Raw genomic sequence first — 72,089 nt, forward strand, 5'->3', positions numbered from 1 at the left:
AAGAAATTGAGTATTTCTTGGTGGCGTTTAATTGGGAGAAAGCTTTGCTCTTCCTATTGCCGTGTGAGCACGCAGGACTGGGAAAGCACAGCCTTTTCCCTTTCTAGTTCTAGAACTCAGGTGAGGGTAATTAGTTTTGCTCTTTTGCCCTAAAGTTCCTGGGGGCAGGGTAAATTGAATCTTGAAGGGATTCTTCAGTGTCCCACTTGTTCAGAAAATCAATTAATGTACATTTTAATTGATCCTATAGGTTTGAAGTTTTAGACAGCACTATGAGGTGAGGAACCTGGCAGAGTGCCTGGTATGTGGTAGGTGTGCAAAAATAAATAACTGTGGGTTAATTGATCTAGAATATTTGTGCTATCTAGGATGGTGTAATCCATAGTAAACTGCTATATATAGGATTTATTTTCTAGTACCTATAAATTGAAACTCATGGACTTAATTCCCACATCAATTGGTGAGTTAAGCACATAGGAAAAACATCTGTCTCAAGATCATAAATTGAACCTCAAAGCCTACCTGGTCCAGAGAACAGCAGTGGGAGAGTGACAATGGTTCACTACAAATCTATCCTTACCATCAGGAAAAGTTGACAAAAACTGCATCTTATAGCAGATAAGCATCAAAGAGGGCGGGCATGCTTCCCACACATGTCAGGTTCGCAGCCAGGTGGCTGTCAGTCTGGAGGGTGATCCTTCTTTTGAAGGCATATAATGGACCAACAGCTGTGTGTGGAGGCTCAGTTAGAAAATTTATTACTTAATATTGAATTAACTTTATAATCCTTACAATAACAACTTACATCCATCTCCTATAGAAATCCCAAAGAAGTCTTGATTAAAATCTAGATGCATGTGGAAGTGTAGTACCATTTGAGTTTCAGAAACTTATTTCACTGAGGGAAAAAATGTCTTAATTTTTTTCTTTTGAAATAGAAATGTGACTTTTAGTTTGATAACGTTTGTGCCTGTTTTATGTTTTACTTACATAAAACACTAAAGAACCTTGATTAGCTGTCGCTTCTTAGAGGCCAGGTGCCATATTCTTTTGGTAAGGCACCCATCCTTATCCAAGTCATAACATGTTCCTGTTGTCATTAAAGCATGCCCAATATTTGGGTGAAAACAGAATCTAATAAATTATAATCCTTAAGATACATGCCTGTGGACAGATACAACACCTTCCTTTAAATCCCAGTGGTTTGATTGTGAGACCACAAGGAATAGAGGCAGAAGTGATAAAATTGTCAAGTGGACCAAGAAATAAAAGCCAAGAGAATTTCTGAGAAATAAGTCTGAGGATATTCTTAACACAGAATGCATAGTGATCTTTTAAAAACATAAGTCAGGTTACGTCACTCTTCTATTCAAACCCTTCAGAGCCTTTACACTGGTTATTCTCCTTGCCTGGAAAGCTCTGCCTGGGTAGGTAACGAACTCACTTCCTTTAAGTTTTTGCTAAAAAGTTATATTTTCAATGGGCTTGTTTTAAGTTATAGCCCACCACTTTGCTGCAAGCACACCTATCCTGGTCACCTGCTCTACCTTTTCTTTTTTCCATAGCATTCCTACCCTTCTAAACCATATTACAGCATTCATTTATTTAGTGTGCCTTTTGTTTCTTGTCTGCTTTCCCAGCTACATTGTTAGCTCCCCTAGGACATAAATCCTTGTCTCTTGTAGTCATTGATGTATTCCAAGCTCCAAGAATGGTACCTGGCACTTAGTTGATACTCAGTAAGTATGGATTAGTTAAACGAATGAACGAAAGGAACACCACTGAGAGGGAAAAATTAAGAATTAGAAAAACAAGGACATGAAAAGTCAACAGTTTACTTGGCAGTTTTTGCAGTCTTCACGGGTATACTGACAAACGAAAGTTGTGCTCAAAGTTATCTGTGTCCTTCATGATAGAGACTCACCCTAGAGAAACTGTGACTTGAAGTGACTTGATATTCATGACCATTACCAGGTTTAAGAAACCCCAGGAGTTATTCCTCCCGGCTTATGCTGATTTTCCTTTGTTTGTTGGCGCCTGAGCTGTGATAACCTGTGGCAGGGCAGCACCCCTCTCTGCCTGACCTTGGATACCAGCTTTAAAACGTGGCTCTGGATGGCTCTCATTATTCAGCAAACAAGGAACAACAGCTCTTGCCTTAAGTAAGCTCAAAGTTTAGTGGTGGAAGGACAGGAAATAGAAAGCAGGGTTATGAGTACCTCGTATGTTGGGGAAAGTCACAGTGTGTGATAGAACACAACGAGGGATGACACTAACTGACTGGGGTGGGGGTCAGGAGGGCCCCCCACCCCCAGAAGAGGTGATGTCCCAGCTGAGTCTTGGAGAACAAATGTGAATAAGTCAGACAAAGAAGGATGGGATAGGCATACCAGATAAAGGTAATAACACATGGAAAAGCATGAGGTGAAAGACAGCCTGGCAAGTTTGAAGGACCACAAGTACTACAATGGGGAAGTACGAAGGGGAGGGTGTCAGAGGTGAGGCGGAGAGGGAGGAAGAGACCGTGACCTGGAGGGTTGCACATCCCATTCTTAGGAGTCTGAACTTTGAACTGTGGAAAGCATTGAAGAATTTTAAGTGAGGAGAATGACATATTCAGATTTGGTTTTAGAAAGGTCATTTTGGACAGGTTAGTGACTGGTTGGGATGTGATCAATGTCTTTACGATTTAGAATTAAGATAATGGCAGAGGAAACCAAGAGGAGGTATTTTGGAGATATTATACAAGGAGAATTGATAGGAGAATATAATCTGTTGGATATTGTTAGTGAAGGAGAGAGAAGAGTCAAGTATGATCCCCAAGTTTCTGGCTAGGGTTATAGTATAGGCTTCAGAATCTAGGAGGAGAAGGAAAAACTTGAGGGAAATATGCTGAGGTCCATTTGGGATAGGTGGAATTGCTATGTGAAGATGCCCAGCAGGAAGTGGGATATCTGAGAATGGACTGACAGGGACGTGTGGGTTAGAGGAGTAGATGGGCTCCCTCGGGGAGGAGGCAGAGATGAAGAAAGCATTTCAAGGCTTTGGTACTACCAAGTCCCTCTCTCCCCATCATTCCTAGGGCCTGCCTAGAAGGGTAGACAGGGGCCTTCCACCCAAGGTTTGGCCTGCTCTGGCCTCCCTGATGCTGGTTCATTCTGGCCTCTGACCTAGCCTGACCGAGGGCTTGCTAGAAGGGGTTAAATTCCAGAATGTGGGAAAGGGGCCTCCAGCTGTGATCTCTTGGCCTGGCCATTCCCTTTGTCTGAGAAGCTCTTCCTTCAGATATTCCTGTAGCTAGCTTCCTCACTTCCTTCAAGGCTCATGTTTTTAAATAGGCCTAGGTTAGATAAGGTTAGAAAGCTACACACTTGTCAGGAGCCACAAGTGACTTTGTTTATACAGCAACTGTAAATCACTTGACTCTTCTAACCCCAATTAACACACCTTTTCAGCATATGTGGTGTTTTTACAAATAGAGTTCTCTGAGAAGACGTTGCTGGCAGAGGAATTTTGTGTGTTCTTTCCATCTGTTTCATCATAACTCAAGGGGTAAAATTTAGACAACCATATAACAGCTGTGCATTCAGCTGGCATTCAGCTGGCAGCTGACACAGCTGCCTATGTCATCATCACATCCCTCTTCTTGATGGTCCACCTTGATAAACAGTGTGAGTGGTTTGGTACAGCGAGGTTAATAGGTGAGTGAGGAGGTATGGCCTTGTAATCCTGCTCTTCAAGTGAGTTCTGATTCATTTTTACAGCTAATGTTTTACTCCAGAAGTTCTGTAGCTCACTGCCATCTCCTTTTTTGATTCTAGCGGGAAGGAGTCAGATTGTTGGAGACAGTTTGGAACCCTGACTTACAGCCAGATTGCCCTTATCCACTCCTGTCCCTCTGTCTGTTCTCTAATTAGGTGCTTTATAGGGATATCTTAGTTATTTGTTGTTACAGGTGATCCTATAATTGCATCTTTTTATGGGGATAAATTAATAAAAGAGGGGGAAGTCATTTCTTTCACAGTATTCACTGCAGGAATGCACTCCTTAAGTTACAGTCACGTGGAATGTTTCAGTGGCACCCTTTCAGCCATATTTCTTTACCTAACTATCTTTCCAGGGGCAAAATCTGCCCTTCTCCCTCACATGTGTCAAGGACATCTCAGTTTACAGTTATGAGGACCTCAGTGATTTCCTCACCCCCACTTTACCTTGGAAAGGCAAGGATGGGCTCGTCTATCATCTGTTTTCTCTTCCAGGTACCTGGGAAAAGTAACATGGGTTTTCACAGCACTTTCCCTTCGGTGGAGCTCACAAAGAGGGTGGTGGACCAATCCTAGACCCACCATGAGGGATTTTCATTAGAAGAAAAGATACATTTCAGTCAGAGTTGTTAAGCCTGAGGAGTATGTGGATCTTTTTTCTGTAAGCCTTGACAAATGAAACAGCTTATTATTAGTTAGTAATGTGTATTTCTGTCTGAAGGCTGGAAGAAGGCTTAAAGAGCTTCCTTGTGCAGGCTGCTCCCATGTGCCTTTTTATTTTGCTTTGTTTTTAACCAAGGGAGCTGAGGCTGAGCAAAGTCTGAGGTGGTTGAAGAAACTATTTATAGAGTTCATGTTGTGAAAAACAGAATGAGGGAAAGAACAGATTTTCTCTGCTGGGATTGCAGTTTCCAAGGCTATAAATTGTGAAATAGCCTAAAGAAGGAAGTGGCCTTGGTCTGATTCATAACTGACCCTTCTTTTCATGTTCACAGAAGATGGTGAGCCCGGGTCAGGGCTGAAGATGACTTTAATTTGATGGCACAATAATCAAATATCTTGTACAAGACTGAGAGGCTTGCTTGGTGCAGCTCTCAGAGTTTTCTGACTCTCCCAATTTCATTCATCACTTCTTAAAACAGCCCCAGAGAAAACAGTAGAGTATGAAAATGGTAACCCATAGGGAAGCATACACTGCTATGTAGTAAAACATTAATGATAAATAGACCCATGAGCTAGTTAGAGGGATTTTTTTTCTTTCTTTCTTTCTTTTCTTTAGTATTGTCAGAGTGAACTATTTAGCTGTATGAAACTTTGGAAATGATTCTAGCCCCTATCAATCTTTGTAGTGAATTTCTGTTAGCCCTTGTTCAAATATTTTACTTTGTTTTTATATTACACAACTAAGGGCTTGTTGTAAAAAACTTAAACCAACAGAATGACCAGCAAAAGCCCCCCCTTCCTCATTTGTGCTCTATCCTGGCCTAAAGGCTGTTAGATGTGCTGCTGCTCCACGTGATAATCCATTCGGTGGGTGCAGATGGAGGTCAGAACGGGTTAAAATAATATGAGCCTGGGGTAGGTCAGGGGCAGGTGGGGTTTAAGGTGGTCTTTAATTGCATAGGATTTGGTTCAGAAGAAGTGAATGGAGAGGGGTTTTGAGGAAAATGGAATGTCATGAGCAAAAGCACAGAGGTGGGAAAGTACAGGGTTGATTTCAACAATAACGAGTGGAAGAGAACAGTGGAGGATGAAGCTGGAAAAATAAATTGGGTCAAGCAGAGGCTGTGGCTTTGAATTCTAAGAGAGTAAGATGTGCCTTAGCAATTCTCTACATTGGGTTCAAGTCCATTCTAAGGATGCAAAGTGTCTAGGTCACTTTGGTGAGTGGATGGAAGGGAACAACAAAAAAAAAAGTAGACTCCAGAATGGATATGAGAATAGTCAGGGAAAGTAAATAGGAAAAGTTCAGGAAAAAGTGATTTTGTAATGGATGAGAAAAAAATCCATATACTATTAGTTAGGGGCTACATAGGAAAGAGGAATTTTTAAAAAATATTTTTATTGACAAAGCAACATACAAACACAAGCATTCTTAACAAACAAATACTCCATTCATGGTGTAAAATCAATGGCTCACAATATCATCACATAGTTGTATATTCATCACCATGATCATTTTTAAGAATATTTGTATCACTTAAGAAAAAGAAATAAAAAGAAAAAAGAAAAAACTCATTCATACCATACCCTCCTGACCCCTCCCTCTCATTGACTCCTAGTATTTCCATCTACCCAGTATATTTTAACCTTTTTTTACCCCTATTATTTTTTTATCCATATTTTTACTCATCTGTCCATACCCTAGATAAAGGGAACATCAGACACAAGTTTCTCACAATCACACAGTCACATTGTAAACATTATATCTTCATACAATCATCTTTAAGAAACAAGGCTACTGGAGCACAGCTCTACAATTTCAGGTACTTCCCTTTAGTCACTCAAATACACCATAAACTGAAAAGGTATGTCTATATAATGTGCAAGAATAACCTCTAGGATAACCTCTTGACTCTATTTGAAATCTCTCAGCCACTGACACTTTAATTTTTCTCATTTTTTTTTTCCTCTTTTGGTCAAGAAGGTTTTCTCAATCCCTTGATGCCAGGTCCTAGCTCATTCTGGGATTTCTGTCCCACATTGCCAGGGAAATTCACACTGCTAGGAGTTACATCCCACCTAGGAGGGGAGGGCAGTGGGTTCCCTTGCCCTGTCGGCTTAGAGAGAGAGAGGCCACATCTGAGCAACAAAAGAGGTTCTCTGGGGATGACTCTTAGGCCTAATTTTTAGTAGGCCTAGAAGAGGCATTGTTTTTGACTCTGTAACATCCATTCCTCCTTTTCTCGGTATTGACCTTTGCTCGGGTGGCCATACCTCACCATGCAACACATGTGCTTTGGATGAAATTTACTCCACCCCTGGATATAGAATGGGGTATAATATTCAGGCTTATGTTAATTACATAATCCCATTGCCTGGCCACATTGGTTCAGGGGTCAACAAGTCATCCAACTCAGGTGGATTGGTGAATTGTTGCCATGGTCTTCTGTGAAGATGCTTCCTTGCTCTTTGGAGAGAGCTCCCTTCCAATCTACCCATCCTGTCCTTTGCCCTTGCCTCTATTTCTAAGGACTTGGTCAAGGAAGCATATGACCCTGGGAGTGTTGGCAGCCATCTTGCAATCATGAGGGGTGCCAGTTTCAGTCTGACAATGTTTTCTACAGTATCAGAATAGAAAGGACATAGTTAAGCCCCATGACAACACAGTTAAATTACAGAATCAAACCAACCCTGACTTCTAATTATATAAGCCAATGAGTCCATTTTATTGTTTTTAGTCACTTTGAGTTTATTCTTCTGTTTCTTACAACTGAATGCATTCTATAATGGTACAAAAGAGTACTGAATAAGGGCTCAGATGGTCCAAATATTAGTCCCACATGTGCCCCTCTTAACTAGGTGTTTGCGGTTTAATCAACTATGTATTTTCAGGTTTACCTCTGAACTGGTTTCTTTATCTGTGTTATTTTTAAAGACTGCTTTATGTGGCTGGTCTTCAGGTTGCTCTAAAGTATCTTTTTTCTTTTTTTTTGCTTCAGATAAAAGTATTTCTTTCCCCTGGACCTTGTTCCATGTACACTGAAAAGTTTCTCTCCTTGAATCATCAACTGTCTATACAATTTAGAACCACTTCCTTTCTAATTGCTCTATGCTTTAAAACTATCCCAACCTTAATTTTACATGCAATACTATCATAACATTCTCAAATATCTACCTTTTCTCTAAAACCACTCTCACTATAAAACCTCCATATAAGGGAGGGAGGTCCTGGTTAGAAAATGCAAGTAAGTAGTGATGGGAAATGTTTTACCTAGTTTAATTCAATACATTGGTTAAAAAATCAATGTTTGAACAGAATTAATAGTTTCCCTTGGGCCCAATCACCAGTGCTCCAACTGCCTTTTGTGAACTTGTAGCTCTGGGTCCAGCCCCCAAATCTATGGGAAACTGCCATGATGCTACCTAATGAGACCTAAAATTCTCTTAACTTCCTGGATTCTCTATCTCTAGAAATTTTGAAGGAGATGTCAGGTAATTTCTGGAAACAATTTAAAATTATGTATGTGTATCTTCTGAAATAAAATAAATCTCATGTCCAAAAATGTTGGAATCACTATCCTAGAATAAATATCGGGTCAGGGCTCAGAGAAGTTCTGCAATTGCCATTCTTTGTAGTCATATCTGGAGGGCTAGGAACATTCATTTTCTCATTTTCACTGGCATTGTGGAGGCAGAAGCTTGCAAATGTTGGTTAAGAAGCTCTACTTTAGAGATTAAATCTCATAAACACTGAGTTCAGATTGGCAGCTAAATCACATCAACACAGACATGTCTGTCTATCCCATCCTTGATAAAGGAGTTCTTTTCATCCTTCCCTCATGTTCAGAGAATTAGAACTTTACTTCTCCTGGTATTTGACTCCTACAAATATAATCTGTCCAGTCTCAGAACATTTAGAAACAGAAGGTGCGAGTTCTAGGACATTGTTCACTTTATTAGCCCTTTAAACTTGCAAAAGTCTCTTGGCTTAGTTTTCACACATGTAAAATAGCTCCCTCCTCACAAAGATATGGGGATAAAACAAATAAGAGCTGTGAAACAGTGCTCTGAAAATTGTTTGGCACTAGTTTTGTGCATCTCAACCTCTTTGTGTTGTCTGCACTTTTTCAAAATGAGCGTTTTTGGTGGAATGCTTGAAGCCATTAAAGGTGAACAGTTAAGAAAAAAGCTAGATTTGGGGTGGGCCATTATGGCTCAGCAGGCAGAATTCTCACCTGCCATGCCGGAGACCCGAGTTCAATTCCTGGTGTCTACCCATGCATTTAAAAAAAAAAAAGGCTAGATTTGAGACTTTTTGAGGAAAAATTCTTTCTACAAATCATAGGCCTAGGCTGTCTATCTTATTCTATTAGCCTAGGTAACTTTTTAAGGGAAAAGAATGGGAGAATAAATAGTAACATATGGAGGAGGTGCAAGAAGGAGAAGCCCTAGTAGATAGCTCTGCTGCTTTTCTGCATATTATTTGGGGGCTTGGCAATTATTTGGCTAATTTGATGGTTACAGACAGACATAAGATAGTTAGAAAGAGAAAATATTAGCTTTGGGACATAATTTGCCAGATTGGCTGTCTGGAATGATCTAATTACTGAACTAACCAGCAAATCTTCATTTCACTTGTGGCTATAAGAGTTATTACGGGTTTTGTATCACTAGGAGCAATGCTTAGAAATATACAGTATATTTCTGGTTTAGAGTTAGAGAAGATTTTTTTACTGAGGTTTCTTTAGGGAGTTCTATTTAGAGAAAACCCTATATCAGAATTCTAGACCCTCAATGTATTTCCATCTGAAGATGTATATTTTTGATGTTGCCCATGCATGTAGTTATGGATTATTTAACACTACTACATGTTTTAAACTCCCTCCCTTCTTCCCCTTTTTCATCAGCGATAGGAGGAAGATTACAGCCTACAAGCATAGTCTTCATAAAAAAAGAAAAAGAAAATGTGTTGGTTTCTCTTATTTATTCATCTTCTCTGACTTCCTATGTTTCCCAAATTATCTTCTGGGTCATGTGCAGGCCAGGTGGTTGGCATTCTGTTGATGTGGGATTCCCTTTCCTGCTCACTGGGCCTTCTAACCAGAGTGCCACATGGCTTTCTTTAAATTAAACCTAGGGCAGCGCAGCTACATTGCAGTAATAGTACTGATGCATCTTCCGTTCAGTTCAGAGTGACACAACTACAGGTTCTCTGACATTAAAATTGCGACCTATAATTCTAAGGGTGGGAGAAAGCACAGTGGAAAGCAGCCGCATAAGTAACTCTGCAGTGTATTGTTCTTAGAGCAAAAAGTTTCAAATCTTAACAGCCCAACAGAAGAGTGAAGAGAAAGTGCTCTGTCACCCCAGAGAATTCTCTGCCAAAACTCCCCTCTACTTGGAAAGGATGAAGAGCTTTAACAAGGTTGAAAAAAGAGCAAGAAAATATGGCTCCATTACCATGTTGTGACCTGCAATTTCTTCGTGGACACAAAGGGCATATGCACGTGCTCAGTCAGTTGTAGGAAAAAGATTTTACCAGCAAAATGATGGTATTCTTGAAAAGGCCATATAACCTTCCTTTAGCCACAAACATAAAAGGACAGTTTGTTAGAGGGGAATTTGTGCATTTTGACAGTACAGTAGTGGCAGTGTTCTAATTTCCATTGTATTCTTGCTTTAAATGATCTTTCTTTAATAATAAAGTTCTTCCCAGTACAATAAGTACTGAATAAAATAGGCATTAAAAAAAACTGTAGATTTTGGATCATGGGGAGGCCTGAGATATGCATTTAAATTAAGGTCATTAGAAAATAATGTTTTCCATTTATATCAGTCTGTTTTTATAGCACAGTGGTTCTGAAACATTACATACATCGGAATCTTTGGAGGGCTGATTAAAACACAGATTGCAGGGTGCATGGGTGGTTCAATGGTAGAATGCTTGCCTTCATGTGGGAGACCCAGGTTTGAATCCCAGACCATGCACCACAAAACAGAAAACAAACAAACAAAAACACAGATTGCTGGGTTCCACTCCCAGAGTTTCTAAAATAGTAGGGCTTGGTGAGGTCTGAGAATTCACATTTCTAACAAGTTTCCAGGTGATATTGACACTGCTGGTTCAGGGACCATGCTTTGAGACCTGCTGTTAGAGCTGAGCTAGTTAATATGCCTGAAAACTTGCCTTAACTGTATCAAATCTGGCATAGAGTAAAAAGTTGACTTCTGGGTCAGCTGTTTGCTAGTTGGATTTCATAAGAGAACTGGAAAGTGTTTGTCAAGCTGATGAACTTATTTCATGTCTGGGTTGCAATTGTTAAAGACAATGTCAGAGGAATATTCTTTTATATATCCTGGGAAAGAGATAATGAAGGAAAAATGTATTTAGGACAGGAATTTTGATAATGGTAAAGATATTACATATCATCACAAAAGTTTCACATAGACCCTATGTTATAGAATAATTTTTCTTCCCTTGACTTTCCCTTCCTAATTCTGAATTATTTGAATCTACAAATAATTTATTTAGAAGAAGAGTTGGATTTGAGACTATTAATATTCTTGTTGCTGCTCCTTGGATAAGCCTTCGGGTCTTTTGTTCCTAACATGCCTCTTCAGTTAACAGAAAAGCCCTTTAGACTAGGTCTCAAGAATTTTGAGACTTTTATCTCTGGCTAAATGTTACACAAGCAGGTGGTGAATATGTCTGGAATCCAGCCCTACTCAAATGTTAACCGTACTAGTTTCATAGGATGGTAGAGGGGAAGAGGGCTTGGAGGTCATCTTTTTCAATTAATTCCTTTCATAAATAAGTAAATGCAGCCAAGAATGTTCGAAGGAGGTGAATTTGGCAAGCCTCACAGTCTAATATGGCCAATTGGTGATGGGGTCTGGGTTGGAGGAAGAACCATGGGATCAAGCCAAGCACTTCCTGTTGCATTGCTCGTGTTGGTGCCACACTTGACACAGCCATGCCTTTGCCACCTTGTGTGTGGAGGCAGGAGATTCAGGTTCAGAGAAGAGGAGGACATTGTGGGATCTGGCAGCTGAAATGTGAAACCACCATCCCTCGTATTTTATCGGGACGCCAGCCAACTTGCTGTCTGCTGTTGAGTGTGGGCGAGGAAGTAGGAGGAAAGAACTGGGTGACAAGAGAGTAGGAGGACAAAGAGAAACCGTAAGGAGTGGAAAATTTCTTGAAGGGGAAGAAGAAAAGACAGTGAGATGCAAGAGACCCAATTTAAAATACACAATTGAAAGAACCCTGCCATCTATAGGGGCCGGGTACTTTGCTTGCGTTGCCGTTTAATCTTGGCAATCCTGCACTGGTCCTTGGTCTGTTGACCCTCTGACTTGTACTGCAGAGGAGTCAACCTGCATGGTGTATTTCCTATGCTGCTTCCATATGTTTCTTTTTTCCAGTGGAAGGCACAGGTAGGATTGAAAGGTGAGGGGAATGTAGAAGCCAGAATATTTCCAGAAGCAACTACCAGACAAATTATTGTGTGCAGCTCCATCAGGTGTCCTTGGACTTCCATATTTCCACCTCCTCCCATGGTTTTCCACCCCAGGGACAGAAGTGGCTTCCTGGCTGCTAAACTCAGTGCCTCCTTTACCTGCCGGAGTAATTCCCTGCATTAAGTTCTTTTCATTGTCAATACTTAAAAAAGGAGTGTTCTAGTTTGCTAGCTGCCAGAATGCATATGCCAGATACGGCATGGCTTTTAAAAAGAAGAATTTAATAAGTTGCTAGTTTACAGTTCTAAGGCCAAGAAAATGTCCCAATTAAAGCAAGCCTATAAAAATGTCCAAATTAAGGCACCAACAAGAGGTTACTTTACTCAAGAAAGGCTGATGAAGTTCAGGGTTTCTCTCTCAATTGGAAGGGCACATGGCGAACATGGTGACATCTTCTAGCTTCCTCTCCAGGCCTCTTGCTCCATGAAGCTCCCCCAGGGGCATTTTTCTTCATCTCCAAAGGTCGCTGGCTAGTGGATTCTGTAGTTCTTTTGTCTCTGCTGCTTTCATCATTCTCTACTCTTTCAGAATCTCAAGTCTTTTCCAAAATGCTTCCTCTTTTAAAGGATTCCAGTGAAGTAATCAAGACCCACCTGAGATGGGCAGAGTCACGTCTCTCTCTAGAGTCACGTCTCTCTCTATTCAAAAGTTCATACCCACAATTGAATGAGTCACATCTCCTAATCAAATTTCCAATCTACATTATTGAATAGGGATTAAAAGAAACAGTTGCTCCCACAAGATTCCTTACCCATAATTCTTTCAAATGAGCACAAGGAGTTTCTGTTTTATTGGATAGATCCTGATTGATACAGGCTAGAATTATTATTTCTGCTGAACTGATGAATAAACTGAGGCTTATATAGGTTAAGTAATGTGTCCAAGGTCATTACAACTATCTAATAACGAAATTGGTTTTCAAAATCTAAGACTGCAAAGTTTATACTCAGCACAATATGTTATGGCCTCCCAGAATGAGTTTGTGGGAATTTAAAAGAAGAAAGAAAAGAAATATTTTCATGCATGAAACAGTGGTTATGGTGTGAAAATATTGTGTTGACCTTGATTCTGCAGTCAGAAGGTTCATCTCTATGTCAGAGTAAGGGTGCGTGCTGGTGTTCCATGGTCCTAAATCATGGTGAATTAATTCTACTCAGGCACTGGTGCTAGTCTTTTATTATTCCTTATTTTCTTGGGTGATCACAAGGGGTTACTTATTTCCACTCCTCTAGCTGCAGTTTGTGAAAATGTGGTCTGGGCCCTGCTTTGTAATTCAGGTTGCTATAGAAACCTTTGACTGGAAGTGGATGGATCATAGAAGTTTATTAGTGAGAATTTACCCTTTCTACCTCTGGGCTCAATCTGTGTAAGAATCCAAGAAAGGCTCATTAGTTTTCATTACTGAAGGCTAACTCTTCAGCCTAGTTGTTTGCTGATCTCTTTTCAATCAACCCTACAAAATAGCTGATCTTTAGGCAGTAGAAGAATCTATTACTAGATGCCTATTTTCATGGAATCTTATTGGGCCCTATCCCAGACCTACCATATCAGAAGGTGGGTAGGTCTGGGATAGGGCTAGGGATAGGGTGGGCTCAGCAGTCTGTGTTTTAACAAGCCTTCCAGGAGATCTGATGCACACTCAAATGCATCTGATGAACACTCAAATGTGTAGGGCAGTGTTTTTCAAACTGGCATCTGTGGATCCTTTATGCATTAGCACATATTCTTGGGGACATGAGATTTTGCTAAGAAAATAAAAGATGACTTGATGAATTGGTTTATTTGGGCAAAAGTCCAAAAAAATTAATAAAAATATGTTATAGACAGGTACTACCGTATTATTCCAGTGTTCATAATTTGTATGTATACTTTTTATTCTGTTGGTATGGAGTAGAGTTATTTGCCCCAGGTTAATGAGAGGCAGATTTCATAGATAAATGATGCGTTTGTGCTAAGGGAAGACTGGGTGAATTATGTTGAAGGTGACTGAACCTAGAAAGGTGATGGAGAATGGGGGCATCACATGATACGACCCTACATGCATGCCAGACACAAGGGATGCTAAATAGTAGCCAATGCCTTATTGAAGAATGATTCAATTTCAGTGAAACAGCATCATCTCCTACATTGACTTAATATTAACTTGAATTTTATTGATTTTGTAGTTAAGGTTTTAAAACTTGTTTTGGCTTTCTAGTTGCAGGTATATAGAACCCCAAGGACCTTAAACCAAGAATTATATTTCAATAACATTATAATGAAAATAATTTAATTCTGGAGTCCATAAAAATGTGTTTCTTTTTTAAGGAGTCTTTTTTTTTCTGTATCAGTAGGGGTTGGCCAATTTATGTGGCAAAATAAAAAAAAGGACGGGATTTTGCTAATCAAGATCATTCAGAAACCCAGGCTGACTGTGGCTTCATTTCAATTTGACCCTCCTTTTTAAAAAAAAAATTATTGAGCTATAATTCACATACCACAAAATTTACCATTTAAAAACGTACAATTCAATGTTTTTAGTATACCCACAAAGTTGTGCAACCATCACCTCAATCTAATTCTAGAACATTTTCATCACCTGGAAAGACCCCACACCCATTAGTAATCACTCCCCTGTTTCCCTAGTCTCTGGCAACCACTAATGTCCTTTCCATCTCTATGAATTTGCTTATTCTGGGTATGTTATATAAATGGAATCATACAAAATGTGACCCTTTTTGTCTTATTTCTTTCACTTAGCATACTGCATTCAAGGTTCATCCATTTTGTAGCATGCATCCGTACCTAATTTCTTTTTATTGCCAAATAATATTCTATTGAGTGGATATACCACATCTTGTTTAGTCATTCATCAGTTGTTGGTCATTTGGGTTGTTTCCACATTTTGGCTATTATGAATAATGCTGCTATAAACATTCGTGCATGACTTTTTGTGTAGATGTGACTTTTCAGTTCTCTTGGGTGTATACCTTAAAGTAAAATTGCTGGTCATATGATAAACTCTGTGTTTAACTTTTGAGGAACTGGCAAAATGTGTTCCACAGTAGGTATACTATTTTACATTCCCATCAGCGATGTATAAGTGTTTCAATTTATCTACAACCTCACCAATGCTTGTTATCTGGCTTTTTGATTATGGTGCCCTACTAGGTGTGCAGTGGTTTTGATTTGCATTCCCCTAATGGCTGATGATGCTGAACACCTTTTCATGTGCTTATTACCATCTGCATATGTTTTTTGTGGAAATGTCTATTCAAATGATCTGTTCTTTTAAAAATTGTGTTATTTGTCTTTTTATTATTACATTCTAGGAGCTCTTTTCATATTTTGGATCCTGGATCCTTATCACAAACATGATTTGCAAGTATTTTTTCCCATTCTGTTGTTTTTTCACTTTCTTGATAGTGTCCTTTGATGCGCAAAAGTTTTTAATTTTGAAGAAGTCCAGTTTATCTATTCTTTCTTTGGTTGCTTGTGATTTTGGTGTCACATCTAAGAAACTGTTGTAGAATATCCTTGATAACCACAGCAGTGTAAGAATTGTGGCAAACTGTGGCCTTGCTGTTAAACTTCCACCTGGAAGTTACACACATCGTTTATACTCAGGTTTTATTAGCTATGGAATGGCACATGGTTTTCTCTAGTTTAAGGAGCAGAGGAGTGTAATCTCATCATGTGTCTAGACATTTGGGAAAACCAGAAATACTTTTAAACAGTACTAATGACCACCACAATTTTATTTACATTTGAGAAACACTAAACTTGGGTTCACCATAAAACAACATATCTGGTGTTATGTTAGAATCAAAAGAAGTACAACCAGAGGTTATGTCCTTGTCTTATCTCAAATGTCTATATGAGAAATGGTCATATGAGAAAGTTTTACATCTTCAGCAGCTTTGGGCCAAAATATACTGTCATGCTACTTGGTAGTTTTTAACATAAGGAAATTCATGGTTTTCTTCTTAGAATTTAGTAACAGGAAAACTTTTATTTCTAGATAAACATGTGCTTCCCTTTTATTAAGAGTGGGAAATATGTTTCTATTTTTACTTTTGTTGCTAGGAAGCTCAGAGCTGAAATTAATAACCATCTTAAATCCTGTTACAGTATAGCTTATATACCCTTTTTCAAATACTAAAAATTTTTTTCTAAACCTTTATTTTAACTGTCCTGGGCCATGTTTTTATTCAAACTACCTCTTTTTATTTCAAAGCAGTTAGGATGTAAATAATTACAAATTTTATTCTATTTTTCAAGTATTTTACTGAGGGAACTATGCTTAATTTTCAAATTTTCCAGATTATTTTACCATGTTCATGCACCAAAACTATAATAATGAACTTAAGACATAAAATTGCTGCAATGTGGTAAGGGCTTGGGAAAATGGGTGAAGGCTCATTTTACTCTTAAAACAGACACTTTAACAATTGCATGATACTGTCAATTTATCCTTTGGATGGGGGAGGGTGTTTGGTGATTATATCACAAGCCTTAAAAAAAGCCTTTTAAGCTGTTAGATTTAAAATTCAACTTCTGGGAATTTATCCTAAGAAAATAATTTTGGATGTGGGCAAAGATTAATAGTAACATATCAGCTGTCACTTTTAAAGCCCCTGCTTAGTGCTTGTGGGCATTAATTCATTTAAAAAGTAGGTATCACTGTTGACTCATTTAACTGATGAGGAACCTGATGCCCAGAGAGGTTAGTGACTTGCCAGAGATCACTCACAGCTAAAGAGTGGTAGTGTCTGGGACTCAAACCAAAGCAATCCCTCTCCAGAGCCCAGAATATTAACTGTTATTCCAAGTGCAGATGTGAGAGCAAAATCTGGAAACAATAAAAATGTCCAAGGATGGTAAATGTTAAATGAATGAAGTCATACATTGGAATACTATGTCACCATTTAAAGTGTTGCAGAATTGATTTCTTGACCTGGGAGCCATTCACAATATATAATGTTGAGTGATAAAAGCAGAATGTAAAATAGTATTCCAGTTATAAGTATGTGTGCACGTGTATGTTTTTGTGTGTGCATTTGTGTTTGTGTAGGGAGTATTCAAACATTGAAATAAGCCTAAAGAAGTGAATGGTTTCCAACATTCCCTGAGGATTAGAACTAAGAAAACACTGTTGCTAGTCCCTTCCGCATTGCATAGCGATTTAATCACAATCTTTGTGGGTATGTCCCAGAGTTCGGTGTTTTTAAAAAGCTTCCCGAATTAGAGTAACAATGCCATCCTGACCAAAAGGGAAAAAGAAGTGTAACAAATAAGTTATCAGTGGCTGAGAGACTTCAAATAGAGTCAAAAGGCTACTCTGGAGGTCACTGTTATGCAAGATTCAGTTAGACATTGCTACCGATCATAACTTGCCAAACCCCAACCAAAACCATTCCTGTCAATCCTAAAGAATACCTGGGGTGTTATATAAGATTCTACAAAGGTACCATGCACTAGGGTAACTTTCCAGAAACTTACAACTTCCAGATGAGTCCCTGGTCCAGGTAAGTCCTGAAATGCAGAGAGGGCACCCTCTCCAGAACATCAAGGAGTCCCATCCCCCTATGGCATATTTTAGATAGCCCCTTCCAATATGAAAAATTTAGATTGGACATAGCCCCCAAACCCCTAAAGAGTGGGAGAAAGATTAAAGTTGATGGTGGAGTTTTACAGACAATGTAGGGTTTAACAAGTGAGTATGAGTGTTGAATCATTATATTGATATTTCTTTTAGTCTCTAATGTCTTAGAGCAGCTAGAAATAAAAACCTCAAATTGTGTAATCATAGCCCATACCAAACTCTGAAATCTGTTATGCAGCTAATTGTTGTGATGCGCTTTGAAATTTATTGCTTTTTTGTATATATGCTATTTTTCACAAAAAAGAAAAAAGTTGATTGGGTTGATAAATGCACAGTTAGTTGATGATATTGTGAACCATTGATTGTACACTTTGGATGACTGTATACTATGTGAATATATAATATATATCTATAAAAATAAATAATTAAAAACAAGCTTCCTGAATTACTGTAATGTGCTGCCACGATTGAGAAACATGGGCATGTACCCCTAGATATTAAGAGTGCTCATCTCTGGGTAGAATGTGAATATGCTTGTTTTTTTCTTTTTTGAATACTTTTTTTCTATCTTGAGAATACTTTTTCTTTTTTTTACATGGGCAGGCACCAGGAATCGAACCCGGGTCTCCAGCATGGCAGGCGAGAACTCTGCCTGCTGAGCCACCATGGCCCACCCGAGAATACTTTTTAGTAATTAGAAAAAAAATATTTTAAATCAAAGCAGATACAGTTGATTCAGAGTTTAGGAAAAGAAATGTTTTGCTTCTTTTATGTTCCCTTACTTATGTATATCCTATAACTCACTCTCTTATTTTCTATCATATAAATATATTTATAGCAAGGAGAAACAATGTGTATGTGTGTGTGTGTATGTGCATGCATGGGGTAACTGGTACTACAAGGGAAGTAAGGGTAGGCGTTGAATTGATAGACTCAGGGAGCCAAACTATGGCACAGGTGCCTTGTGGATGAAGCCACACACAAAACTACTGATTCTTCAGACAGGTTGGGGTGTTAAATCTTTGACCTCCTCAGTTCCCCCAGGAGCGGCTCATCCAGGCTGTTACATGCCTGCTAGGTTGGCCAACCATTTCAGCTTACTTAAGACTCTTAGAGTTTTAGCACCGAAAACCCCAAGTCCTGGGCTAACCAGGGCATTTGGCCAGCGTGTTCCTGCTTTGGTGGGACATTGTCACCCCATGTCCCCCCTCAGTCTCTCTGAGCTGTAGCACTGCCATCCCCTCCAGGTGAGCTCTGCTCTTCATAACCACCCAACCCAACATAGAGAGCCAAACCCTATCAATATTTGTGCCAGAGCTAAAGTATGAATGGGAAATATGTTTTTCTTTTTTCATTTGTCTTTGCTTGGAAGGAGGAGGATAGCTCTAAGCCCAACAGTACCAGGATTTATGCTCTTTTATTTTGCTCTTTTAATGGGCTTTAACATTCTCAGTTTTCCAATCTATGGCACAGCTATGGATATTCTTGCTGAGCGGTACATTTCTTTAATATTCCTGAATCATAATATATTTCTCCAGGGTATGTTAGAGGCCTGCCAGCCTGCCCTTGTTTGTGACATTAACTTAGGTAGGGCTTTGTAAAAGCTGGTCTGGACTTTGTGAATAACTCTGGGAATGGAAGCCGTCAATACAATCTATTTCTCTATCTCTCTCAATTATGTTTGATCTTTTCATGCTCTTCTAAATCTTGGCAACTGTTTCAAATTGAACAGCATTCTTTTTACATGTTTTGACTTATAAAACAAACCTTTATTTCAAAGACAGTGTACATCAAACCCTATTTGTTACTCATAATATCTGCAGTGTAACATAATTGCACATACATCACTCTTGTATAAAAATTTCTCCATTCATTTGGACAAATATCATCTTTACACTTCAGTTCCGACTGTACTGTGGCACACAGTTGATCCAATGCCATTAAAAAGAAGTTAAAAAATTGTAAGAATGAAAGCTCCATTCCCAAGCACAGTAAGATGTGGTTTGTCACAGAAAACTGAAGGTTCAAGGTCAAGGTTTGTGTTAGGGATGGCAGGCTTATATGTTTCCTTTCAAATGGGCATGGGACATCATTACTAGCCAGAATTCTAAGATGATCCCAATGACCTACATCCTTGTATAATCTCTTCTCTTTGAGTGTGGGCAGAGCCTGTGACTATGATGAGATATCACTACCATGATTATGGTATTTGGTATGGCAAAGGGAAATGACCTGCCATGGACCTGACCTAATCAGGCAGTTTTCTAAACGCAGATTGTTTTCTCTGGCTGGCTGCAGAGGAGGTACTCAGAAATTAGAAGCAAAAGGATTGAAGGTGAAAAGAGAGCACGTGGCAAAGACGATGGGAGGCCTCCAGGAACTGATAGCCAGGGAGGAAACAGGGATCTCAGGCACTTTACACGCACAAATAAATGAATTCTTGCAGCAACCAGTGAGCTTGGAAGAGAACACTGAGTCCTAGATGAGAATGCAGACCCAGATGACACTCTGATTTCAGCGCGGTGAGACCCAGAGCAGAGAATTGAGCCATTCCATGTCCTTTTGACCCACAGAAAAATGAGATGTGCTTTTTTAGTTTGGTTTAAGCCACTAAGTTTGTTGTGATTGTTTGTCTTAGAAAGTATATTAATTTCCCCAGTAAACTGTGATGGTCTTGATTATAAGATTTGTATCTGCTTCATTTTGTTGTCCAACACCATGCTGAGGACAAGGCCTTGCTGTGGCAGGCAGGGCTCAATTAATGCCTATCTAGTGAATAAATATTATTTTAGGGTTCATCTGAAGTGGAGGACAGGGAGAAAGAAATAAACAGACATTCTCTATGAAGTTATCCCAATTCAACTGAACATTTCTTTAGACCCGCTTCATTCTAATTACTAATTACTAATTAATTCTCAGTTACTAATCTAATGCTTTCACATATCGATTTCTGCAGATTTTTTGATTAAACAATTTTTCCTGGACTTCCTTGGAATGTTTCCTTCCTTGGCAAGTATTTAACAAGAAAGAATCATGTCAGCAAATCATTTTATTACTGTTTTGTTATCAAAATCTGTGCAACATGTACATAAGTTACCAGATTGTTGGAAATGGGCAGGTAACAGCTATGATTTTATAAGTTTTTCCTAATTCTTAGTATAGTCTTAGGTCCTTGCACCAAGACAAAAAGCCAGTGGTGTCTAAGGCAATGGCCAAACACAAGCAGAGCCATCCTGTGCTATTCACCTTGGACGTGGTGTGGAGTGGGGGTTAGGGTTTGACTTTGTAGTGAGAATGTTTGGATTCACCCTGCAGCTCTCCCATGAAAGTGGATGTGCCTCTGTCTCCCTGTCTCATGGGACAGCTGAGTATTAAGTGAAATAATATACGTGAAGTGCTTAGTACAGTGCCTGGTTAGGTAGCTCTCAAATACTAGCTATTGTTGTTACAACAAAGAGATTGATTCCCGTGAATTCCAAGAAATGTTCGAACTTTCCTTCTGTAGGTAGTATTGCAAAAACAACAGGCACCTCGTTTTCCAAAATAAAAAATTAATTATGCTTTTTAAATAGAATATCTGTCTGGATGTTTTGGTTCGTGTTTCTCTTGGGGGACAGTCTCCTCCTCTTGAGAATCACCAAGGTCCTCTACTGGGACAAGAGTAATGGGAGTAATTGTAACTGCCCCAGAGTCACCCAAGATCACACATCACCAGAATCTTTTCCCAGCTCTGGAGCTCAGACTAAGTAGATCAAGCTATCAGGAAACTGAAGATGTGGTTAGCCTGGAATTTTTTGGCTTGTCCAGAAGAAGCTGAGTTCAAACTTTTAGTTCTAGGTTCTTGCAAAACCTGGTGCTGCCTTTTGTGGGTGTGTAGTATGGGTGACTTAGAGATAAGAATCAGGTAGGGGAGGCAAAACAGAACTTCAGTTCTTTCACAGCTATATCAGGAACTTGGGGAGGCTGTTCTACTAATGAGTTGGGTCCTGGATTTCTCAGGGAGGGTGGAGGCTCCCTGCAGAGGGTGAGGTGGAAACATTGTGTGGTTTGTTCCTCTGTAAAGCAAAAAAGAAGCAGGAAAAGAATTGCCCAGTCTGTGCTAGTGAGACCCATTCGCTGCTCTTTCAGATTCTTGTTTAGAAACTGGATCTAGATTTCAACAACATGCTTGCACTTGAAAAATGAAAACATTGGACAGAACTGGTGTTTACGAGTGTGAACTTGCTCTGGCATCCCACGTAATTTTTTTGGCTATGAAACTTCCATTCTTCCCTCAGCTCTTCTAAGCAAATCTTTGAAAAAGAGGAGTTCCAGCTGGGGAGATTTTAGTTTGCTTTGTTCAAAATGTGCTGTGGATGGGAAAGAGAAGGTATTTCCCTGTCCCCAGCAATGGATGGTGAACAAGAACTGAGGAGAAAGGAATTGTGGATTTGCAGCCAAAGACAGCAATATAATGTGGATGCATTTGACTTTCTTTGGGTAGTCAGGGAATGGGAAGCTCAGGCCTCTTCTGGTAGGAAGATATTTTCACCAAGCCCCAAGGAATGGCTCTTGGTTGAGTGCAATGAGGATTCTCTGGGGCTTAATTCAGGACCTAGATGGCTTGGTAAATCTCAACCACCATCTGCGCAGTAGTTTCTGACCTTTATAAGCATGCTTGCTTTTGAAGACACCAGGGCCATAATTGATGGCTGAATAAAATATACAACTCCAAGGAGTACATATATTTTTACTAAAAATTTATTCATGACTTATCTGAAATTAAAATTTAAATGGGATCCTCTTTTTCTTTTCTCCTTCCTTCCTTCCTTCTTCCTCCCTCCCTTTCCTTCTTCCTCTCTTCCTTCCTTCCTTCTTTCTTTCTCTCATTCATTCTTTTTCTCTTTATCTCTTTCCTTCCTTTGTTCCTTTCTTTCACCTCCCTCCCTCCCTTCCTTCTTTCCTTCTCCTTCCCTCTCTTTCCTTTTCCCTCTTTTCCTTCCTTCTTTTTCTTTCTTTCTCTCTTTCCTTCCTTTATTCCTTTCTTTCTTTCTCCCCCCTTCCTGCCGGCTTCCTCTCTCCCTCTCTCTCTTTCTCTCCTAAATCTTAAATCTTAGCCCTGTGAAGTCTGGTGACCTGAGCTGCAACAAGGTAGCAAACCATAGGAAGGTAGTGGGGTTAATTTCCTGGCAGTTTGTCCCAAGGGCTTGAGGAGACAGAGTAACACTGAGGAGCTCCTTCCTTGAGAAATTTGCTAAGTGACAGAAAGCTTCTTGGAACCAGAGAGGGGGTGATAACCTGGTTAGGAATACCACTGCGTTTCTTCCTCATCTGGCAATGAAAATAAACAGGGTAGTTGCATTCTGTCCCCTTTTCAAAATCAGAGGACTGCCTCTACTGGCTTTGACCAGTTGTCAGATGCCCTGGCCTGAGGTCATCTCTTGGTGCAGTGAGCTATTCATCCTACATTCCTGACCTGGGAAATGACTCTCATGCTCCTCCTGAGGGGTGGCACCCAAATGCCTGGTTGTTGTTCTGACGGCGGAAATCCAGTATGAAGGGGTAATGTAATTGTGAGAGAAGGCAGAGTGTAGTGACAAGGGAAACTTTATGGTCAGCCTGGATTCAAAAACTGGACCCACTGCTTATTGTCTTTTTGATCTTGGGACTGAGCTCAGTTTCCCCACTTCTAAGATGGGATTGATAGTGATATTTATCTCACAATGTTGCTGTGAGGGTTAAATGAGATAGTATGTGCAAGGTTTTTAGAACAACATGCATTATATGATAAGTGCTAAATTAATGGCAATGCTTATTGCCCAATCAACACATGTTAGTTCAATACACCCTGTGCCCCTACACTCCCATCTTTGTCAGAACATTCTTCTCACTCAAATCCTGTGGCGTGTTCATGGATAAGGAATGTCTTAGGTGCCTCCTTTCTGGCAGCAGAGAGCTGGCTGGGGGTTTTCAATGTTCCTTGGCACCACAGTCAGTGGCTCATGGGCTCATCAGCGGCTGCTTTGAGAGAGTGGGCTGCTTAATTTCATGAGCTCCTATTCTAAACTTCTCCACGTAAACATCACAACTAAGTAAATTCAGTGTGCTCACACTACTTACCCCGCTTCATGCAGGTCCCTATTCCCCCAACCAGACTGCGGCCCTGACCCCTGACTTTGCCTTGGGAGCCACCACTGGGCTGGATGATGAAAAGTGTCCCAGAGACCACGTTTAACTAGCACCTCTCTCTGACTCCTTAGTAAGAACACAAATAAACCAAATACACAAGACATTCTCACATTTTCTGAGTTTGGAAGAAGTTTCTCTATAAATATTATATAGCTAGCTGTGTATCTATAGGAATGTGCTGATGTATGTGTTGCAAGGAAACAAGAGAAGATTAAAGAGTAGCTATTTATTTATTTATTAATCCATATTTTTTACTCATCTGTCAATATTGTAGATAAAAGGAGCATCAGACACAATGTTTTCACAATCACACAGTCACATTGCAAAAGCTATATAATTATACATTCATCTTCAAGAAACATGGCTACTGGAACACAGCTCTACAGTTTCAGGCACTCCCTCTAGCTTCTCTAATACACCTTAAACTAAAAAGGGGATATCGATAAAATACGTAAGGATAACCTCTTGACTCTGTAATCTCTCAGCCACTGACAATTTATTTTGTCTCATTTCTCTCTTCCCCCTTTCGGTTGAGAAGGTTTTCTCAATCTCTTGATGCTGAGTCCCAGCTCATTCTAGGATTTCTGTCCCATGTTGCCGGGGAGGTTTAAACCGCTGGGAGTCATGTCCCACAAAAGTAGTCTTAATGGAACTGATAGGTATTTAGAAAGGACATTTTCTTGTAATTGATTAAACACAAGGATGGGGAAATTTTGCTTCCAGGGTTAGAGCATGGACTGTGGGCCACAGAGGCTGGGGCTGCCTGCAAATTCAAACCCCGGGAGAGGACAGAGCACAAGCAGTAACTCTCCAGCTTCGCCACAGGTATTCTCCGCTCTCTGGTAGCTGGAGCCAGCCTCACTGCTCAGCCTGCTGCTGCCCCCAAAGAGTCAGCTGGCTGGTGGGTTGGCTCTGACAAGGGAACTATGTGTCGAATTCTTTTTCCAGGAGGAGGAGGAGATGCCAACTATTGCATACATCATCCTGTGCCACCTGCCAAGGAGGCAAGATTCTACTGTGGAGAAAACAGCTTTTACTCATTCCTTTGTATTTGGGCTTGAATAAGAGCCAGAAGCAATGGGGTTTAGTTAATAAGTTGGTTGCACATTGTGCTAATGGAAGTGTTGCAGTCTGGAACATTGAAGCTGGGGAACGTGTGATTGAGTGTTGAGAATCTTAGGCTGTTTTCCTCCTTAATGTTCCACTTTTGCAGCTGAACTAGTGTAAATACATCATCATGTCTGTGAGCAGCCAGCTGTGACAGGGAGTGACAGGCAAGGGTTAGGTTGAGAAATACTTTGATGTCTTTTTAAGAGGTGATTATTGTGGTATTAGCAGGGAACAAGCTGTTGTCCTTGTCTTTGAGTAGTGAAGATGGAGTTCAGAGACATTTTGTCATTTGCAAAAAGGCAAGGAAGAGTAGAAGAGTTAAAAATGCCACCCCTCAACTCAATCAGATGGTAGTAGGTTGGGTCTCCTTTGGATCTCTGCCATCTCTCTCAAGATGGCCAAATTAGATCATCATATTCAGAGAATAGATTCACCATATTTAGGGCAAATTCTTTTAGTGCTGGAGACACTGGGGTTGGGCATTGTTTTTCTTCTACTTGACCTTGGTGTATCCTGGCATTTAGCTCTGGTTGTTGGTTTAGACTTGAGTTTCGTGCTGCTGCTCCCAAGTTCTCTTTCTTTTAGAGATCCCTTTTCACTCCAAGATGCTGGTGAATCTTCCCCTGGTAGGAAGTGGTGCTAATGGGACTGTGTTTCATCAGTAACATGGTGGCTTTAGTGAATGCAGAAAAGTTTCCCACAGCAGAATGGCTGTGGAGAAGTGCCCAGAGGTTACTAGAGTTACCTGGTTTATACGAAGCCATCTTCATGGAAATAAGGACTATGATTTTCCCACTAACTACTGTCCGAATGCTTCTAGCCCTGGCCCTCTTCCCCTCTCCCCAGGTGACTTTAAGTTTATGAGTTAAAAATACTTGAAAAGCCTCAGTATTTTTTAAGCCACAGTGGTAAACGAGCTTCTCCTCCCTGCCTCCCTTACTGAGTCATTGCCCTGTCCAGCTTCCAGCATAAATTGGGAGGAGGAAAGGGTGACTAATTACCAGGAAGAATCTTCAGCCTGGGGAGCCATTTCCTTGCTTTCCTTGCACCATCATTGTGCGGAATGTGTTTGTGTGTGTGGGTATATATTCTGGAGCCTTTCCCAAAAGTCATTGCTTTCTCAGCATCACCTTGGATGCTTGCCTTTTAGAAAATTCTCTAAGGTTATGCTCTTTTCCTTCTTGTAGTCAGACATTATTTTACTTATTCCAGCCAGATGAAGGAAGAGACACTTTGGAAGTCATTTTTCATCATGTTCAGTTGTGACACTGAAGTGAGCTCTATCCTTCACAAAGACCTTTTTCCCTTCTTTCAAATTTGTTTTTCCAAAAATGAGTATATATCTCTATATCTATCTATCATCTATCTAATCTTTCCATTTCAAAATGGAAGCCCTTTCACAAATGACTCTATTTAAATAGAAAATAAAATCCTTCAGCAAACTTCATGCTTTCTGGATTCTCAAAAAAGGGATCAGTTTGGGAGACCGGGATCATGTATCCAAACACTACACCTCCATCCACCCTGAAAAGAGAATCTGTGCCTTTTTTAATACTGTATTTACACAGCTCGATGGCCATTGAAGAAGTCTGTTTAATTAAATGCTGTACTTGTATTTAGATGGGCCTGTTGGAAATCATTATGAGTAAACACGGGTAGAGATTTATTTTCCTTCCCCCAGAGGTCCCTTGGAGGTCCCTGAAGATAAATATTTACACTGTTTGCAGTTCGCATTTTGCCAGCCTAATGTGGCAAGTGGTTTTTCTCTTTCCACGGAGCTTGTTAACATGCACAGAGCTGCCCTCCTCCCTTCAGGGGCTTCCATGTTCTAACCCTGTAGCGGTGAGGCACTTACCCACCATTTAGTGCAGGCGTGGGCTTGTTGCCTTACAAACTACCATGCTGTGGAGTGGAGGGAAACTGAGTCAAATGAACTTTGCCTTGTGTTCAAGAAGAAGAAATCTCTTCTGTGTGAGTCTGCGTTGCAGCCCTGGGTGTTATGGAATGCGGGGGCGGGGGGCAGTCCACAAAATTCTCAAGAGTCCTGAGAAACTGATGAGAGATAATTTGAATTCTTACTGCTTTTTCTGGGAAGCTGATTTGAACTTTATTTTAAATCATTTATTTTTTCTTCAAGACCATACTAATATTCCAAAAACAAACCAGCAGATGTTAGACAAGACCAGGAGTAAAAAAAAAAAAAAAAGGAAAAGTGAAAGAAGAAGGAATTGTAGAGTATATTAAGATTTTAATATATACATTTTATTTATTTAACTACAAATTAGGAAAGGAGACTTAAGGTTACTCCATAAATGACTAGGCTGGCCATTTTTAAATGGCTTATCATTAGCATAAATGGATCAAGAAGAGATCTGGGACTATTCAACTCATTTTATGGCTCTGTACTTGAGGATGACAGAGATGTCTTAGAATTTGGTGTCTGAATAACATTTTCAACCTTTATGAAATATTTTCAGCTCAGACTCGAAAGGTTCTTTACTGTAACACATTTACAGTACTATAAATTGAGAAAAACTATCTGCTGAGGTCTATAATCTTGAAATGGGCACACAAAAGCATTGGCAGGCTTGAGGAAGACTGAAATCACCTGTCATGGAGGTGGGAAAGGCTGTGGCAGTTTGAATTCAGCCTGTATAAAAATGTCAATCTAAGGATACATTGTCTAGCAAGCATGACTGTTACATCCTGTAAGATTCAGCTATTTATGTTTTTAAGATGGTTGTTGGAAATTCAGGGTTGAAAGCTACCATGAAATTCTGCCCCTTGGGCAGCTCACCATGAATTTGTCCCCATATGAAAAAAAACAAAAACAAAAAAACAGCGTGTAGGAGGCCACTGAACATTTTGAAAAACTGGCAGCCCAGCAGACGTGCTGGCGCCAGCAGGACACCAGCGCCAACTGAAGGTCCTTGTACCAGGAAGAAAACAGTGCTTCTTCCTGGAAGGAGAGTGAGTGCTGGCATTTCGAAGGCCCTTGGTAGGAACTGGGTAGGGAAGCTTGGGGATAGTGTGTAACTGGGGGAGAGGAATCTGGAGTCCTCCAAGGCGAAACATCGGCGATGCAGAGGTGGGAAGGGGGTGGGGAGAACAGATGAAAGCAGTGTGGGTAGAGATGTATCGCCTAGCGGTGGAACCCCCCTCCTTGTTTTCAGTTAAATCTCTCAAGAACTGCTTCAGGCCAGCAGCTTTATTTTGGGAACAGTGAAAGGGCTGGATTTTGCATTAGGGTTGGTTGGGGGATGCTAAACGGGGAATTCCATGCAGATGCAGGGGGACCGGAGGACAGAAAATCCCCTGGGAATTAGCAGGCTTCTTGTAGGTCTTTGGAGCTTTATAGACTAGAATTGGTGGGTTCAGACAATTTCACCCACATATCACGGGGAAAGGAGATCTCCAACTGGCATCTGAGTCACATCTATAAAATAGCGTGCATACTAATAGTTGTTTTTTAAGCTCCTATCCCATTAGGCTTTCTGACAATTCCGTCTATTCTGTTTTCATGCCCCACTGAATATGGAATGAGCAGGGAGGAACCTCAGGAGCGAGCTTTTGAAATTCTGCCAGCAGACCCGAGGAACGCCTAGATCAAGGGCACTCTGCCCTGTGAGCTGGTGTGGTGGGTGGAGGGGGCAGTGGAGATCTCAGGGCTCACCCAGGGTATTTTCCGCGGGCGCGCAGGGCAGTGGTGGGCAGCTGAGCCCAGGGCCCCTCCTCAATGTCAGCGGTGGGCGGTGCCTGGCGAACAGTGCTCCGGGACAGCTGGCTGCCGCGTTCGGAACTGTGACAGGTTCTGCAAATAACAGCTGCGGAGCAATCTTTATGTTTGGACAACGTGGAGAGGGCCATTGTTCACAAATTGGGCTCTTCAACAACACCTGCGTGCACAGATAATAATCCATTGTCGGTCTCCGATTTACAAAGACAAAAGATAGCCGGGGAGGGAGGAATTAGCAGTTACTGGAGATAGCAGAACAACTTTTGAGCGGAGGAGAGTCAAATGAGGACTCCAGGTTCTGTTCCTGGATCGAACAGGGATCGTATTTCACTGTGGGTTTCTCTTGCATTTGTAGATAGTGAGCATTACCTATTTTATCCTTGAGGGCCACCAGCACCACCGCTGTTAACATCATTTCCTATGCAGTTGCAAACCGAGCTCCTTGCAGTGCAGCGATCAATACTAGTAATGTGGCCCCCAGGATAAGAAAGGTCACACGTGTGCATGTAGATAGAAAGGCTTATGAGGTTCAGATGGTTTTTACTTCATGGAGGTGGCAACATTAGCACGTCAAAACCAAAATGGAAGCAACATCTAAACGCACTGGGGAAGAGCCAAATCATAATCCTCTTTATCCTTCTGTTTAAAATCATGCGGTAGCACCAGAGGCAACCTTGTCTCTACTGCCAGTATCTTCCATTCTATAATACCGGTGTCTTCCATTCCTACAACACTCTGTAGTATAAGGTTAGTCTTCTTACTTGCATTCTCTCACTTGAGCTTCAAAGGGACAGTGTGAAGTTGGTAGAGAGTAGTAATTCCATTTTAACAGAAGAGGGACTTGAATCTTGGGTCTGCTCACTGCTTGTTAGGTGCTCTGTCCCCTGTGCTGCTGGATGCAACTTCGATGTTGAGTTATTTGGAGTTTTGGGTTATTTGGAGTTTCTTTTTTCTCTGTTCAGCCTGTATAGAAAGAACAACTACTACCAGGCACAAGGTAGGTAATAGGCACACAGAATAGGAGATACATTCCCTGCTCTTCCTTGCTGCACTGTCTAATGCAGTATCACTAGCCACATGTAGCTATGTACATTTAAATTCAAATTAATTAAAACTAAATAAAATAAAAAATTCAGTTCCTCAGTCACACTAGCCACATTTCAAGTTCTTATTAACCACATGTGCCTAAGGGCTTCTGTATTGGGCAGGACAGGTAAAGAACATTTTTATTTTCATGTAAAACTCTATTGGACAGAATTGCCTTTAGAGGCTAACAATCTAGTGAAGTTTAAGAAAATCTCACTTCTTTTTTGCCCCAAATATTTGCTTTGTTCTTCAGTTCAGTTGTTCTTGGTCTTTTCAAAAGATAGTCCAAACACTAGTTGGATGTAAGTGTGAGGAACAGATGCCTCAAATTCTACATTCCAGTGATAACACACTAAAATATCCAGATTTCAACAAGAGATAACAACACATTCAAAGAAACAGAAGTGATGGCCTAGTAAAGGAGAAGATTAAAGCATTAGAAACCACAAATGAAGAGGATCAGACTTGGGACATGCCAGACAAAGACTTTAAAACAATTGTCCTAAATATACTCAGAGACCTAAAGGAAAACATGGAATAAGAACAAAAGGAAATAAGGAAAACAATAGATGAACGCAGAAGGAATATCAAGAGAGAATGAAATTATGAAAAGGAACCAAACAGAGTTGAAGATCACAGTACAGAAATAAAAAATTCCCTAGAGGAATTCAACTGCAAGTAGGAGGTTGCAGAAGAAAAAATCAGTTAATTTGAAGATAAGACAATTGAATTATCGAGTCTGAGGAGCAGAAAGAATGAAGAAAAGTGAACAAAGCCTGAAGACCCTATGGAAAATCATCAAAAATACCAATATACACATCATGGAAATTCCTGAAAGAAAGGAAAGAGAGAAAGGACCTGAGAGAATATTCAAAGAAATAATGGCTGAAAATTTACCAAGTTTAATGAAAGACATGAATATACAAATCCAACATGTGCAACAAACTCCAAATAGGATGAACCTGAATAGATCCCCATGGATCTGTAGATCTATAGATCTATAGATCCAGGGTGCCATGTTATAATCAAACAGCTGAATGTCAAATATAAAGAAAATTCTCAAAGTTTCAAGATAGAAGCATCATGTCACAGATAAGGGAACCTCAATAAGAAGGCAGTGGGAAGACATAGTTAAAGTGCTGAAAGTGAAAAATCGCCAACCAAGAATTCTGTATCCAGCAAAACTGTCTTTCAAAAATAAGAAAGGAATGAAGACATTTTCAGAGATGCAAAAGCTGAGAGACTTCATCACCACCAGACTGGCTCTACCAGACATGCTAAAGGGAATTCTGCAGGTTGAAAGGGAAGGATGTTAGACAATAGGATGAAGGTGTGTGAAGAAATAATGATCTCTGGTAAGAATAACAACTGGTAAATATAAACACTAGTACTATTATATTTTTTATTTGTAACCCTTTTTTTACTTCCTACAGGATCTAAAAGGCAAATGCATAAAATATAAGGATAAATCAGTGGTTTAGGGCTCATAATGTATAAATATGCAATTTGTGACAAGAGCTACATAAAGGTAGGTGGATGGAGGTGGATCAGAACATAGTTTATATATACAATTGAAGTTAAGTTTGGTATCAAAGCAAACGTGATTGTTATAGATTTAAAATGTTAAATTTAAGCCCCATGGTGACCAAAAAAGAAAATATCAGAGAATATGCAAATTCACAGATAGAATGTGGGGTACAGGTAACCAGAGTGGGAGCAGGGGCAATAGGAAGTTAATGCGAAATAAGTGCAGGGTTTCTCTTTGGATCGAAGAGAAAGTTTTAGCAATGGATGGTGATGAGGCAACTGCAACATTGTGAATGTGATTAATCCCACTGAATGATATGGGTCAGGATAGGAAGATTTTTGTTGTATACATGTTTCCACAATTAAAAAAGAAAGAAAAAAACTAAAGAGCTAATGGCAATTAAATGCAATACATAATACTGGATGACGTCTAAGAATGGAGGAGAAAAGGCTCGAAGGACATTATTGGGACAAAAGAAAAAAATTGAAATGTAGAATGTAGGCTTTTTATCATCATTAAATTTCTTGAACTTAAGTGTACTTAAGGTGATTATGTAAGTGAATGTCCTTGTTCATAAGAATTGTACATGGAAGTATTATGTGTTCAAGATGTATGATTGTGTAACCTGCTCTCAAATGTTTGGAAAATGGATAAATAGGTGGATAGATAGGTAATAGAATGATATGGCAAAGATGGCAAAATGCTAAAATTGGTGTATCTGGGTATCTGGATGGGGGTGGGTGGATTTGGGTATAGCTGTATGGGGTAGTAGTATTTTTGCAACAGTCCTGTAAAGTTTGAAATTATTTCAAAATAAGAAGTTACAACACAATAACAAAAGATAGTCATGTAGTTTTTCAGTGTTAATGAGATAAAATTTGATGCACAATTAATGAGTTTTGCCTAATGTAAGCAACCATGCAACCACCACCACAATCAAGACATGGAATGTTTATATCATCCCAAAATGTTCCCTTGTGCCTCTTCCTATCCCCTGCTATTTTTCTTCCTATCCCCTGTTCCAGGCAACTACTGATGTACTTACTGTTATTATATATTAAATATGTAGTTCTTGAGTTTGTATAAATGGAATCATATAAAATGCACTCTTTTGTCTGGAGATTCATTCATGTTGTATGTATCAGTGGCTAGTTTCTTTTTATTGCTGAGTAGTATTCTTCTGTATGGATGTATTACAGTGTTTATCCATGTACCTGTTGATGGTCATTTGGGTTGTTTTCGGTTTTGGTTATTATGACTAAAGCTGCTATGAACATTTTCATAGTAGTCTTTGTAAGGACATATGTCTCCTTCCATTTCCTAAAAGTGGAATTGCTAAATCATATGCTAAGTAAACATTTAACTTTAGAAGAAAGTGCCATCCCGCTAAGCAAAGTCATAGGATACAAGGTCGGCACATAAACATCAATTGTATTTCTATATAATAGCTGTGAGCAATCAGAAATTAAAATGAAAAAAGAATGCCATTTATAATAGTACAAACATAATAAATACTTAGGGTTGCATGTGACAAAATTTGTGCATGACCTGAACATAGAAAACTATAAAATATTGCTGAAAGAAAATTTAAAAGACCTGAATAAGTGGAGAGAAATACACCATGCTATTGGATTGGAAAACTCAATATTGTTAAAATGTCAATTCTCCCCAGATTTTTTTTTTTTTTTGGTAGCAATTGAAAAACTGATTTTAAAATTTATATGGAAATTGAAAGAATATAGAGGAGTGAAAATAATATTGAAAAAGATGAACAAAGTTGAAAGATTCTATACTACTTTACTCTGTGAAGCTGCATTGTTAATTAGAACTCCCAAAAGTAATTTTCTTTTTACCTTCAATCTTCCCTAATTTGGGGAATCAGGAAAAAAAAAAAGAAAGGCAATCTCTTATTCACAGTTTGGATTGAGCTGCATGTGTAGTTCTATTCTACCTAGGTTTCGGTTTCATGATTCTAACCATTTACAAAGTCCTCTCCATTTGGATATTCCAAATAATTAGGCACAGCCAAAGCAGAAAGTAAAGCACCTTTACTGCTTTTCCAACGTCCAACATCCATTCCCCTTCTTTATTTGTGGTAACCTGATGTTCCTCTGAGGAGTCACTCTCTCCCTTATTCTGGGTAGAACTGACTCTTCTCCCAGTGCTCGGCTGGAGCATGCGACCCAGCCCAAAGGGCATCACATTACCTGGCTTTTCTGATTGGTTCCCAGGTCAGTATATGTATTAGTTTACAAGCTGCTGAAATGCGATATACCAGAACTAGAACAGCATTTACAAAGAGGAATTTTATAAGTTACAAGTTTACAGTTCTAAGGAAGTGAAAGTGTCTAAATTAAGGCATCAACCCTTCACTCAAGAAGGGCCTGTGTGTCTGGAACACCTCTGTCAGCTGGGTAGTCAGGTGGGTGGCATCAGGCCCCTTGCTCCTGGGCTCTGTTGCTTTCAGCCTCTGTTCCTGTGGGCGTTCCTCACTTTACTTCTCCAGGGCTGGTTTTCATCTCTTGGCTTCCCTTGGCTCTCTCCAGGTTCTAGCTTGCTTAACATCTCATGGCAATGTCTGCTAGGCTCCAAGCATGTCTGCTAGGCTCCAAGCATGTCCAAACATCCATGTCCCTGTTCTCTATGTTTACGCATCTGTGTCAGCTCTGCTGTGAAGTTCCTGTAGGCTCTGAGACTTCTGTCGTTTCTGACTGTCTCCAAAATGTTTCCTCTTTTAAAGGATTCCAGTAAACTAATCCAGACCCACCTTGAATGGGTGGAGTCAAATCTCCAGCTAATCAAGCATCACTCCCACAACTGGGCGTGCCACATCTCTATGGAGATAATCTAATCAGAAATTTCCAAACTACAGTATTGGGTTAGGATTAAAAGAAACACCTGCCTCCACAAGATTTGATCGAGATTAAAACTGGGGTACATGATACTTTCAAACTGGCACAGTATACAACCCACATTGGATCAGAGGCAAACTCAGAATTTTGTGGAAAAGCTTTCTTTCTAAAACATGCCTAAATCCATAAGCATTGCCAATAATTCTTTAATCCCCCTTAAAGTTAGAATACGTCAGGTTTTACATAAACTCAAAACAAAATGAAACTCCGAACTTTTTAATCTCATCTTCTAAATCCATCTCAACGTCCCTTTATTTTTGCTAAAGTGACATAACTATTCTCTCAAGTCTCAAGGTAACTTAACTGCTATTATGTCAGTAGTTTACCATAAAAAATAGTTTATTTCTTGTCCATGTAAAGACCAAGTAGTGCTCCTACTTGGCAGTCAGCCTTCCATGCAGTCATTCAGTGGCCCAGGCTCCTTTCATCTGTGAATCTGGCCTTCTTAACAGCTTCAGAGTCCTCTTCATCTATCAGGAGGATGGAGGTTAGAGCACAGAAGCAAATGTGTAAGGCTTTTATGGACCAGGCCTAGACGGGGAATGCATTACTTCTGTCCACAATTTCTGTCCAGAACTCAATTATCTGAAACCCCAAATTGCATAGGAGACTAGGGAAAGTGTTCTAGTTGTGGCCTCAAGAGGAAGAGGAAGCTACATTTGTGTTCCTTGCTTAAAATATTTGGTCATTTGTTGTTTATCCCTCTATTTGAGTTAGTTTATTTAGGTAGCCACCAAGTCCTATTAGTTATTTTGCAATGTCTCACTCATCTCTCCTTCTCCTCCATTCTCTCTGCCGCTTTCTTAATCTGGCCCCAATTCTTACTCTCTCCCTGTACCAACCCATTCTGCATTCCCCTCCACCAGACTTCTCAAGGGCAGCAACTGCCTTTTTTGGCTCTGTTTTCTCAGAGCCTACCGTGTACCTCAAAAGCATCAAAAAATGTTTGCTTTTTGAAAACATGACAGGCTAATCTTCCTTAAGCACCAATTTCAGCATGTCATTCCGTTGCTGAGAAATCTTTAGGAGATCTTGTAGCTTACCCTGTCAACCCCACATTTGTCTGTGTGTTTTTAAGTGCTCGGGCCCTTATTTCCATCCTGTTCCACAACCTTCTCCACTGCTCTCAAGGCCAGTTCCAGCACAGTGGCTCCTGTCTTCTTGGCAAAAATAGGCTGAGGCGCACCAGTTCTGACTGCAGGGAAAGTGGGCGGAGGTCAGCCCTTCAGCCTCATAACTCCTGCCACCTGCATCCCCTTACAGCCCTTTGAGGGGTAGTGTTTAACAATTACTGATCAAGTCTAATCCTTTTATTTTACAGATGAGGAAACAAGGACTTGCTTAAGATTATACACAATTAGTGATAGGAAATTGGAACCATTGGTTCTGGACTCCAGCACCAGTGTTCCTTCCTAGCACCTGCCTCATCTTTATTCTATTTTCTTTGGTGTCTCGTATACCTGTGTAAGAGATAAACTCTACAGGGAAAATTTGATATCAGAGGGTTTGAAGTCTAGTGAAATTAGCTATGATCTATGATTGAAACTATGAACAAATATACTTATACATATGGGCAAAGATTAGAAGGGAACGCAGAAAAAACAAAGTAATTAAATTTGATGGGTGGAAGGACTATGAGTAACTTTTCTTTATTTGTGCCAGATGTGATGATGACTATCTAACAAAATTAACTGAGTCCAAAGATCTTCTATATGCTTTTAATACAACCAAGGACAGACTTTCCTCTTGCTCAAATTTCAAAATGTACTGATTCCGATGCTCTGTATTCTTTGAAGTTCCTCTATAATCTTTCTCTTTTCCATTCTAAACCTCTTCAGGCATTTGAGAGTCCAATTCACACCTGAAATTTATTATTAATAATATCATTGAAATGAATCAAACCTGTGATTTTCCACTGTAATTTCGAACATTGTGGGGGACATTTGCAGAAGCATGAATGTAGCCTGAAGGGTTATGATATTTATGTTTCGTATCGATATGCAGCATGAAAAATCCTTTCAGATAGGATGGCTGTGAGATCTCAAAGGCAGATAATTCTTCAGTTATGTTCAATAATATAAAAATCAATTTTTAAAAAAGATACCATCCCCAAGTGACAGAGAACAAAGACAAGAAGGAGGCTGCTTTGAAGAAAGGCTTGAAAGAGAACTGTGGGGTGGAGGGGGTACTCATAGCATGTGATTGGGAGTAGACCAAGCTGAAGCCATGGGGAATGGAGACGCTGGCATCTCAGAGCAGCCATCCTGTGAAAGCGAGGATACTGTAGTCTTTGTTCACTACACTCGGGGACAAGGACCTGAAACTGGATGTTTGTGAGATTTAGCTGACATTTTTGTTCCTAAGCTCTTAAGAGCTAGCGGTCAGGTTTAAAGAGCCATCATTGAGAAAACTTGCCAGATCACAGTCTGGGCAAAGAAAGAAAATGAAATGCTGCTTTTGAAAATTTTAAATCACAAGGAAACTGTCATCTCAAAGTACTTATTATAAGCCCTGTTTGGGACTTGTTGGATTTTGTTGGATGGGGCCCTTAGCTGCCCCACAGGGTTTAGTAGTTTGTGTGTTGCATAAAGTCCACAGTTGGAACAGTAAGTGGTGACTGAATCCAGCCTGGCTCTACTCATTGGGTTCTGCAGTGTTGTGAGATTGCCTCAGTCCAAAGGAAGGGAACCTTTTTCTAATTTATTCAAAGTTGATTTGCCAAGCCAAGTGCTCAAATGGCATGCCCTTTTCTAATTTTCACAAAAACACAGAATAAGCTTATAGTGGCCCTGAATTGGGGAAGGGGAGTTTCAGAAAAGTGAGGGGTTAATAATAGAACTAGAAGATAACATGGAGAATTTAATTGAGATGGAAATAGAAACATTCAAAATGTTACAAGATATCATATAATCCATTGCTGGATTACCACCAGAATTCCATTCTTTTCATCTGTTCTTCATGCCCCGAACCCCTACCCATCTCCTTTCACTATCATGTCCTTCATGCTCATGGCTTTAACCTTTATTTGGATGCATGGGTCTCCCAAATTTCTATCTCCAGCTCGACTTCTCTCCTTAATGCTAGGATCATCTGTTTACAACATATATTGGAAATATAGGCCACCTGGGTGGCTTTGATGCATCTTAAACTCAACATGTTCCCAGTTATATTCATTATCTTCCCTAGACCCAAACCTGTTTTCTATATTCCCAATCTTCCAAATCCATTGTGGCCTCTTTATTTCCCTTGCCAATGTCTTGGTTTAAATCTAATAGTATCATAACTGATTTGCTTCCCTCTTCTCTCCTCAATTTAATGTGTCCTCCCACTTCTGCCATGTAATTTTTCTGAAAAGAAAATCTTTTTATACTGCTCTCCTCCTGTGCTCATTTGAAATTGTCCCCTAGAAAAGCCATGTTTTAATCAAAATCCCATTTCATAAAGGTAGAATAATCCCTATTCAATATGGTATGTTTGAAACTGTAATCATATCATCTCCCTGGATGATGTGATTTAGTCAAGAGCGTTGTTAAACTGGATTAGGTGGCGACATGTCTACACCCATTTGGGTGGGTCTTGAGAAGTTTCTGGAGTCCTATAAAAGGGGAAACATTTTGGAGAAAGAAGGAGATTCAGAGAGTTCGGAGAATGCTGTAGTACCACAAAGCAGAGAGTCCACGAGCCAGCGACCTTTGGAGATGAAGAAGGAAAACGCCTCCCGGGGAGCTTCATGAGACAAGAAGCCAGGAGAGAAAGCTAGCAGATGATGCCATGTTTGCCATGTGCCCTTCCAGCTGAGAGAGGAACCCTGACTGTGTTCACCATGTGCCCTTCCACTTGTGAGAGAAACCTTGAACTTCATTGACCTATTTGAACCACGGTATCTTTCCCTGGATACCTTTGATTAGATATTTCTATTGACTTGTTTTAATTGGGACATTTTCTAGGCCAACTACTGTAAACTAGCAATTTATTAAATTCCCCTTTTAAAAGGCCATTCCATTTCTGGTATATTGCATTCTGGCAGCCAGCAAACTAGAACACCTCCTTAAAACTCTATTGTCCTTTTTTGAGGTATAAGGTCTTCATGATCCGGTCCCCATATATCTCTCTCCAATCCTAATTCCTATTTCTTCCCCCTTCATATTTTGCACTCCAACAACTCTGACCTTGATTATACCATACCTTCACTTCTCCATAACTTTCTCCTTGTTGATCCCTCTGCCTGGGATATCTTGGCTGTTCTTGTCTACCTGTTCAATTCCTTATTCATAACTTTCTTTTCATGGGGAAGCCCTTGCTGCATACCACCCACCTAGGATTAATCTTTCTCTCTTGTATGATACCTTTATATTTTGCACATCTATTGAATGCTTACTGCACTATTTAGAATGTATTTCTTCATGTGTTAATCTTCCCCTCTAGTTTGAGCTCCATGACATTAAGGATGAAGTCTCAGTCATCCATGTGTAATCCATGCCTGTAAGTTTCTGGTCTCATCAGCCTGAGCCTATTACAAAAAGTCATCCAGTGTATGTCCTATTTATATCCAAGTGGTAATGGCACAAGTCCCTTCCGGTTCACTTGCCAGAAATGGGCTTTCTTTCAAATGTCCCTCTAGATATTTTTTTGAGAAACTTTAAGGGGACTGCTCTACTCTTGTTCCCATTCTGGCTTTGAAGTAAAGACCCATGCAGATCCTAGCCTACAACTGCCACCATAAATGCTGCGAGAGCTCACAAGCTAGTGATGGACCAGGGATCGATATTGACCTCAAATCAACCAAACCTTGGTTGGCTATGACTTATATGGCCTGGCCTTAAAAGTTTAACAGGCCAATCAGGTGTTTTTACTTGGGAATTTGACATTCAAACCACTTAAAGGAGTTGCCTGTTGGTAGCAGGATAACAAGCTGACAGAATGCTTGATGGTAGTTCTAGGACCCTAGCCAACCAAACCAGGGAAAAATCTCTGGAGTTAGAAGCCAAGGAAACTATGTATGAGTAAGCAGGGTGGCCAGCTGGTAGAAATGGGGAAAGAAGTAGACATGTAGCTCTTTAGTAGTGGGGCACCAGACAGAGGGAAAGTTGTGCACCTCTGCTGCTGAAGACAGAAAATCCAGAGTACCAGGAAGCATTAGTCCCACGAAAACTCGTTGTACCATAGTTCTTGTGACAGATTTTGTGACATCCCTGCCTCCCCTACCTCTTATTTATTCTTACAGAAACTCTCCTCCCTCCCCAGGAACCCGCTTGTATAGGTCTCTTTTCTTTCCACCTCAATTAAACAATACAGTCCATAATAGTGGATCAATTAATGCCTGTTGAATTAAACTGCAGTAAAATCAGTAAACTCATTAGGGATTTTAAAAAGGGAAGGAGCAATATAAGCTTTTTGTGGTCAAGGTTTAATGAAAGAACTAGTAACTTGAAGAGTGATGGAAGGGCAGAGATTCTGAGTCTGAGGTAAAGCATAATAAATAAACAAGGGTCATGCCAAGGAAAGGCTGGTTAGAGAGCAGTAATATGAGACTGTGTAGGTAACACTGAAGGCAGGAGTGTCCTCTCATGATTTTTCAGGCTGCCCCCTACCCTGCCGCTTCCCTTTGCCCAAGTCATCATTTGGATTAGTCTGATTCCAAGTCTTGGGAAAGACAAAAATGACTCCTAAAGAAATCAAAGAAGATGGAAAGGTAAAATTGTGCTGTAATAATCCCACAGACAGAATAAGTGTTGTAGTGGATTATTATGTTGTCTAAAAGCTGTCTTTGTGAATGGCGAATGACACTTGTGAAATTTTCAGCTATTTACTTTGCAGTGCTTCCATTTCCATTCTGTTTGGAGTGATGGTTTCTCCCTTCCAACACCTCCTCTTTTTCCTTCATCTTGGCAATGGGAAATAACCTGACAAGGTGCACTCAGGAACTCTCTCAAGGTATAACCACTCAAGAATTCTGGAAAGTTCCACTTCTTCAGTTGTGTTTGACTGTATGAGAGAGAGAGAGGAGAGAGAATTATTTGACTGTATGAACTAAAGAGAGAAAGAGAGAGAAGAGAGAGAGAGGAGAGAGAGAGGAGAGAGAGCAGCAACTGAATGGGAGCTACAGAGAGAAAATGGCCAGCACTGGCCAGCTGCCAGGGAGACAGAAGAGCATTGGTGAAGAAACAGCCCAAGGATGGAGGAAATACTTGAGGATAAAGCAAAACCTTTAACATGCTTCAGTTTTGCAGAACAAATGTAAATGTGTCTATGTATTCCTCTAAAATTTAGACTTTTGCAGCATTTAAAATTCAACATTTAATATTTCACTTACTTTAAAAATAGATAATACTCCCATGGCATGGCATTTACTATTTGCACAAATGTTTATAGTGAAAATTAAATAACTGTCTCACTCATATCACTTATGATCCCTCTTTGGAGACAACTTTTTTTTTTCTAAGTTGTTTTCCAAGGACAATCCATGCATTAACTGGTATATGGATCCTTTCCCTTTTCCTTTTCAACATAAATGGCAGCATACTGTATCTACCATTCCCTACTCAAATTTTTCATTGCTTAATATATATCTTCATTTCATTCAAGGACTTATAAAGTTGCCTTATTTTTTAATGCCTGCATGATATTCCATAGTATGAATGTAACATCATTTATTTAACAAGTTTTCTTACTGGTGGGTATCAAGGGTGTGTTCAATCTTTTGCTTTTACAAGCTATGCATTAATAAATAACATTATTTATATATCATTTCACATGTATGAATTTATCTATAGGAAAAATTCTAGAAGCAGAGCTCTTAGCCAGAGCAAATCATGTATGGAATTATCTAAAGGGAATTAAGAAAGTAGTTCAGTTTTGATGTGTTGGCTGAAGCAATCCAACCCAATGCAGCACAACATAACACCACACAATACACACGATATAATACTATATAATACTTAGGGGCCCAGGTCCCTTGATATCCTGTTAGCATTATTTTTCATTACACTTCAATAAATAAATAATCTAATATTCATTTGGGGAACATAAAGGATGATTTTACTGTATGCAGCTGATTAAGGTAGTTCTTCAGAAGCAAGATAAAATTAAGTAATGAGACCTCTTTTCCAACAGGATATTTATAGGTTTGAATTTCTAGCAGCAATATTTGAAATATGAAATACCGTTCATCAGGATCAAAACCAAATTTCTGGGGCAAATATAATAGTTCATCACTTTGACAGCAAGTGTAATGTGACAACCATTTATCAAGCATCTTCTATATGCCAAAAATCACCAGGTCCTAAAATATATTCTTCCTTGATCTAGTTGCCACCAAAGCTCTCAGCCTTGATGTCCACATCTCTAAGTCAGAGACAAGAGTGCTTACCTCATGCATAGGGTTGTTGTAAGAATTAAATGAGATAATCCATACAGTAGTTAGCAATATGCCTGGCAACAGCTGGTGCTTCACAAGTGTTAGCTATTTAAAAATTTTTTTTCTTTATTTGAGAAGTTGTGGGTTTACAGAAAAATCGTGCTTAAAATACAGATTCCCATGTATCACCCCACCACTCAAATTTCTCTTGAGTGAAGCTTTAATGCAAAAATCTTGTAGGTGCACCTATGGACTTCATCTGCCTTTATAGGAACAGGTTGTGAGGCTGCATCTGTCCAGATTGCCAAGAATGTCTGTGTATACCTGAGAGATGCTTTCATTGAAACATATTGCTGAGGGGCAGGTTATTGGGGGAAGACATGAAGTTCCCACCTATCTCTAAGGGTGGAAGGCCACTGATATCCAGAGGGGGAATTGTTGAATGGCCTAATCGCTTTAGGTCTTTTGGTTGTTTTGCATCACTTACTGGAGTCACAGGGTGTGTGGCAGAATTATAATTTGAAATTCAGCCTCTTGGCTCCAAAATAAGTGTTCTCATATACTTCATTTTACTACCTGAGAATAAAAATGACTGAGGACCTCTAATTATTCAGCCCAAGGTATTGCCATGTGAAATGGAGGAAAAAAAAATGTCTTGTAAAAGATTGATAATTTCCCTGACACAGGAAATTCTTTACCTCATGGATCCTAAGGGACCCATGATAAGATTCTGGGATGTAGGAGTCCCTGAAAATTGCATGCAGCATTTTTTGTATATATGTAGAGCAGCTTTTTCATACTAAGAGAGTCCATAACTTTCTACAGAGTCTTGAAAGGGTTAGTCTATGTTTCCACTGCCCTAGAAATATTTAGTTCTGTTTTAGAAAGCCAGTTATAGACCTTTTTATTTGCCCTCTAAAGACTTTTCCACATACTAGCACATGAATTTTCTCAAAAAAATTACTGTTGGGGGTAAGTGGAAAGTACCATTTTCTTCATTTTGCTTAACAAGGAATCGCGATGCAGAAAAGCTAAGATGATTCAGCACCAGGAAATGTGACCTTAAGTGTCCTGCTTCTGAAGCTGGTCTGGAGGAAGCCCTTTGCCCAGGGTCCATTGTCTGTGATTTGTAGTTCCTTGGCTATAAGGACTGATTGACTGGTCTGGCCTCTAATTCTTCTACAATTGCATCAAATGTTCCTGCCTCTGTGCTTTCTACTCAAGCCATTTGCTTTGCCCTGAAGCTTTCCAATTCTACTTAGCCTGCAAGGCCCTGCCTGTGCTTACCTTCTCTAAGCAGCTTCCCTCACTACTCCATCTCTTCCTTACCATAACAGGGCTTTTCCCTTACTGTAACAATGCTGTACTTAAATCTAGATAATTTGGCAAAACATTATCTATCTACTGCCTTGACTCATTTCTCTTATTCTTATCTCAAACTGTTACCTGTGTCTTGCTTTTTTTTTAACCTACATTTACCTGGCCACAACCATCTGGGGCTTTCATGGGAAGGGAACAAACAGTACTGTAATTCTCAGGCTCTGTCTCCATCTCGAGAAAACCCTCATTATTTTGGGCATCCCTACGAGAGTCTTCATGTAACCTGAACATGGTCCCCTTGCTCCTGTGCTGACTTGGACCAACAGTGAGGGCTCCTGCCGAGGCCTCCTGTGCTCCCAGAGCTCTGATGAGGCAGCTATAGAGGTGGTTGCTCCTACTGCTGATACCTGCTAAAGCCCAGGAGCATGAAGGCCACACTGAGCCAGAGACCGCTCTGCCTACTCTGCTCACACAGCTGGAGTCCCACCATAGGCTGACTCCAAGTTGGCCTCTGTGTTGAGTGACTAGGCGTCCCTAATCTTCGCCTCTGTATGCTTCTTTATTTCTTGAGTCCAGACTGATGGGTCTCAGCTCTGAAGGGCCTAGATAATATTTAACTCCATAGTTCTTCCCATTTTATTTGCTGCCCCCTCCTCATAGAAGGCAGCTATGAATTCATGGGAATTGTAGTGGATTGAGTAGTTGCTACCTCCCCACCCCATCATGCTCACCTGCAACCTCAGAATGTGGCCTTATCCAGAAATAGGGTCTTTGCAGTGGTAATTAAGGTTAGGATCCCAAGATGAATTTGGGTGGGCTCTAAATCCAATGACTGGCATCTTATAAAAAGAGGACACACAGGGAAGAAGGCCATGTGAAGCTGGAGGAGAAAATAGGGTGATGCACCAAGGATTGTCAACAACCATGAGAAGTTAGGAGGAAGGCGTGGGGCAGTTTCTCACTTGGAGCTTCCAGAAGGAACCAACCCTACTGATACCTTATTTTCAGACTTCTAGCCTCCTGAACTGTGAAAAAAGAAATTTTGTTTTAAGCCACTCAAGTATGTGGTAGTTTGTTCTGGCAGCCACAGGAGACTAATACAGGGATGGTACTCTCTTGAGCCCAAAGGTATAATCACTGGTCCAGGTTTGCTTGACTCTCTTTCTCTTAGGGTGAGCTCTTTCCTAGGAGCCCCCCTCTCAGTGTTGATACACTACAGGTAGCCCTGGGGTCACAGGTTTTGTCCCTAATATACTATAAAACCCTTGCAATAACCTTACAGAATTCGTCCTTCTCCTGTCTCCAGAGAGGAAGTCCAGAAGATGACATAGCAAAGCTGCCCAAAATATTAGTGGCAGAACCAGGCTTCTTGACTCCCAGTCTTGGGCTTTCTTTACACACCAATGACTTTCCAGCTCTTTTCTTTTTTTTAGTTAAAACCCAAGTATATCCCTTTCTTCAAATAAGATGTTCCAAGAAATCCATTATGCAAAATAAATTCAGCTGCTCTAGAGGAAAAACTGAGTGAACATAGGGGTTCCCATAGCTCAGCTACATTTTCCCTAAAGGCAGCTGGGCCCTGAGTTTTGTCAAGGAGGCATACACCAAAACACGGCTTCCAGAGGACCCAGACTCAGCCACTTACATCATAAAGGGACATTTCCAACCCAGAAAGTTCGTTTCACACAGGGCAGAAAGAAGCCCGGTTTTTATCTTGTGGTGATTTTTTCTTCCTCTCTCTCTCCCATTGCTTCTCTTGAGTTATGTCTCCAACCCTCTGTGTGTTTTCTCACTCATCCCTCCCTTCTAACTGGCTCCTTGAAGTGGAGACCCTTTCATCCTGGTAGGTGATCACCAAAAGTCTTTTAAGGAGCAGTAAAATGAGATGGAGAAATAATCAGAAGCCCCAAGGCTGTTTTAGGTGGTATTTTGGGTCTCACCAACACTCCCTCTGAGCTTCAGGTTTTCCATTTGTGTTTAATAATGCCACACCCGGGCATTCCAGCCGAGCTCTGTAACTGAGCCAGGGTTTGTAGACAGCTGGAGGGAAAATGTGCTGAGAGGCAAGACCTCCATGCCCTCATCCTATCTGGACTCACCCAAATAGCCTCAGTCAGGCTCAGCACCAGCAGGGGCTGAGATGGTCCACCTGTGTGGTGGAAAATGTGAGGTGAGCCACAATAAAGCCTGTATTCTCTCTCTTACTCCCTCCCATGGAAAGGGATGACTGCAGAATGAGTAATAATCAAGGATACAGAATTGACTTGCAAGAGAGGGGTGGCCATTCAGAATGACTCATGAGATTGTATCTGATTAATGAATATCTCAGTCCTTCCTGGATATGCTTTAGGAGAAACTAAACTCTAGAAATTCCTTCCCTCATGCCACAACCACAAACTCCAGACTGTTCATGCTTTCCAGGTAGGGAAAAATGAGGTTAAGGGAGGGGAGCTGGATTACAAAATGACACTTCCATGTTTTAGATGCATGTTCTGGATTAAAATGGCCATTAACTCAAGAGACTATTCCAAAACTGTGACCATTTGTCTGCTCTTCCAGGAACTGCATATGCCATGGCTGATGGTTATTTCCCTGGCCCCTCTCTTGATGCAGCTCTGGGGCCTTGATGGGTAATCATAGCTCATAGCACTTTATAATTCCAGAAGTAACTTCCCATGTGTATCAGTCAAGGTTCAGTGTAGGTGACAGAAATTGCTTTAATAGTTTAAGCAGAAAGGGATTTAATATGGAGAATTAGATGCTTACCATATGGTAGGGAGGACTGGAGGAGCAGGCTTCAGGCTGGGTCCAGGGACCAGTCCTGGAGCTGTATCCCAGAATTGACCTGCAAGAGAGCATCTACCATTGCCACATCAGAAAGTTACTGCCAGAAATGTTGGCTCTAAGAATATTCTACCTTCATTGTAATTTGGGGGTCAGAACTGTTAGCTCCAGAGTCATGTGACTCCAGCTTTGAACTGCACCAGCAAAATGCACACCTTATGTCTGCCTCTCTCCTTTCTTAACTTTCTAAATTCAAGCCCTATGCAAGGACATCTAATTGACCAATCCCAAATCACATCTGGAAACATAGCTGCAAGGGAATCAGAAAACTAGGTTTTAGTTTTCCCAGCCTCTGCAGTACAGGAAGGCACCCTAGAAAATTGGAATAGGCATCTTTTCTATACCTGTCATCCATATAATATCTCACTTAATATTCACAGGAAACCTGAAAAGGGACAGGAGAGGTATTAATCTCATTTTAACATATCATCCCCCTAGGAAAGGGGGGATGATGGTGGAAATAGAGAGAAAATGGCAGGGAGACTGGGAAGTCAAGGACTGGTGGGCTGAGCAAGTGACATTTGTGTTGAGGTCTGAAGAATGCTAGAAGTTAAACTAGATGAAGGGCTGAGCAGGAACAGAATTCTAGGCAGGACGACTAGCTTGTGCAAAGGTCCTAGGACTGGAGGGTATGCTACAACAGAAAGGAAAAGGGGATGTGACTGGGGCAAGGGAGGAAAAATGTGAATTGAGGCTGCAGAGGCACAGGGTCAAAGAGACAAGCACTTGAGGCCCCATTAAGGAATTTGGCCTTTGTCCTAAGAGCCATGGGAAGCCATTCAAAGGATTTATGGAGGGTGGTGGTGGGAGAGGTGTGTTTGGCACCTGATCATATTTACATTTTATAAAGGTCACTGCCTGTATTTGCTCACCACAGTCCACAATTTGCCACCAAATGATCACTCTCTGTATTATCATAGGAGTTTTATTTTTGCATCATTCCCATACTTTACCCTAAGCAGCAGGAGGGAAAAAAACAAAACAAATAAGAAGTAATCTATAAATCTTAAAAAGTATTAATAGGGGCTTTTGCCTTTGTGTAAATAAAAGCCTCTGGGTGAAACGATTAATTTCCTTTGTAGCTGCTTTTGGATGTTAGCGAGGGCATTTGTGTGCGCTGTTTGAAATGCTTCTGTATATTGTTCTGTGGGTGGAGATCAACAAGGTGTGGAAATGAATCACAGGCAGGACCTCTGACTGCATTTCTGGTCCTGTAGGAATTTGCTGGTTGCTCATTGCCTGGTTCCCTTTATGAGTGTGTGTGTGTGTGTGTGTGTGTGTGTGTGCGCGTTTGCGTTTGTAATCTCTGTTTCCAGTTGGGGGAGGGTGGGTCTCCTCACACTAATCAGCAACCTGGGGCTTGGGATCATATGGTTGAGGCCAACTTTAAGGAAATAAAAAAATCAGAAATTAAAAAAAACTGCTAGATATGTTACTGTACTCTAAAGAGTGCCAACGTTTTTAAAAAAGCCAGTCCCTGGGAGTCAGGATTAAACTTCCTTCTGAAGGATTCTTCCCTGAAGAATCCCCTAGCAAGTATGAATGTGGTCTCCTGCATGTCATCTCACCCAGCTGGAGACCTGGTCTGAGTCCTAGCTTCCTTACCATATTGTGGGCTCCCTGATGATTGCATCTTTACTATGTCTTTGTATTCCTTATAGCACATCTTGGTTGGTTGATGGTCTGAGTGCAATATATTCACAAGTCCCAAGATTCTTAATTTTCTGTGTGTCATGGATGCCGTGGGATGGGGTGTCCATGGACCCCAAGTTAAGAACCCCTGCTTAGGCTAAACCTCCCACAGGACTTCTCCTTAGTGAACCTCTTTCTGATTTTTCCAGGCCAATACATTGGGGCATTGTCCACACTGGCCCTGAGACCTGTGGCTAGGAGAAGGAAGTGCACTCTGGGATGTTACCCCTGGGACAGCAAGTGGAAGCACCTGCCCTCGTGGGCAGTTGGACTTCCCCTTCCTGCAGAGGTGTGCAGAGCCAGGTCTGCAGATGCACTCTGGGATAAGGTACCAACAACACTTTCAATGTGTGGGCCAAAGACAATATCCATTGCTTTCCCTTGTCTCTTTTTCATTGGTTCTCCAGAAAAGCTACTAATGGACACAATTTGGCTTATGTGCTGGCAGCCTTTCAAAGTCACCATTACCTATCTGGAGAGAACACTGGACTGGAAAACTGATGCTTGTTTGTATGAGCCACCAAGGTGTATTGGGTTTGGTGCTCTGAAGTTAATTTCTTTGCTTAACTGGAACAACCTCTGGCACTCTGTTTCTCTATCAATAGCTACCAAACAGGAACAGAGACTTCAGAGAATCATTTGTATTTCTATTTAGAAGGTTCGGAAAGAAGTATATACCAAGAAAAGAAGGTATTGCCCATTTTTTTTTCCTTAAAAAGACAGAGCTACAGTAATAAAACAAATGATTAATGAGGTAAAATATGAACGGAACATTGTCTCAATGAGGAGACATTAAACTTGCTGATTTTTAGCTCAGGCACTGTGTATGTGTGTGTGTATTTATATTAAAAGCAACCGGTTTCCTGAAAACATATAACATAGTCCTGGCCAAGAGGCTCTTTTCCTGTGCTTTTGTGCATCCTGAAGCTGTCTCCTCAGGAAGAGGGTGACTCACAGAGACTTTATGACGGATTTCTGAGTCACAAACACACACACACACACACACACACACACACACACACACACAGAGCACCCCACCCCCACCCCCCACACATGGAAATATCCCCCACAGGCTTCTACGACAGGCAATGATTTGGATGCCAGAGAGTGAGGTGCACAGCAGCAGTCACCTTGGCCCCTTGCCAGGCGCATTCCTGCGCAGCCCCTCCAGTGGCCTAAACGAAACTGAAGTTGTGGCCACAGCGCCCAACTCCAGGCCCAACTTCACCTATCTCTCTGGGGTTCTGTTTAAGGGATAACACAGAGCACCTGGTGCCCACTGGGCTGCCTGAGGGAGGCTTCTGTTTCAAGTTTCTGGTGTGAGTGATGCTGGATGTGGGAATATGAAATGGTGCATGTGGTGGCACAGTCAGGTCAATACAGGGCTTGTCTTACATCTTAATCATAGCTGCGAGTTGGTTTGGGATCCATTTATTTATATTTACATGTGGAGGACTGACCTAGACGTTAGATTTGCTCTGCGGCTAGCTAGATTTGTTACCATTGTAAACCACATAAACACTCTGGCCTCAGTTTCTTCATCTTTAAAATGAAGGAGTTAGGTTAGATCACTCTACCCATCTCTGTGCCTGCAGCAGAGACCTCTTCTGAGCACAGATGTGAGCTCATGGTCATGTGAGCTCATGTCCTTCTCAGAACCCACTCAGGTACCACTATGAGGGATTGGAGTTAGCATATGAAATAAGAACTATTTTCCACGCTAAAGACTACATTAAAAGGCAGTGGTTCTCAACTCTGTCTTTACATTAGGATCACGAAAGAGCTTTTATGAAATTCAGATGTTTGAACCCTGCCCCCTAGGGATTCTGATTTAGTAGACCTGGGGTGAAGCTTCAACATTTGTATATCTTAAAAGCTCTCCTGGTGATTCCATTGTGCAGCTGAATTGAGGACCACTGAGTTAGATGCTCACTAAGGCCCTATCTGAAGCTAATATGCAATGACCCTACGACCACCAGTTGTTATTAAGTTGGCAAAATGTTGGGTCAGATGGGCCAACGTCTGGTGGCAAGAACATCAGATTGAGAATGAAGTGACTTGCTTCTTGTTCTAGTTTTGGATGAGTTATTTATTCTTTTTGACCTTTAGTTTCCACATGTACAAGCTGGGAGTAATAATCTCTTGAGCTTCCTACTTCACCATATGTTTAGAAAGAAGAAATGGTAATACATATATAAGAGAAAAGTGTTACATAAAGTGCTACATAGGTTATTGCACGCACACACACACACACAAATTTTTTTAACAGAAATAGGACCATGCAATTTGCATAACAGTGTGTTTTAGAGATTTCTCCATGACCTTCAGCAAATTACTTAACTTCTTTATGCCTTAGTTTCCTCATATATTATTCCAAATGGGGATAATATAAGGTCATTATAAGGATTAAATTAATTAATATTTGTAAAGTGCTTAAAAAATGCCTAGCATTTTTCCATGGTTAAGCTCATACTAAATCGTTTAGACTTTTTTTCACTAAATAAATGTTTTATTAATAGTAATTAAAAAATTCTTTATCTTCATTTGTGCTGAATGACTGATTGTAAAAAATACTCCCCACCCCCCCATTTGAAATTCTGTAAAGAGGCTGTTTTGAAAGCATGTAGATCCTTTGCTGGACTTTCATATTCATACAATTATTTTATCTTAATAGATATTCTGATTTCAGCCTTTTCACTCCACTTGTTCACCTCAGTTTCTCCACTGGAAAGCTTAGGCACAATATCTTCTAGACAAGTGGTGCTGAGAGGAACTGGACTTGGTGTTACCAACCCATGGATGTAGGTTATGACATCCCAAAGGATTTGCTTGCCCAGCTGATAGGCATTAGGTCATGACCTTGCCTCTAATTTCTCTCTCGGTTTATTAGGGAAGGTACAAGAGAGGTGAAGGTATTGGCATTTTGCCTCTAGGAAGAATTTTGATTAAGGATAAACATATTCCAAGATGCCTTGAAGTTGAAGTCACATGAATGCTAAGTGACTTCTTGGCATCAAAAATCAGTCTCTTTACTGTCAGTCCTCAAAAAATAAACACTTTTACCTTCTTCGGTACCGGGAATAGCCAGGGAGGCTTCAGCTACAACAGCAAAAGCTTTTAAAATAATTACTTCTGGAATACGATAATATTAATGATTAGCTTTATGTGAAAATTGAAAAGATAAGTAGTTAAATACTAGGAATAATAAACCTTGGAAGTGTCATTGTGTAATAAGTTTGCCCTTTTAAAGTATCAGTTTTCAATGATTTTGCTCACAGTGAATTATTCAAAGAAAAAAAAATCCCTAAATAATCCTTTTTTGTAAGAAGGTGACTTCTTAAAATGATCTTTGATTTTCATACATTACAGTCAGATCCCTTCAAAACAACAGATTTTATTTTATCAAAAAAGTAATTACACTCTCATTTATGGAGTACTTTCTATGTATGGGCACTACACGTGCACAATCTTGTTAACTCTAAATAGCTGTGTAGAGTGAGTAACTAGTACAGTTATTATCACCCCATTTAAGCAATGAAGAAACTGAGGCTTAAAGAGAGTTAAAGACAGGTCTGCATGACCTGGGAACCCAAGTTTCTAACTGGTTGTTGCGTGAGCCAGAGAATTCTGTTATAATAAGACTAGTTACTGCAGGGTCTGGATATACTGCCGGCCAAATGAACTCCTGAAACATCAGAAGTGGGGGTAGTAAAAAATGTATATGAGTGTGTGAGTATGTATAGGGATGTATGTGTGTATGTGCGTGTAAAAGCAAAGGATAAGCAGGGCGAGGCTTTGGTAGACCTCATAAAATCTGACTCTAGCAAGAAATTGCCCCTGCCTGGGGACAGACTGGCCTATGGAGGGTGGAAACAGCCGGCAGCTCCCCTTGGCAGACAGGCAGAGATGGCTACAGGGGGGCACCCCCGAGAAGAGCAAACCCCTGTCGGTTTTGTAATTAAATTAAGGATTCGGGAAGCTGTATTGAAAATTCTGCTTGGTAGCTCAGAATTTAAAATCACATCACTGCTTCTTTGATCATTGCTGGAACTAATATAATAGAAATCAGAATTTCGTTTTCTATTTTCTTTTCAGAACATTTAGTAGACTAAAGACTCAAAGAAGTTCAGAGAATTCCAGTTGATATTCTTATCTTTAAAAACTTTGCCACGTTTTTTTTCTCTCTCTACATATAGGACAGTTATTGTAGACATGCTAAAACTTCACCCGTAAATGCTTCAGCAGGTATCTCCTAAAAACAAAGTCCTTCTGCAAAACAAAGTCCTTCACATACAATGATTGAATCTAGGAAATTTAACATTCATCATTGACATAAAGCCATTATCCAATATACCGTCCATATTGAAATTTCTCAATTGTCCTAAAAATGTCCTTTATAATTACTTTTGTTTTAACTTTCTGACCCAGAATCCAATTTAAAAAACCAGGCGTTGCATTTATTGTCAGGTTTCTTTAGTTTCCTTTCATTTGGAACAGTTCTTCAGCATTTTTCCCCTTCTGGTCTTTATGTCAGTGACATTTCAAAGGGTCCAAGTGAGTTGATTTGCACAAGGTCTTTCAAGGTGGGTTCAATTGATTGTTTTCTCATGATTAAATTCATGAGACCCAGTTGACAGAATCAAGTGACCCAGCTGGTATTTTGAATATTATGTTGATTTTATTATTTATATTTACATATAAATATAGTCTGTGTATTATAAAAATGATAACAATATGTGATTAGACAATTTACATAGCTTTAAAATGTAGAAAATACCACATGGAAGTCCCATGCATTTGTTCCTTTCTCCAAGGTAACATTATTGACCATTTTTTGTGTTTCTATTCTGAAAAGCATTTATGCATATACCAGCATAGCTATCTCCATATTTATACGTGTCTTTTTATTTACACAAAAAGGACTCATACAATGAAAGGCACAGATGTTTGAGCCACCTTTATGGTTCAGGGAAGGAAAAATCCCAGACTGAAATGGATCTCACAGTTGTTCCCTGGTTTAAAGACAATCTCCAGGGGACTGCTTTCCATCCCTTTCCATCCCTGTCTCGATGCAAGCGCCTTGGTGGGCTTGCATCGAGACAGCCGCATTTTGATGATTAATGCAGACCAAGGTCAGCGCACATGGTAGTTTCTGGCATTGGCTCACGTAATCAAATATTTCCCTTATGGGGTTGATTGGGAGAAACTGGCGCTTGATTAACTCAGGGAAGTTTTTAACAAGGCACAAATTCTTAGGCTGAATGCTGGAACAAAGGCGTCTTCTAAAGATGCTGTTTTGCATTTTCCTTTTTCAAAAAAATTTTTTTTAATTATTATTTTTAACCCATCAGACTCCCTTTTAAAAAAAAATTTAATAATTGTGAAAGTATTCATGTAACATAAATTTACCATAAGTGACATTTAGTACATACACCATGCTATGCAACCATCATCATTGTCCAGTTTCAGAACATTTTCATCACCCCAAAGGGAAACCCCTTATCCATTAGCAGTCACTCCCCATTTTCCCTTCTCCAGCCCCTGGCAACCACTAATCTGTTGTCTGCCGCTATGGGTTTACCTATTCTGGATATTTCAAATGTATGGAACCATGTAACGCGTGGTCCTTTGTGAGAGGCTTCTTTCACTTTGCATAATGTTTTCAAGGTTCATCCATGTTGTATGTATCATGTATCAGTGCTTTTTATGGCTGAAAAAGATTTCGTTGTATGGATATGCCACATTTTGCTTATCTATTCATCACTCAGTGACCCATTTTTAAGTATGGCTACAAATTGTGGGTTGAAGATATCCTCCTGGATGGGACTTTTTAATTGAAATCTTTTTTTTTTTTTTGCAAGGGCAAGCACCAGGAAGCGAACCTGAGTTTCCGGCATGATAGGCAAGAACTCTGCCTGCTGAGCCACTGTGGCCCGCCCCTGCATGGGACTTTTTAAATTGCAAAAACCATGAACAGTGTTAGTGATCTGCTTAGGTCACGTGTTTAGCATGCCAAATAAATTGTTTTAAAATCTACAGGTCCCTGGCAACTAACAGCTGATAGCGTTCTAAAAGGTAGAAGAAAGAATGACCTCTTGACCAGAAAACAGAACCCCTAAGTTCCCTGAGGACAGTGGTCTTTCTTCCTGCCCCACTAATCCTTGAATTGCTCCCCCTCTGGGTGATAGGACCTGAGGCCTCCACTGAGTCATGAGTGAGATGAAGCAGAACAGTCATCCCTCACAGGAAAACTTAGGCATGGGGTAGCCACGAGCATCACAGGGGAATGCTGGCTGCCTAGTCATCATCCAGAGCCTCATCCCCTTGGTTTCTTGTCTGCTTATCACTGAAAGACCCCCCAGGAAATGTCTTCCTCTTTGACAAAGGTTTCTGAATTTTTGCTGCCAATGAAGAACTGCCAGCTGTTTATTTCGACTTGAACCTATAATATGGTTAACTGTGTGTGTGTGTATGTGTGTATATCTAGAATCAACTAGATATGGATTACTAATAAACTCTTGAAGAATTCATTTTGCATTTTAATGATGGAAAATCCCAGGGTTTAAAAAGACCATGGGGGAAAAAGTGCCTGACAGAGGCAAAATCTTCAGCTTCCCTATAATTAAAGTCTTGCTCCCTACTGTGGGGTGGAGGAGCGAAGGAAGTACTGACCCTGAGAGCAGGAAGATAATGTCAAATTGCTGATCCCTTGGTGGCACCAAGCATTGTTTAAGAGATGAAATCGGATGAGGAGTAACTGATTTTCCATGTTGCGCTTCTCTCAGACTTTTCCATACTTAGCATTTTAAAGACGTCAAGAGGAAAGGGCAGCCTTCACCGATCTGAAATCAGTATAGCTAACAAGGAAAACACATCGTGAAGGTGGAAACCAAGGCCTGCCTTCCATATTCTATATGGCTTATATCCTGACCCTCCATGGTGATGGCTTTTCATCACCCAGGCATCTGAACCCTTCTTACCCACTCCTACTTTTCCCTCTCTTCATTTATCTTTTCTTTTCAAGTCCCTCTCAGAATCTTGACAGTCACATCCCTCCGTGGCTAAGGCCTCTTCATGGACCCTGCTGCGAGGCCAGCCCCCTAGGTGATAATTCAGCTGAGGCTGAAGCATCAGCCCAGTGAGGTGTCCTCTCAAGATCTTTATGCCAGTACATAGGAGGTTTTGCTGATCACCTGGCTTTGGCTTTGAAGGTTCTGATACATTAAAAACAACCAGAACAGGCTTTCCTACAGCATGTTTTTGAGATCTGCTTCAGAATTTGGGTGGGAATTGAAGGACTCAAGTGTCTGGACTATTCCAGGGGATATTAGTCACCCAAATTATGTCTCAGGATTTAAACAAATTAAACAAGTTCATACGTGGTAGTAACTGTCAGGCTGGCCCCTCCCTGTTGAAGCTTGAGTTTTTGAATTCTGATCTGTCTTCTCAAAGAATGCTTTTTTTCGCCCCAAAGAGTAAAAAGACCAAATGGAAGAGGATTCTAGGTATGTTGGGGAATATAATTTCCTTACCAAGGTGTAACAATAGTTAAAAAAAGATGGGGGAGAAAAAGCAAGGCATGATTAGAATTGGTATTAACCCCAAATATAATCTTCATATTAAATTGTGTGCCACCTATACCTGGACTATTGCGTGGGACCCTTGTCCCAGTAGGTCAGGAGAGACCAAGGAAGAGAAAGGCAACTACAGGAATCAAGGGGGTGAAGGGGCTTCTGTGTGGAACAACTGAATGTCTTGGATTCTTGAAAGGTTGGGTCATGTATTAGTCAGAGTTCTCCAGAGAAACTGAACTGAAGTATATAAATAAATAAATATATTTATGTTTATATTTGTGAAAACATTAAGAGGGCCACGGTGGCTCAGCAGGCAAGAACGCTTGCCTGCCATGCCAGAGGACCTGGGTTTGATTCCCGGTGCCTGCCCATGTTAAAAATAACAAAACAAAAAACATTAAGAGACTTATTATAGAAACTGGATCATGTGTCTGAATTCTATAGGGCAGGCCACAAGTTGGGAACTCTGATGAAAGTTTCAATGATTTCCCCAGGAGAAGCTGGCTGGCTGAAGTAGAGATGGAATTTCTTTTTTCGAACTACTGAATCATCAGTTCTCCCTTTAAGGCCTTCAACTGATTGGAGGAGACTTCTCTCATTGCTAAAGGCAATCTGCTTTGTTGATTGTAGATGTAATCAGCCACAGATGCAATCACCTGACTGATGATTTAAGTCCATGAAATAGCCTCACAATAACCGTCTGGCCAGTGCCTCCTTGACCAACAACTGGACACCATAACCTGGCTAAGTTGACATATGAACTTAACCATCTCGGGACTCTCATGGGACAGTTAGAAGGCTTCAATGGAAGGCCGTTGCAGAAGGCAAAAATGCCCCAACAACCCAGGAAGGGTCAACAGGCTCTAATTCACTAAATTCCTGAAGACAAGAACAAAGAAGCCTTTGAATCCTGATGGGAGTAGCTTTAGCCAATTAAAAAAAAATGTTTCTGCATACAGAGCTACTACAATGTGAAAGGAATTATTCCAGATAATTGCACAGGCTGAAAAAGAAGACATTCAAGTCATGGGTGACAGACTCCTGTTCTATAAGGATGAGACTATAAGGGAAAGTGGCTTTTCTATAAATCACTCAATGTTACATGCTCCAAAGTTAGCATTGAGAGAGGACTTAAAGTATTAATTCCTACTCTGCAGCTCATCTTCAACTTCCTGTGGAGTTGTGCTACCAGGTACTGAAGACACTCGCCACATGTGGCCACTGGCCACATGAAATGTGGCTGATTTAAACTGAGATGTGCTGTAAGCATAAAATACAGGCCAGATTTTGAAAACTTAGTATGAAAAAAGAATATAAAATCTCTCGATACTTTTTCATATTGATATATGAAAATGAAAATAATTTGGATAGATTGGTTTAAATGAAATGTACTATTGAGATTAATTTCTCTTTGTTTCTTATTTTTTTGATGCGGTTACTAGAAAATTTAAAATTAGGTCTGTGGTTTGCACTATATTTTTTACTGGACAGCATTGCTTTTGTGTCTCTTGCTAATATTCACTGCTACCGTCATGCATAAAGGGCTGCTCTTCTTTTCTTAACATCCCAAGCATATGCATTGCTGACCTTTGGCATGGCTGGAATGTCTAAAAGTCAATTTACTGAAGGTGGGTGCTCACCACCAGGGCAGAAACACAGAGAATCTTGTAGATGCAAACATGGTTTTTTAAAACCTGACTTTCTAGAAGTGCTTGAATTGAGATCCAGCTCCCTTTCCCTGCTCTACCCATTCCTTAGAGTCATTTGAGGGATTCCTATGGCTTCTTCAGCCCAGTCTGAAAACCACCCTTCTAGGTAGTCTGGTGTAGCAGTGTGGCTTGCTTTCTGGGCTCATAAGGTTAACCCTGGGTAAACGAGGTCACCCTCTGTCTTGCCTTCACTACTCACAGTTGCTTCCACATGGCAGACATCAGCTTCAACCCTCACACACCAGGAGTACTCTCTGAGATGCATGCCCCCTCAGTGAGGCCAGGACTGCTTTTCTGACTTCATGCTCATAGTTTTGGCTGCCTGCCTAGGACAGGCTTTCCTGAGTGAATGACCCCAGGAATAACCTGCCTTCAGGCTCTACTCTTACTTACAGGGCTATTATCTTCCCTTTGCAGTTCCCAACAGAATAACCAAACTATGCAAAGACCCCAATGTTCATTCTAATAAGAGAAGACACTTATCAACTTTTGAACACACAGAATGACACCATCCCAGGTTCCAGGATGCCTTGGAATACTGCTGGAAGTAGAGTACTTACTTGCAAAGGCAATTACTATGAATTTTAGGGCCTCTTACTATAGTTTGTTTAGGTATCCTGCTACTTGAAGTATGGTTGAGTGGAGACTCTAGACCCTGGAGTCAGATTGCTTGGATTCATATCTTGCTTCTATCACTTACTAGCTGACTTTGGCAATTTACTTAACTTCCTTGAGCTGCAGTTTCCTTACCTGCAAATTGTGCCTTCTCACTGATAGTAGGTTCTGTTAATATTGTTGGATTAATTCATTTAAAGCACATAGTGCCCATTATAAATGCTTTATAAACACTTCCTATTATTCACGCTTTTGTTATGTTAAATTGAACCTTGTTATATAAATGAATTTTCCTGACACTAATGACCTTTCCCTAAGTGTTTTTGCCCAAGATTTTCTTGTGGGGAATGTTGGCCCATACTATGACTATCTTTCAACTATTAAAGCATTGACTGAACTGACACAACTGGTACTTGAACCGCTGGTAGCACATAGATCACCCTTTTTGTGAGCAAGGCTTGGATATGTTCTGTGGTTCCCTGAGCCACTGCCTGGGTGTCTGAGATGGATTTCACTTCTGCAGCATCTGCTTAAGCATTTGGTATAGTTTCTCTGTCTTATGTCTCTTATGTTCTGCTTAGACCCCATGTCCTTTTCTGCCTAGGCATCTCGGTCACGTTCTCTGCCATGCCTTAGATCACTTGTTAGCTGAAAGTGCCCCACCCACTACCTAGCTCCTGCCCTTTAGATGTGAAGCTTTTCTCCCTGTCTGCAATGAGCATTTAAGGTGGTGGGGATCCTAGACGCTTGACTGGTGGCAGTTGGAGCCTGGAGTGTGATCGCTGTTGGCCCTAGTGTGATTTTAAAGATATCTGTTTTTCAGCCAGCTACTAGTAACCAAGAAATGTGGCTCTCACCACTTCAACTACTGTTACGCTCTGTGGTTCTGAACAATGGCTAGTGAGCATTTTCAAAGGATATATATTTAGGGCCCATTCTCAGAAATTCTGGGGTGGGGCTTTGGCAACTGGACTTTCAAAAAACCTCAAGGTGATTCAGCTGCGTACCCTTGACTGAGAACCATTAGCTAGACGATGATAGGAATAGATATTTTCCTACTATCATTTTGGGTGTTAGCCAATTATTCTTTTATATCAAGATTAGATGGATAATGTTTTGTTTGAATTCCACAGGATACCCATTTGCAGATTTACTATGTGTGTATATTTTTTCACATTGTATGTGCAATTTGCATAGTGCCTGGAGCGAAGCAAGCACTAACCCAACAACTGATGATTTGATAATTATTGGATACATTTTGGTAGAGAAAATATCTTTAAAATGTATTGAAGATTCTCATGAAATTTTATGTGTTTTAAATAAAATGAGAAATACACCTTAAGAGTCTGAGGTGGCCTTGTGAAGAAGGCAGACTCCGAGGAGTTATCTCCTCATAGAAGTCTAAGAAGTGGTGGCTTGTTTCAGAAGACACAGGAGGAGCGCAGGGCGGGAGTGACCTTTATCTGCCCCACCCCTACTCATGGCAGTTAATTGTACTTCCTGTGTGAAAAGTGCAACACGATAGATGAAGACTGTCTTCTCCCCCTCTGCAATGGCATTGTTGAGGGTGGTGAGGCTCCTAGAAGCATTGCCGGTGGCATTTGTAGCCTGGTTGCCGTGTTCACTTCTGGTATGATCTGATTTACACCAATCTGGCCGGGCAGGGGCCGTGACCCCATGGGCCTGTGGGCCCTGCCGGTAAAAGGCCGCCCTGTGTCTGTAAATACAGCTGTTTGAGTCTTCATGCGGTTCAGTTCCCCTGACCTGTAGACCTCCAACCCTGGATGTTCCTTGGTGGTTTGGTCTGATGTTTCAGCCCCAGCTTTCCATTTCGTAGATTCTTAAAGTAGAAACAACCCACAAACCTATCTAAAAACAGTTCAGTTGATGTGAAACTTTAAAAATAAGTTTTTTAAAATGAAGAATGTTTATGGGGTATGAGCCTGTCTTTTAAAGAATGCTTTCAAGGGCCCTGTGGGAAACTCATGTCCATGTGGCTGTCTAGTTGCATCTCTTCACCCACGTTAGATAGTGATTTTAATTTGTTTCAAATTTAATAAGAATTCATTCAGTGAATTTCCACTTTCACCACCTCCATTGTCAGAGAAGAAAGAAGACTCATGCTGACAAACTGAGGGTCCTCTTCACTCTTGGATAAAAGTCCTGTTGTCCTGTTCCCTTTCTCCCCTGCTCACACCCTGTTGGTCAACCCCCACCATCCACCCTTCATAAACTTCTATAAACTCAGAGAAAGGGGATGCTCAAACTAGTTTGTGTGGGAGCTTGCAGAGACAGAAAGAGAGAGGAAAATCCTGTGCAAAGTTTCCACAGCCCCTTAACTTTGCATGTCTTTGACCTACCTGTTGTACCACCATACCCCCACCCATGCTTCACTCTAGATGATAGCTGGTCAGCACAAAATCATTTGAGAAACCAGAGGCTACACTAGAAGGCCACCCACATTGCTTGCTCAACTGAAAATTATTCTCTGCAGGGAATGGATCATCTACAAAATTTGCAAGCATGTTTGAAAGCAGCTTGTCTCAGATTTAGAATTTGAGAAGGAGCAAGAAGGCGAAGCTTCACAGATACAAAAATATTGGGAACTTGAACTTATATCTGGGAAATTAGAGCTTTTCTCCCTCAGTGCCAGGTGTCACTGTCAAGGGGGACACTATTCAGTCACAAATATTTATTGGGTACCTACTCTGCATCAGGCTATGACCTAGCTGCTAGGGATACACTAGTGAATGATATGGATGGTACCCAGAGACCCGAATAGTAGTCTCTAAGCTTTTGTCATGGCACGTACCATAGGAAAAAAATGAGCCTGTCTACCCAATTTTTAATTTATTTATGCAATATATAATGTACTGTACATTATGAACATTATATAAAACATATGCACATTATAAAATGCACATGCAAAAATAAATTAATAAAGATGAGATAAAAAAATATGGCAATAGAATTTCTAATACTTTATTCCCACTCCCCCGTGGCTTATTATTATTATTATTATTTTTTACATGGGCAGGCACCGGGAATTGAACCTGGGTTTCTGGCATGGCAGGCGAGAACTCTGAGACATATTTACTTTTTCTTTTTTTTTTTTTTGTGCCCCATGGCTTATTTTGCACAACATCCCCAAAGGGTACAGGCACTCGGTATGGAGACTACAGATGGAATAAAGAGGGTGATTTAGAGTTACATTTCCTGGGTTCAAATCTTGTCTCCAGCAACAACTTTTTGTGTGACCTAAATTAGTTATTTAATTTCACCAAGCCTTGGTTTCAACATCTGTGAAATGGGTATTATTATAACACCTTCCCCAGCATGACAGTGATGATTAAATGAGATTAATCCATATAAAGTGAGTAGAGGGTTCCCTATTATTTGCAAAGAACTCAGTGTTAGTTATTTTTATACTTATTTTAGTCTCTTTAGTGGAAGAAAACATTAATCACTCAACTAGGGTATTTAATTACAATTGTGATAAGTACCATGAAGGGCAAGAATAAGATGTCAGGAGGATGCATACCAGGGGGCTGCTTAACCTAGTCAGTTTGACCTGTTTTGAATTTAGAAGGGAGCCAGGGTTAGAACAGGGACAAAGCATTCCCCCAGCCGAGGAACAATCCTTGATGGATACAACACTTGTGAATGGATCTTAGTGCACTGGAGAAGGGGAAGAAGGTTCTGTGAGAAAGGAGCACGCTGCCAGGGGCCATTGCAGAAGCAGGCTGCCTGAGGTCATGCAGGATCAAGGATCATAGTTACAGCAGAACCCATTCACATCCTTTAAACAGAAAAAGACTCTATTGAATTACAGTCAGGCATGCTCAATGCCTCCAGGAGGGCCAGAGATTCAGGCTTGGAGGCCAAGAAGCCAGAACGAGGCTCAAACCAGCTACAATATAGCAGTGAGTCAGCAAAGGCCCACCAAGTCTAGACCTCACAGCTCACCCTGCATTGCCCCTGAAAGCTAGGCACCACCTCTACCACCTTTTCTAGAAAATGGATTCTGTGCAGTAGGCTATGTTATGTGACACTTCCTAATGAAGCCTTGTGAAAGAGCATCTGATTGGCAGAGTAGGGAAGCAGGAAAAATGAGTTTTTCCATCTTCTACCTTGAGGAGGTGAGCATTCCTATTGTGAGAAGTTTCCCCAAACCAGGAATGGTGTCCAACAGATGGATTAAGGATTTTGGTCTTCACTGTTCTCACATCATCAGATGGTCTGCTTAGCCGTGGGATATTCAACATTCATCTTTGTGGAAACAAAAGAAGAAACAACCCTCAAATAATCCAAACCCTAAACCCAATCATTTAAGCAATGGAAAAACTGCTTCCTCCTGAAAACTTTGTCCCTTTGTTTGCAGTAAATTCAATGAACCCTTTTCAGGGGATGTCTGAAAAGAGTGAATGCAGTGGAAAGGCCTATATGTGCAACCAATGCTGAATCAACATGTGTCCTTCCAAGTTACAGTTTCTCTCCAGCCAAGTGTAGGTCTTATCAATCAAAGTTGCAAACTGGAAAGTCCTGACTCAGATGTCAAAACTAGGTTTGTCTGTGTGGTGGTAGGTCAAGAACTGGAGGGATCTGAACGGACAGATATAGGAGATGATGTGTGCGAAGTGCCAGTTTGAGAGGACGTATGGACCCTAGAAAAACCATGTTTTAATCCTAATCCCATTTTGTAAAGGCAGCCGTTTCTTTTAATCTCTATTCAGTATTGTATGTTTGAAACTTTAATTAGATCATCTTCCTGGAGACATGACTCAATCAAGAGTGGTTGTTAAACTGGATTAGGTAGAGATGTATCTCTACCCACTCTTGATTAGTTTACTGGAATCCTATAAAAAAGGAAACAGTTTGGAGAATTTGAGAGATTCTGAGAGAGCAGAACTATATAGCATCAGAAGCAGAGAGTCCACCAGCCAGTGACCTTTGGAGATGAAGAAGGAAAATGTGCCCAGGGAGCTTTAAGAAACAGGAAGCCAGGAGAGAAAGCTAAAAGATGATGCTGTGTTCGCCATGTGTCTTTCCAGATGAGAGAGAAACCCTGACAGTATTCATCATGTGCCTTTCCACTTGAGAGAGAAACCCTGAACTTCATTGGCCTTCCTGAATTAAGGTATCTTTCCCTGGATGCCTTAGATTGGACATTTCTATAGACTTGCTTTAATTGGAACATTTCCATGGCCTAAAAACTGTTAACTTGAAACTTATTAAATTCCCCTTTTTAAAAACCATTGAGTTTCTAGTATATTGCATTCCGGCAGCTAGCAAACTAGAACAACATGTCAGAGGAAGATGGATTAAGGAAGCAAGATGAAGGTCCGACAAAGAAGTCACTTTCTTAAGAAAAACCTGCTTTTTTTTTTTTTTTTAAAGTAGCTCCTAATGATGCTGGGATTTTTGTTGATTCAGGAGGCTGGTTGCATTGGCAGAGCTTTTATGTATGAACAGAAACAAATTACTGCTTTAGTTCAAGTAATAAATAATGCACTTCTAAACACAGAGCAAATATATAAAAAGTAGCTGGGAATAGAAGGTCAAAATGAAACTGGGTTAAGATGATTTCTATGCAGCTCAATATTTTCTGTTTAGAAGTCTGATTTAGGGCCAAAAATAGGATTTCCACTCAACTACATTATTCAAAATAATGTAGTTGGTCCTGTACTTTTAAAAATGGAAGATTGATGAATTTTCTAATTTATATAATATAGCAATTTTAGGGAAGTAATTCTTTAATCATCATTTTAATGATTTAATGATATTCATTCCTACCTGATTATATAACAAGTTAAAAATGTTGCAGACCAGTTAAACAGGGAATGAATATTTTCTTAAACACACACACATCTGACATCATTGGACTATGTTTTTGGTATCAGCATCTCACTTCAGGCTTGTACTAACTTTTGTTTCAGTGCTTTCACCCTAAAATGGTGGTTCTTAACTTATTGGGGGAGCTCACAGGTCACTTTGATGAAAGTTATAACTCTCTCCTATAAATAAAGCAGACTTACCATAGTGCTCCAACAAATTGATATATAATTTCAGGAGGTTTAAGGACCCTGAGTTAAGAGCCTGTCCTAAACCATGACTTCCATTCCATAAGTCCTGGGGAAGAGAGCCAGGAAGCTCAGGCTGGTGGTCAGAGGTGTATCTGGGATTATTGGCTGCCCCAACTCTGACAGTGGCAGAGGCAGTAGGCCTGCTCTTACCTAGGCCCCTGAAATACTGGCTTTTGTGGTACTGGCTTAATGGCCAAGGGGAAGCTCCCCACAGGAACGAATCAATCTGCTTTAATAACTGCAATGTGCTGGGTAGAATGAAAGGGAAAACGCCACAGCACTGTCCTTCCGAAGCACTTGCACACTGAAAACCTTCCAGAAGGATAATGCTTACAACTAACTAGATTCATACCATTTCCTGCTGCCTTCCCACTCAGCCCCACCCCTATCCCTACCCCATCCCCCCCCAAAAAAGAAGAAGAAAACCAAACACACAGAACAGCCATCAGGCTTATGCTGAGGGTTCCTGGGTCCCATTATATTTGGGACAATTGTGAGAAGGGAAAGGAAGGGAATTTGTGTTGGATGTGACCGCAGCAGGTGGGGGTGGGGAGGATGTCTCCTACTTTGTGTTAGGATGTGACCAAAGGGCATCTTGTGAAGAAGGGGCCTCCTCCAGCCAGTTCTTTCTTCTCCCTTTGTTTCCCATGTTTGTCCACTGCCTGCCACACAAGGGGCCTCATGCTGGCCTCTGGCTACCCAGGACCTTCTGTTTTGTTGCTCCAGCTCCACAAGTAATACAATCTCTGTCATTACCAATAACATGCTCCTCCCCAGGAATTCTGCGTAATAGTGCTTTTAGATAATAAGGTCTTGTTAAGTTTTTTACTGATGACGAATAGCTTCCTTATTGAGTTTCCACTTCCAGGTAGACATGTGCATTTGGAAAGGAAGGGGACTTTATTGTCTTATTCTAAGGGTGTCTAAGAAAGTCTGGTGGTGGACAAGGATGGGAGCAGAGTTTGGGATGGGTGCTTTGTCAAATTCCTAAACAGAAGACAAAGTGCTTTAATTACAAAACTGCATAAAAGATTGAAAGTGAAGTACAGCTTAACGGGTCATATAGCAAGTCAACAGGAACTAGACATTATACAAGGAGGAAGAGGCTGTTAACAGTTCTTTTCCAAGGAAACTTTGGTAGAGTGCAGTGGCAGGATTCAGAGCTTAGAGTCAAAAACCTGGATTCTGATCCTAAGTGTGCATCTTACTGACTGAGCAGGGATAAGGGGAGCTTTGAAGATCCTCAAAGAAGGATTCCACTCAAACATAGAATAGGCCTCATTTTAGGGCTTCAAGTTTTGAATGTTGCCGATGAAGCCATGTCAACAATATTGGCCCTGAAGTATTAATTTTGGGCAAATATCTTGACTTTTCTCATCTGTAAAATGAGTATGCTAATACCTACCTTATACTCTTGTTATGTGGAATTAAATGAAATAATACACACTATGTATTTTATCAACTCTAAGATACACATCTCCTGTCCCCATGTTAAAAAATTCTCTGAACTTGTGATGGCATTAAGGAGCGTGAATAGGATTTTTAGGGCCTGAAGCTTATACTTATTTGGGACCATTTTAAAAAAGAGAATATAAAATAACAAATGCAAAATTAGATAAGAATGTGAATATTCTTTAGATGAGAAGAGAAATCACAACAAATTATGAATTTTAAAAGATAGCATAAATCATAGATATCAAAAAATCCATAAAAATACCATAATATTTTTATTAATTAACTACTTGACACACTTCTGTAATATCTTTTTGCCCTACTTATTTTGCCTCTATGGTAATGATTTTGTTACCTCATTTTCTGTAGCAAGAATAGACTATTCAGATACAGTCTTTCTTCTTTGGGGTTGATAGGAATTTTTAAAAATTTTTTACTACTGATAATTTAGAAAAATGTTTCCCAGTTTTAAAACTTATTTTTGGTGATCTTGTAAAAATGTTTAGGTTTGCTCTCAAATTTGGGAATGATGCAAAATTTCTTTCATATGTGAGCTGTGGAATTTGGAAGAACTTTCCATTGACTAATTCTGGCTTGGTAAATTTCAAACCTTGTTTCTTTTCCCACTACCCCTTATACTATACTTCTGGTGACTTCTATGGGACATGCTTATAATGGATATAGCCTTTTGTCCTTCACTAAGTTCTCAATGCCAGGAGTGTTGGCATTGGTTAGAAATGGTGGAAGCCAGGATAACTAGCAATAACTTAACTGCGTGGAAAAGACTGTGAACCACATAAATAGATCTCACTATACCCAGACCAAATGTATACCCAACTCAACTTCTCCTTTACTAGGCTCTCAAATTGCCCCGAGCCACTCCATTGCCACCCAACACCAGGGAAAGAGGGGAAGTGTGGTGACAGACGGAAGTCAGAATGAAAGAGACAGTGGTCTAACTGACTGCAGCTAAAATATCTTAGTGTTGCAAATTTTACGAAGACATGTGGTCATGTGAACACATCACTCGGGTGCCTTCCAGGGTCTTGGAAGAACTCATGCCAGTGAGAGGCCTTGAAGCTTAAGCTTTCTTAGCTTCACAGTAAATACACCCTTAGAGAGCATCTCTCAATTAATCAATCGGTAATGTTTTTATTTTTGTTTTTTCCTTTCCTAGTGGTACACAATTTAACAGGTGTGTTACAGTTGATAGCAACTTACATTTGATGTGATTCAGGTAAAGCATCCTGTACAGTGCCTGGCACATACTACAGGCTCAGAAATGCTGCTTCCTTCCTCTTGTTAATAAAAAGCCAAAACAGAATTTCATCAGTGATAGGGGACTATGCCCTTCCAGTGCATTATTGAAGAATCAGCTTTGTATAAGTGGATATACCATTAGTTTGCCCATAAAAATTTTAAATTGCAGTTTTTGAATTCACAGATCTTAGTTCAAGGTCAATAAAAAGTGATTGATGGTTAGCCAGCATGTGCCCAGGGAACCAAGAGATCCTGTTTCTTTGTCAGTGGTCGATGATGATGATGATATGCTCATTTCCAGCCAATCACTAACAAGGTCAGTTCATCCCTATGGAGGAGAAAAAAAGAACAAAACTGACTAAGATGTATTGAAGATTTTCTCCAGAATCAGCCTGGGATGCCCGATCATCTGGGGGGGCAGGTGTGGAGGACAGTCTGAGCTCCCATGCAGAGTCAGGACATGAGAAAAGTCACCACATTTATTTTCCTTTCCACTCCCTCTTCTTCCTGTTCATGCTTTTCTTTCCTCCATTTTGACCACATTTTCTAGATTGCTTACTGGCTGTCACTTCTTGCAAAAATAAAAATGATTCCACTCCTTATTGCTTGGTAACACTCTTGAGAATGCTTGAACTATTTGTATATGTAAGGGATTAGGCATGGATGGCTGAAATACAAGGGGTCTGGGAAGCCCATTTTCAAGTCCATTAAAGGGATGTGTAATTTATTTTTTTCTTACTCTGACACCAATTTAAATTTGCCATAACTCTGAGGCTGCCTCCATGTTTCTTTTGAGACTGTATATTAATGCTGCTGTTAAAGTTTAACAGCCTTATATATCTCACACTAGGGATCAAGCTGTATTTTAGGGTAGGTTTAATTATGATGGTGTTATTTCATGCACAACTACAGGAATTGTAAATAGTTAAGATTCATTCTAGAATGAGCATGGAATTTATAGGAATAAAGAGGTGTAATGAAAAGCAGCCTTTTTCAAATTCTAATGGGGAGCTTGGTGTGTCTGTAATCTGATTTTATAAGAACTGTTTTCTCTGAAGTAATTTGGACACTACATTAATTTTGATTATTATGATTTTCTGCTTAGAACCCAGTACCTTCTTGATTTGTCCAGAGTAGTATATTTCTGGAAATTACTTCCACCAATTACATTTGCACTTATTCGCTTGGTTTCTGTGTGGGTCACCAAACAGGAACAGGTTGCCTGAGTGGGCACCCCAGATAGCACGAGGCAGTAGGAAGAAAGAGTTAAAAATTATCCTAAAATCCTGTGTGGTCTGAATGGTAAACCTAAGTGAAGGAACGTGATGCAGCTGAGGATTCTGAGGGGGGCTTGTTTTCCATGTCTGAAGTGACTTGGCCACCCTGCCTTTCAGGGATGATTTGATGACTGGGTTTCATCTGGTGCCAAGTCTATGTCTGTCTGAGGTTTGACTAATGAAGACAGCAGTGATAACAGTGATGATGAAAATTGTCTTTAAAAACATTTCCCCTTAAATGTAGTAGATATAGCAACCCTGGGACAAATCTGGGAAAAGTCCTTACAGTCTTCTTGACGTTACCACTATTGTGAATAATAATGCTTTATCATTGACAAAGCCCTTGCCTTATACATTAAATTCATGTTGAATTCTGACATTGACCTGCTGTGGTGTTATTATTATTTCCATTTTGCAGATACATCTATATTTTTAAACAGCTTTATGCAAATGCCATACAATCCATCCTAAGTGTACAATCAATGGCCCTTGGTATCACCACAAGTTATGCATTCACCACCACAATCAATATGAGAACATTCTCATTTCTTCTGAAAAAAAAATCCCGTATCCCTCATATTCACCTATTATTGACATTTACCTTTGGCTAATGTCTTTGTTATAATTAATACAAGAATATTACAATGTTACTGTTAACTAAGACCTTAGTTTGCATTAATTGTATTTTTTCCCATATACCACCCTATTATTAACACCTTTTAATAGTGACATACATTTGTTCTAGTTCATGTAAGGACTTACTTACATTTGTTCAATTTACCACCATAGCCATCGACTTTAGGTTTTCCTAAGTTATTAGTCCCAGGTTTTATCCTCTAGCTTTCCTGCTGATGACATACATGTCTCTTTTAAACATACTCACACTTAACTTTGTTAATTACATTTATGATATTGTGCTACTATTACACAGTTTTGTGCTATCTATTTCTGAACATTTACAATCAATCTTATTAAACATTCTGTCCTCCTTAAACATCAATTGCCCAACCTCTACCCTTTTTCTATCTCCTGCTAACCTACGATCTCAAATTGAACTCCCAGAGTTTGCTCATTATAGTTAGTTCATATTAGTGAGACCTAAGCATATTTGTCCTTTTGTTTCTGGCTTATTTTGCTCAGTATAATACCCAAGGTTCATCCATGATGTTGGATGCATCATGACTTTATTCCTTGTTACAGCTGCATAATATGTCATCATATGTATACCTCAGTTTGTGTATCCACTCATCAGTTGATGGACACTTGGTCTGTTTCCATATATGGACAATTGTGAATAATGCCACTATAAGCATCAGTGTGCAAATGTCTATTTGTGTCCCCACTTTCAGTTCTTCTGAGTATTTACCTATTTTACAGATACATAAACCAAGTCACAGAGATGTTCAGTCACGTATTTAATGCTGTAAGTAGGGGAGTAGTATAGGGTAAGCAGTGGAGACAGGATTTGAACCAGATTCCAAATTATCCTGTTCCCATTATGCCTCCAGGGATGTAATACCTTGTGCATCAGTGGTGGCAGGGAGTTCATGGGAGAAAAAGAGAGCTATCAGCTTCCACCATTCTATGAATTTTCCAGGGAATGACACAATCCCAGACTATCCTTAAGGGGTATATGCCCTTCTCCATGTACACATCCTTGCTGTCAGAGGATTGAGGAATCTGCAGGAGAGGGATTTTTACAAATTCCACATTGACCCTTTTAAAGAATACAGAAGGGCGGGCAATGGTGGCTCAGTGGCAGAGTTCTCACCTGCCATGCCAGAGATCCAGGCTCAATGTCTGATGCCTGCCCATGCAAAAAAAAAAAAAAAATGATACAGAAGCATTGTCCATTATACCGGGTTAGAGGGGATTTAATACGTTTAGCATGGAGAAAACACTCTTTTCCAGAGTCAATATCATTTGTTTCATTAAAGTGGTCTCAAGTTACATGCTTTCATAGGACTAAGGGGGAAATTAAATCCCTCTGTCTCTTACCTACATTGCAAATAAACACTGCATGAAATTTCTCTCAGCTCCCTTGTCCCTCTACTGAATAAGGGTGAGGGAAAGTAGCTAAAGAATTGGTTTTGCCCCAGGAAGTTTAAATCGTCCCTGCTCTATGAGTATTTTGGCCCCCATCACTCTGCACTCTGGTTGGATGAATTATTTTGTCTTTCTGTTTCTTCTGTGTATTTGGAGGATAAGACACCATAAGAATGAATTCTGCTTTCATTTTCTATCGTGATCCGATGGCCAGTCACCAAATATACTACTAAATTTGGTTTAAGAAGGGGGAAAATGACACACGCACACACACAAACACCTTAATTTGACTCAAGGTAAGTTTGCCCTCTTTTCCATCCCTTTTAAAAACTAAGGTGCACTGAATAATCACCTGCTCGGCTGGTTAAAGTTAGCTGGGAAAAGCTCTATAGAAATCTGTGTTGGGGGAAGTTGGGGGGCAGAGAGTCAATCTCATATTTCTTCATCACCTCAATTCAGTTCATCTGACATAAATTGTCTATTATGCCAGATACTGAGGATCCAGAAATGAATAAGGCAGAGCCCTGCCCTTAGTGAAAGCAACTTCTGGTACAGCAGCTTTCAAACATTTGACTTCAATCCTTGGTAAGAAATATCACAAAACAGTATACATTTACACACACAATATTTATACAAAATCTCAAATAAAAGTTTTTTTGAGACAATAGTGGCTGAAGCAGAGATGGAAATTCTTCCTTTATGGCCTTCAACTGACTGAATAAGACCTCTCTCATTGCAGAAGGAATAGTCCTTTGTTGATTGTAGATCAGCCATAGATGCAGTCAACTTACTGATGATTGAAATCCACAAAATACCCTCACAGTAACAATCAGGGTATGAGTTGCTTGAACAACAACTAGACACCATAACCTAGCCAAGCTGACACATGAACTTAAACCATCATACAATCTATTTTATTTTCTACTATATTTCATTAAAAGAATGCTGGTGGTGACCCACTAAGTTGATTTCATAGCTGTTTATGGATCACAACCTTTGATTTGAAAAATATTAAACCTGACCTGCTATGTCCAGTGCTGTCATGGGCATTCTCCTGTTTTGGGAGTACAGAGTCCCACCCTTGGAGGAGGCAGCAGTGAGCCTGGATCTTGTAAGCATGTCCTGAACTCTATCCCCCTTACCTTTGATTGGTTTAGGGGTGAACATGTGACACAATTCTGCCCAATGAAACAAGAAAGGACATCTTCAGTGGGGCTTCTGGGAATAGTTTTCCCTGCTCTAAAAGGGGGCATGAGGAAGAGGCATTTCTTCTTCTGACTCTGGACACTGTTGTCTATATGTGATGCTTGGATATAGAGTGGCCATCTTGGGATTGTAATTAAATATGGTAACAGGTAATATGCTCAGTTCCAAACCTGGCTAACACAGAGTGTGATGGAGAGGAAGAGCCTGGGTTCCTGATGACATTATAGAGCCACTGAATTATCCTACCTTGAAAATGCTCTACTTCTGGGCTAGTTACATGAGATAATATATTTTTCTTATTGTTTAAGCTTCTTTTATATGGGAGCTCCATTATTTATATCCCAAATGATAGACTGGTTTAACTGTCTCTTGCATCTGGGCATGTGCTATGAATTTTTAACTTCGAGTCATCTGGGAACTGGAAGAATCAAATCAAGGCACTTAATTGCCCTCTTTAAGAAAGAGTTTAACTGTGTTCATATCATGTAAATGGGACTACTTCTAGTTATTTCTTAACTGTGGAATGTGAATTGATCTTTAAGTTTTGGTTAATGAATGCAACAAGTAATTCAGCTGTGAAACTATGGGCAAGTCACTTAATTTTCATTGTCTCAGTTTCCTCATCTATCAAGGATATAATACTAGAAATTATTTTCATACCTAACTTTTTCTTTTTTTTTTTTTTTTTTTACATGGGCAGGCACTGGGAATCAAACCTGGGTCCTCTGGCATGGCAGGCAAGCATTCTTGCCTGCTGAGCCACCGTGGCCCGCCCTCATAGCTAACATTTTGTGATGCTTTAAAATAATGTCTGGGTGAAATTTTACAGTGGAAAGACTTTGCCTTTAAGTGGCTGTCAAGGCTATTAGTATGCGCTTTTGTTTGAATAGAAACTTTCATTTGGGAAGATGGAGAGTGGTAGTGGTGAAATTCTGTAGTATAAAGAACAGATCTAGCGATCAGCGGACTTGGATTTAGGCTCTGACTCCAATATTTGATGACCATAAAAATCTCCTAGTCTACATTACATCCTGGGCATAATGGGGACTAGCTCTATGAGTGTCTCTTTCCCCATCCATAAAATAGAGATAACAATCAGAATCATATCTATCGACTTTTTTTTACCACACATTTTAATGTTAAGTGCTAAATTATATTTTACATTCATGTAGTGTGAATAGTTTTCCTCATGTGGGAATAATGATTATAAAAAGATGACATGCCATGTGGGTTAAATGTCCTTTTCAATGGAAAAACTGCAAACTGCCTAGTGACATTTCGCCGAAAAAACCTAATTGGTTAGTAAAAGAACTTCTAGCCAACATATACAAAGCTGAGAGGATTAAAAATATAAACACAAATCCTCAGATCCAATTAAGGGAGTTCTCTTTACAGACTAATCAATACCAGTGGTACTCTTTGACTCTAGGGAACTGGAAGACATTCTAATAACCTGATTCAGAACATTTACTTTGTATAGCCTTTTTCCAGTTTTCAACTCATGAGTAAAGATAATACCTTGTTAATTCTATTTCAGAAAATGTTTTCCAAGTTGTTTTTATTTACAATGCCAACATTTAAA

At 40.2% G+C, this 72,089-nt stretch overlaps 1 long non-coding RNA gene across 1 annotated transcript; it reads left to right on the top strand.

The window, feature by feature from the left end:
* The first annotated feature begins 27,702 nt into the window (after nt 1-27,702).
* On the top strand, nt 27,703-53,748 carry LOC143676382 (uncharacterized). The gene is made up of 3 exons (XR_013172046.1): nt 27,703-27,808; nt 47,435-47,613; nt 53,147-53,748. It is a non-coding gene; the product is annotated as an uncharacterized LOC143676382 (long non-coding RNA).
* The last annotated feature ends 18,341 nt before the right edge of the window (nt 53,749-72,089 follow it).

The sequence above is a fragment of the Tamandua tetradactyla genome, chromosome 3 (assembly GCF_023851605.1).
Source record: "Tamandua tetradactyla isolate mTamTet1 chromosome 3, mTamTet1.pri, whole genome shotgun sequence".
Classification (NCBI taxonomy): Eukaryota; Metazoa; Chordata; class Mammalia; order Pilosa; family Myrmecophagidae; genus Tamandua; species Tamandua tetradactyla.